This window comes from Eurosta solidaginis, chromosome 4, assembly GCF_040869045.1.
Source record: "Eurosta solidaginis isolate ZX-2024a chromosome 4, ASM4086904v1, whole genome shotgun sequence".
In the NCBI taxonomy this organism is placed as follows: Eukaryota; Metazoa; Arthropoda; class Insecta; order Diptera; family Tephritidae; genus Eurosta; species Eurosta solidaginis.
The window spans coordinates 276,910,920-276,983,008 of record NC_090322.1 but is presented as its reverse complement, the minus strand read 5'-3'; the positions used below and the strand labels follow the sequence as shown (position 1 = coordinate 276,983,008).

Below are 72,089 nucleotides of genomic sequence, written 5' to 3'. Positions count from 1 at the left end.
AATTATGTACTTCTAAATTAATTGTTGACTTATTTTAATGCCTTCAAGTACATTTTGCGGCCGCCGTGGTGGGATGGTAGCGTGCTCCAACTACCACGCCGAAGATCCTTGCAGAAAACAAGTTTTTTCAATTAGGAGAACATTTTTCTAAGCAGGGTCGCCCCTAGGCAGTGTTTGTCAAGCACTTCAATTATATTTCTGCCATGAAAAGCTCCTCAGTGATAACTCATCTGCTTTGCAGAAGCCGTTCGGAGTCACCATAAAGCAAATAGTTCCCGTACCGACAATTTGTAGGAAAAATTAAAAGGAGCACGACGCAAATTGGAAGAGAAGCTGGGCCTAAATTCTCTTCGGGGCTTCAACGCCTTACATATATAAATGTAAGTATGAAATAAAATTGTTATTTATAAGCACATTTTCTCTCCAATTCATCTTAGGCAATATATATGTACATACTAGCCGAACCCGTGCGCATCTTACACAACAAAATACAAAAGTCGCATATCAAATATCAACAGAAATCAGCCATTCTATCAATCAATCATCTATCAATAAAAACTTACATGCGCTTGCGCTGCCATCTAGCGAAGATTATCAACTGCCGGTAATGATGTGTTAGTTCTAATCAGATATTCACAATAGTGCCATAGTACAAATATATTTCTTTGTGTGCTCACAATCGTTTATTTTTAACAAATTATTTTAATAAAATATAGCTAAACAAAAGCACTACGACTAATAATGACCAAAGCTTGCTAATAGCACGAATCCGTATCTTTACAACCAAAACTTTATTTATAGATTTGGATTCCAAGAGCGAAAAAGGGATCTGTACATAAAAATAGCAATTAGAAAGAATATATAAGATTACTGTTTAAGATCATATATTCACATAAGTTGGATAGCTGGATATCGAATATCCTCATGTTGTTGTTGTTGTAGCAGTGCTTCGCCCCACCTAACAGCTGCGACTGATCACAAATTGTTATCGATATCCTTTAACGGGAGTCCAAGGAAACTTGCTGTTTCAAAAGGGGTGGACCATAATGAAAGGGGTGTTAGAGGCGTTGGTTCCACCTTACAATTAAAGAGATGGATGGTGTCATGTGGGGACATATTGCAAGCGGGGCATACATTATGCATGTCTGGGTTGATTCAGGATAGGTAAGAGTTTAACCTGTTAAAGTGTCCAGAACGAAGTTGAGCAAGAGTGGCACGCATTTCCCTGGGGAGTATGCAAGTTTTGGGTACTTTTCTTTGAGTACTGGATTCAACGGGCAATTCGCGGCATAAAGGTCCGACGCTTGTTTGTGGAGTTCACGAAGGACCTGCTTCTGTTTTTTTGCTTCATACGGCTCGGTTCTCACGTGCCGTATTTCTTCAAAATGCTTACGGAAATGATTCCTTAAGCCACTAGGCGGTGTTGGCTCATCAATCAGATGTCTGTTGGGATGCCCAGGTTTCTGGGTATTCAACAGAAACTGTTTGGTTAGCATCTCATTTCTCTCCCTGATGGGGATTATTCTCGCCTCATTATGTAGATGGTGTTCTGGAGACATAAGAAGACAGCCCGTAGCGATTCTGGGAGCAGTATTTTGGCAGGCCTGTAGCTTCATCCAGTGGTAGTGCTTAGGCTTGGCGACCATATGTGTGACCCGTAGCACGTAATCGGCTGGCCAATTGCTTTGTATGTATTAATGAGCGTTTCTTTATCTTTTCCCCAAGTACTGCCAGCAAGGGATTTGAGGATTTTATTACGGCTCTGGATTTTCGGAACAATTGCGGCTGCGTGCTCACCAAAATGTAGACCCTGATCAAACGTCACACCCAAGATTTTGGGGTGTAGGACAGTCGGTAGCGTAGTGCCATCGACGTGGATGTTCAAAATGTTCGACAATTGGGACATCCATGTTATAAATAAGGTCGCGGAAGATTTAGTCATTGATAATGCCAGGTTTCGATATGCGAAAAAAATGGAGAAATCAGGGAGGTAGCCATTTATTCTATTGCAGAGCTCATCGATCTGTGGGCCTCGGCCTGTGGCCATTATTGTGCAGTCATCGGCGTAGGAAACGATAGTGACTCCTTCTGGTGGTGAAGGTAGCTTAGATATGTAGAAATTAAACAAAAGTGGGGATAGGACACCACCCTGTGGCACCACTTGTTTAATTCTTCTTGGTTTTGATGTTTCATTTCTAAATTGCACCGATGCCTGCCGACCACCCAGATAATTTGCGGTCCACCTTCTAAGACATGGGGGAAGGGTAGACCCTTCCAGGTCTTGCAGTAACGAGCCAATCGTTGACCGTATCAAAAGCTTTTGATAGGTCTAGCGCTACAACTACTGTTCTATGGTGGGGTTTTTGATTTAAACCGCAATTTATCTGGGTGCTGAAGGCATTTAGCACGGTGGTGGTGGAAGTGGGGAGCAAAATGGCTTCAAGCGTCTTTGCTACTGGCGATAGGAGAGATATCGGACGATACGACTCTCCTACGTTAGCTGGTTTCCCAGGCTTTAGTAGCGGGACCACCTTGGCCATTTTCCATTTCTCGGGTATGGCAAAGGTGGAGATAGACAGGTTGAAGACATGCGCTAAATATTTGAAACCCTCTTTCCCTAGGTTTTTAAGCATCGGCAGGGCTATGCCGTCTGGGCCCACTACTTTGAATGGGTTAGCGTGACCAATGGCATCCTCAACCTCTTTGGCGGTGATAGTAATAGGTGACGCGCTGAATTTATGTTTATGTGCGTGTCTGTTGGCCCTCCGTCTATCTTTGTCGACCGTAGAATGCATTATATATTGTCAGCAGAAAAAGCTCGCGCATTTTTTCGCATCTGACAGCACTTTATCGCCAAAGGCGATGGAAACTTTGTCATTGTGCCTTGACGGATTCGAAAGGGTCTTTACGGTGGACCAAATTTTACCCACATCGGCAGAGAGGTTACAACCGCTTAGTTGCTCCTCCCATTTCGCCCGCTTGTGTTCATCCACAAGCAATCTGATGCGTTGGTTTATATCCCTTATTTGGGGGTCGCCTGGATCGAGCTGTGTTATAAGGTCACGTTCTCTCACTAAATATGCGGCCTCCGCCGGGAAATGGGGCCTAATTTCGGGAATTCTCCCGGCGGGAATGAAACCTGCCGAGGCGGATTCAATGACGTTGCGGAAGGCACACTCCCCTTGGCGGGCATCAGTCGGGATAGGGAGGGCAGCAAAGAGGTTATCTGTAAAGGATTTGTATTCGTCCCACTTTCCTTTTTTAAAGTTTATGAAAGTGCGTTTTTCTGTGACGATGAAGTTGGCGGTACGCTCGAGCGAAATAAGTATATGCAGGTGGTCGGATGCGAACGTTACCATCGGCCGCCAGTTGACGCAGTTTACGAGTCCTGCGCTCACGATTGAGATATCCGACGAACTGTTACAGCTTCCTACCATACGTGTGGGGCGTCTCCGTTTATAATTCAGAACGTCGTTTCTTCCATTTGATCCGCCAAGATCCCAGCCCTACTGTCCGCCCGCAAGTTTGAATGCTATAGATCGTGATGGGCATTGAAATCGCCTAAGATAATGCGATTGTTGCCAGTGAGTAAGGCTCTGATATTAGGGCGATATCCACTGGGGCAACAGGTGGCAGGAGGGATGTAGATGTTGATGATTTCTAGGTTTGCATCGCCTGACCGGATAGATAGGCCTTGATGTTCTAAGACATTGACCCTGCGGTCGATGCCAGGATCAAATATATAAAATTGCACAGAGTGGTGTATGATAAACGCGAGGCCGCATCCATTTCCGTTCTCGCGATCTTTTCTGTGGACATTATACCCAGAACAGTTTTTCAGTGCAGGTCAGGCTGTGAGTTTAGTCTCTTGAATCGCAGCAATGCGGATGTTGCGCCGCTTCATGAAATCGACTATCTCGTGATCTTCCTAGTTAGTCCATTACAGTTTAACTGCAGAAGTCTGAAGTGCATAGGGAGAGACGTCTCCACTCTGGGAGTAAGTGATGGGTGATTACGCCTGGGTTGAGGAACGCTAGAACGCAACTGCTGTTGTGGCCCTGGGACTGGACGCCCTTGGGCAAGCATTGGGGTACCCGGTTGATTTGGGTTGGCGACCTGGCAACATGGCGCAATGAAACCCGTCGGGGGGTTGGCGTCGCGGAAACCAGAACATCTAGGAAAGTGGCACTGCCCAAGGCAGGAGCTGCATTGGGCGGATGTCGCAAACATATATATTTTGTGCCGGCAAACGGTGCAAACGGAGGTAGGGACTAAGAGTATGTTTCCATGACTTACACGATTGCTACCGGAAAAGAGGGGGGGGGGGGGAGAAGACGGGGGCAGGGGCTGATGCTCAGCATTGCTACCGACTCTACTACGGAGATCGTAGTTATGAGTGGTAGCAGCCGTTTGAGTTGTTGGCGCCGTGGAGCGCGAGCAGCAGCGGGTACTTGTTGTGGCTTGATGAGCAGCGGGGCTGCTGGAAGGTAGGAGTGGGGGGGGGGGGGGGGTGGTGCGCTAAGGCGTAAACTACGGGACGCCCTTGGGCGTGAACAGCAAGGAGCAACAAAATATTTAAAAAAGTTACGTAGACGCCGGGTTTTGGGATCAAGCCCAGAACAACCGGTCCGATGCAACCATCCCTTACACGAGACACACTGAACAGAGTATGACCATCCTAAAAATATTCTTTTCCGGCAGATGCAGCAAAACCATTTCTCAGGGCCGGGGTCAGGAGACGGACCCTGATTGGATTCGATACCTTGCCGGAGCAAGAGAATATGGAGCAGTCCCGCTGCTAGGAGCTGCTGGGAGGATGACAATTTGTTTGAGGGATGCAACAAATTAAATGGGGTTACACTGAAATGACAGTCCTTGGTCGGGAAAAAACCGACTGCCTTGGGAAGCGCGAATATCTTCATCATCCACATTTTTATATTTAGTAGTAAATATTTATTTAGCCCACTTATTTCATACCATTATTGGTTCTTCATTGCATTGTTGTTGCATATAACGCTAAAGTATGTGATGCGGATTTGTAATAACGTCACTTTCAATATCTCTCGTGCAGACGAATGCTCATGTAGGTGCAAAGGTGTATTAATCGAAAGGGATGAGGGCATTCCATAGCATTTATCATAAAAACTAGAAACATGTTACATAGTCTATTAAGCCCTGTCTTTAGACCCGCCGGAAGCGATTCCTTGTTGGGCAGGATTGCTTTGCTTTTGCAATTAAAAAATAATAATTGACTGTTAATATTTTCTTTTGCTTGTGTAGACGTACTAAGCTTCTGGCCACAAACCTACTCACAAAATAAGTAATTTATCACATTTAATTAATATTTTAGTACGGGGTCGCCGGGGATTTATCGGCATACGACTTTGCCGACACTTTATGGATGTGGCTCGTGTAACACGATCGCGGACTGAAAGAAACATTTTCATTCAGTAGTGTAGTCCCATTTAACGAAAACGGGTCTCGTCCTTGATCGTATATGAATCAATGAAAAGCAATTCGCACAAGGCCTAAAGTTACCGTTTTCCATGAAATGCTCGATATTGGCAGGAGAACATTGTTAAGGCTCTTTTATCGATGCTCTAATGCGCTCCTTTGAGTGGATTGTTAGAGCTCATGGCTGGCACTTACCCTCGCCCTTCTCATCTTTCTCCCGCTAACTAATACATACAAACGAATGTACATAAGATTATAAATATTTTGGAAAAATAGCTATTCAATGTGGTGCATTTATTTATGTAAGCCGCCTTCCCACTTTATTGCCCACAACCATCGAAATTCCGACGGCTGGTATCAATGCGCCAGGAAATAACAACAATTGTAGCTCATCGCTTCAGACACCTATAACAATAGTGTGCTGTGAGCTTTTCTACAACAATGTACATTATAACAACAATAATAAGGTAGCAACTAGATAATGATGTCACATAATATTTTCCATCACCTTGTGTCATAAATCTTTCATTGATGACATTAATGGCGGCATTCCAAAGCGGCAGCGGGGTGTTATTCCATCACACATACATGCAGACATAAATATTTACTCAAGTTCATTCCTTAGTTACATATTTGCGTATCGAAAGCTTTTGTTGTTCTTATTTGTTAGTCCTGTCATATCCATTGTTTATCCTAGTTGCTATTTTCGCTTTTGTCGGCGTTGCTGTTTTGTTAAATTTTGTTGTTCGTTGTTATATTTATTGCCTTAAATGTCTTATATGTCATAAGGAAGTGCGTAATAGGATAGATATGATAGGGGGACTCACTAAACCTTATAAATGCCTCATAAAGTACGTAAACGTATAAATTTATCTAGTGCGTAAACGATCTGTCAAATTTTGTATGAAAAATCTTTTACACAATTTGTATAAATTTGCGCTCATATTTCATGGTGTAAATGTGGTAAACTAAAAGGAATGCAACCTTGCAAAAAACATAAAAGCCGTAATTTTCATCAGAAATCTCCAACATCAGCAAATCATTTACAAAATTATCTTATCAAGACGTTTTAGTTTTGATTTTTCAGTTAATCTTGGAATTTTTAAATTTGTATTATAACTCTTGCCTATTCACATACAAAATTTCGCGACGCATTGTTATAAACATTCTCACTATGCAAGAAATATACTCGCTAACATATTTTGTGTCCTATTCATTTGATTGCGTTGAACGCATCTACATATATGAAAACGTTCATTGTGGCTCGGCTATGAGTTTCCACGCACATGCAAAAACAATTGCATCTAAAGTAAAGAGACGCAACAAAAGAAGCGTTGCAAATAAATCACAAAGCAAGCTATACTAAGTGGCCTGTCATAACACCACGTTCAGAACTGCCGCGGAGTCCATGCTTATGTCATCTGAGAAATTATGCGCAGTGTATTTATAAAGCTCAACATAGAGAGCGTGTTAAAAACTATTCAATAGTCTGTTTATGCCCAACTGTCACTAAACTGGACATTTCTGCAGATAATTGCGTAATGCAGCCCCAACTCGTATCAAAAAAGGTGGACTCTGTGAGCAGTATGATGAAATTTGGCATCTTAAAACTTATATGTTTAATGGTAAGAAGCATGAGGAGCCCCTCAGCCTTACCCAGACTCCTTTGTCTTATTTTACCTAGTGAATAGGTTAATTAAACAATTTTCCTAAGCGGAGTCGCCCCTCGGAAGTGTTTGGCAAGCACTCCGAGTGTATTTATGCCATGAAAAGCTCTCAGTGAAAACTCATCTGCCTCGCAGATGCTGTTCGGCAAAGATGACTTGATACGAAACTCTCTCATTTTTTGCGCTCTCACGAGGGATTTATCTCAAATTTGTGCTGGCAACAATCACAGATAAATCCCTCGCGGCAGCTGAAGCGGGTTCCAGAAGAAAAAATGTGCCAGCTAAAACGAAAAACGGGCCAAAATTTCGGTAACTTTAGTTTGACCTACAACTGTAGAATATAGTTCAAAAATTATTGTAAAAAGGCTAAAAATACTTGTTTTAGTGTAAATATTATTAGTTCGAAGGCGAAGGGTAAATATTATTTCCCATTCAAAAGTTATCACTAAAAACAGGTTTTGTAAATATGAAGTCCCTATGCAACCAGTCCATTTTGATCACAGAACCGGGAACGTCAGACATGTAGGATAAGCCCTATCCATTAAATGATGTTAACTATTATATCATAGGTCCGATTTACTGATATTTCAAAAGAATATATGGTTCTCAGTGTGACTTAAATGCGTTACAATATTTGACTAATTAGTTTAATCAAAATGTAAATTTTACTTAGATTTGTTTATATTTAACTCTATTATATCTAACTATAATCGCCGAAATGTATGTCAAAAATCCCCTATTGAGATCTATTAATTTTTGTTTGGAGTGGCATCATTGACAAATGTTATAAAAAATGTGCATTTTGACAGCGCTCTCTCGAAACAAAGAGTTGCAAATCCATTCATCTGTGCTGTTCGGAGTCGGCATAAAAAAAGTAGGTCCCGTCCCGCCAATTTGTAGGAAAAATTAAAATGGAGCACGACGCAAATTGGAAGAGAAGCTCGGCCTAAAATCTCTTCGGAGGTTATCGCGCCTTGCATTTATTTTATTTTTAATAGGTTAATAAAGTCTCAATTAAAGAACTCTTGCATATCCACAATTACTCCTGATATTTGCTTGTACGTGCTCGAAAACTTGGACATCTAAAAACGAAAACACTGAACGGTATAACAATAAACAAAAAAGGCATTCCTGACGAAATATTTGAACCTTTAAATCTGGTATATAAATAAACAAGGCAATATAAAAACAAGGACGCGGTTATTAAAACAAACTAGCAAAGCCAAAAAACATGAAAAACAGATCAGACGACTAAAATTACGGAATTCTACCTGCCTCAACTAAAAGCAAACGCTACGGATCGCTAGTATTCAGACATCATTCCAACGCTGGCGTGAGTACTGGGGGGGGGGAATAATTTTTGGAATGTTGGGGGCTTAGTGTGGGTAAATTTCCGAACTGACTTTGAAGCCTTTGATTCAATCTCTTCTAAAAAAACACATTCATACTAAATTTGGACAAACCCTGATCATAAATCTACAAAATGTAAATAAAAGACAAATAACAAAAAAGATCAAAACCAAAAGTTGCACTGATGGTGACACGACGCCTAAGCTGGTTTCCATCTTGCCAGTAACTCGGTTTTTGAAAAACTTTCAGTCTCTCTTAGGATTGTTCTTAATACCTGCACAAAAGGGCCTCTCTTATTTGCTATAAATTGCCGAAAAAAGGTATTAAACTTAACTTTTACTTTTAATTACATTTTTTCCACATAAACTTCAAATTAAGAGGCGAATTTTTGTACAGAATAGTGTATATGTATGTATGTACGTATGTATGTATGTGTATGTATACATAAACAGACCCAGCACAACCTGGGAAAAGCAGTTGTAAGCCATAAAGAATGCTGTTCACTCCTGACAGATAAACTTAAAAATAAGGTAAATAAAGTACATTATAGTCCTTATACTAACGTCATATTTTAGGCTTATTTACGCTACGAATAAGCTTTATTCCTATGATAAATATAAATAAAAAAACGTTGCCTAAACATAAGCGGAACTGTTGTCGAGGAATTTTCGGAATATTTTTAAGGAAGCTGGAACTGGAGTGATTCTACCTCTTATCGTTTCAAAAATCATTTAAAGACGTTAATAATGAGGTGAAGGGATACGCCATACAATTTATATTCCTTATGGAACTAATACCTGATACCCTAAGACTTTTGGCCATATTGAATAAGCCTTATATAAGGTTCAACTTTTTTGCTGAGGATGGCGAACGTAAAGTGTTTCTTTTTATTGGGTCCCAAAAAAAGAAGAGGTCATATTGTTTGTTGTATGTTTGCTTAGAATACAGCTTTTATGCATTAGTTAAATATGTCATGTGTCACGACTGACAGATAGTTACTTAAGCGCTCTCCGCAACCGCACTCAACCAAACTCCCACACAAATATTTCGGTTATTGATCCGTTTCTATGTTTAAGGGGTTGTAAAACTGCTTCGCTACGCTTTCCCCAAAATGACTTGTTTCGTTGATTATAGCCGTGGAGGTTTTGCTCGTTGATACACTTTGGTATATTGAGCTGCTTTGCGGAATGACAAGTTGTCTCCCAAGATGCTATGCAAAATCTTGAAGATGAGGCGCTCAGTGTACTCTGTAAGCGACTCCTTAAAGGGCAAGGAGTGCTGCCGGGTAACCACATGTGTCTGAGTCAGATATGAACTGTTAAATGTATTTTGGTCCACACATGGACATACATATTTCCAGCATATTTATATTTAGTTGTGATTCAACGAGTTGCTGGCTGGCAAAGCGCACGTATTGCTTGGATTGGCTGTGTAAATTTGAAAAGTTTTATTGGTGAATAGCTGACACGACCGATGAATATTCATAAAGTGTGGGAAGTTATAAGAGTTTACCAATAAATAAGTTTCATATCTTCGCGAGCGACGTTTGTATGTGAAATCTTTTTGAATTGACCTTGTGTTAAAGAATTTATTTGGCATTGCGAGAGAAGAAATTGAAAGCATTTGTTGATTTTGATTTGACCGGGTAAACATTGAAGTTGGATATCAAATAGAAAGCTGGAGGATGACCGGGACCCACTGGAGAAACGTAGAGCTCCCAAATAAAATCGAGGAGGTTATGAATGCTTGTTTTTAATTTTTCTGCGGATTCCTGAACATTTTATGCCGACTCTGAACGCAGAAGAATTTTCGCTGAGATGCCTTTCATGGCAGACATGCACTCAGAGTGTCCCATCACTATCGAGGGGAGACACCGCTTAGAAAATTGTTTTCCAATAGAAGTGTTGCTTTTCCCGACTCTTGAACCCCGTGTGGTAGGCGAGTATCCTACCACCCTACGACGGCCGTTGTTAGAGCAGTTTTTGTTTTTTTTTTAACTTTTTTCGAATACGATAGATCTTGACCCTGGATAAAAATTTCAGACAAACAAACACCGAAATACCCTCACCGTGTCCTGGCAATAGCTTGACAGTTAAGTTTGAAGAATCTCGATGATTCAATCTCATCATCTTCCATGCAGTTGCAGCAGAAGAAGGGTTTACAGGATATTAAAACGTTCAGAAGGATTTCTCTACCAGGTAATATCTAGAGTCTGCCCAGCGTTTCACTTCAGGCCCATCTGTAAAGGAGTAGAACATAGGTGGCCAGCGGAACTCGATATTCCTTACAGCCTTATACCACTGTTCACTTATATCACCGATGGCTAAGAAATCCGCGTACATTTGAGATTATGTTAATCTCAAAATAGCTCGATGCAATTGAATGCTTCAATTCTCGATCGTACAACTGATGTTAAATTCTGTAACCATAGTGGTACTGCATCCGATTGGAAGACGCTGCAGCTTGGAAAACGCTGCTTACATTGAGATTTTGACAGAATATCTCCCAAAAGAAGGGATTCTTACTCCTATCCGTGAATTAGTTAACTAATCCTTATCCTCCCCAGGTCTCACTCAAGGGAGGTGGCTGCACAAACTATTGTCTCTTGCGTGGAGTTCCCGAATCCAGAAAGCCCACAGACCATAACACGAAGCCGGATCAACGACCGGGGTAGCAGAAGCTATTGCCATACTACGGCTTAATATATGTATATTCAGTATGACATTCAAAGCCGGGGAAGGTTATGTCCTAAAACCTCCGCTGGCGGTGTGCTGGCACTAGAGTTTTGGAAAGGCTGGCCGTGTGCAAAAGCTTTCTTCAGCTAGTAGCCTCAGAGCAGAAGAGGATTCACATAAAGTCAGATTTCATGCTCTGGAGAAATTTCCCAGCTTATACCGATGACCCTGCAGCAGTATGAAGCAACAGAGGCCTTTCTAGCCCAATCCCGCACATTGGCTCTCCAGGATAGTTTCATGTTTAAATTAAGACCTAGGCTCTGTGTTTTGGCTTCTCAAAAAACCACATACCCGAGTAAGGAAGATAGAACACCCCGTAGCGTGCCTCTGCTCACATTTTCTTTATTGCGGCCCCTACAAACTCTTCTGAGACACTACCGTTACCCACAAGTTGTTTAATGAATTCAACCACAGCCAATCGACTTCTACCTCAACCGCAAACATGCCCCATATTGAGGTACCTTCCCCGGTCCTCTAAATCTTCACTTGTGAGTGATGAGTGTTACATAAGCCTGCCTGCACAGTTACACACCCAAATATACTAACATTCAAACCAATGTTTCCGGGAGTGCATTGTTTGCCTATTTGTCATTCGACCTCGAGTTGCTTTTGAGTTATTGCTCTTCCAATTGCTTCCCCACCAAAAGTGCGAAATAATTAAGTATCAGAGCGGTTTGGTGTTCTTTGCTGAAATTCCTTGTAGGCAATCAATCGTGAAATTCGCCGCTGTCGACAGCCCAAGGGGTTTTATGAAATTTCCGCTAAATGCCAGCTTTTGACTTTGAAACTCAAAAACCCTCTTCGAATTCTTCATCGAAAATATGAACTTGTGCTTGTGTGTGTATGTAGTTGTGACAATTAATCTGCTGCAAAGGGATTCGAATGTGCCTACAAAAGTTGCTTAAGCTGCGGCCGCATATGACAGCTGAGAAATAGGTTTGGCACAACTACATGTAAACAAATAAGAAAACACTTCTCAGACAGATGCAGCTTTGATCGAGAATATGTGGCAACTAATTGACTCAGGCGGAGCTGCGACCGCCATGTAAGCGATAAATAACGGTCATTAAAAATATGCGTAAAGTGCCTTCATGAAATGATTAAATTTTCGAATAAAAACTTTGAAACTTCATATAAAGCAAAAACGTGGATATGATTTCAACTACAAAAACAACAAAAGTTAAAGAGTTCAATTGACACATCACGTTTAGCGGCTTAAAGCTTTTGGGGATTATTACGGAACGTTGTAGGCCAATCGTTTTTTTGAAATGCCAAAAGCAGCAAAGCAACATGAAATGCCAACAAATACACATAAAATAAAAAATAGAAATAAATAAAATGAAAGCAAAGTAAAATTGGTGACAAAATTCAATTCTCTATAAAACAGCAAAACTTTTAACTTGATTTTCGCATATTGACTGCGCTAAAAGCATTTCTTTGTTGGGCTCCAAAACATGCTGATTCTGTCCGTATATGCTCATGTGTATTTGTGTGCATGTGATTGCATATGCACGTATGTGTGTGTGCTTGTTTCGTCCAATTTTGGTCCAGTTGTGACAGTTTTTTGTTATGAAAATTGTTGACAAATTTTCAATTTTGCCTCTGAATCTTTTGCAACACCAACAACTACGCAAAGCCTGCTATACCCGCAGCACAACGTGTTCAAAACTGTTCCCATGGCCATCGCTCATATCCCAAGCAGCAGAGCTTCAACATTTGACGGCTACCGGGCGACGCACTTTGAATTCAGAATTTGTGGATTTTCACGCGTTCAAGCGCGATCACTTAAGCTCGACACATTCGCAACCCTCGCAAAAGTGATTTTTTTCTTATTAAGTATTTATTTTGCTTTAGGCCCATTCCACGATAATCGACACCTCACAGAAAATTTGTTTGTCTTATATTAAGTAAATACAACCAAGGTTGGTGCCCGTTCCTTCTCACTATCTCTCTTTTATCTCTTTTCCTAAGAAAAGACTGAAGAAATGGGGATCTTCCTCAGAGATATATGAGTTTTCACGGCTGGAGCCAAAATGACTTGTGGAGTGGGACCGAAAGTATTTGAAACATTACCGGCCACGTTTTCACTATCAGCCCTGAATTCCGCTATCCAGGAGTGATTAAAGCATTGCTGAATACAAAATCCACCGGTAATAAGATAGCCATATTCTGCGACAGCCAAGCAACTCTTCGATCTCTAACCAATGGATATGTAAAGTTTAAAGTAACGTAATCTGTCCGCATACAACGAAAAACGATCTAAACCTGATTGGAAGTGAAATATTCAAATTAGCGGTGCGTGCAGCATGGAAGGGACTGTAATCCAAATACCTTCTGTCGCATATGCAAAATTCTAGGGGCGGAGCGACTGTCCAGGCATTGTCGAAGGAGAATGAAGTTTCTTGGAAAATAATTTTTTGAAAACGTCTCAGATCTCAACGGCATGAATATAGTTGGGCGTAGTTTCACCCGGTATATTTGAGCATTTGGCAGTTTTCTTATAATATTTCTTATTGAATTATTGGAGTCAAAGGGAAAACACAGACGAAGCAAATCCTTTTGTTTTGTTGTTGTTTTAACGATAAAGACACTCCCCGAAGCTTTTGAGAAGTGTTATCGATGTTGATGGTCTTTGCTGGCTGTAGATCCGGTATGATCCGGTATGTTCCGATAAAAAAGTACCATTAAGATACTAGACCGATCATCTCGAGAACGATTAACATGACCACATTAAATCTTCTAGGCCATACCGTCCCCCAACCCCCTACTTCCTTAAGGAACCTGAGGTTGCCAAAGCCTCGCCGTCTAAATATGTGTAAGATACATTCATATTTTTAACAAGATGCCTCTCGCGTAGATGCGGTTTACAGTTGGGTTGCGGAAGTTCTGAAGCAATAAAGACAGTCCCTTTTCTCTTCGTGTCCTTCTACATAGCCCTATCGGTATCCCAATACCTTTTCTTATCCCTCCTACTTTACCCCCCTCTCCATCTTCCTGGCATTGACCCGTAAGACAGTGAAAGCAGAACGGATGACTCGGAAGAAACTTTGCAGCATATTCGCGGAAAGGGAGGCCGCAGATGCCGAAGGAAAATGTGGGAAGGACCCACAGTCCAGTACCGCAGAACCATAATCACAATATGATAGAAACAAGGGAAAGATGATTCGAAAACCTGAGGTTAGTTTTATTAGGCGAGGATGTAGAGATGAGAATTGCGGAGGTGCTCAAGGGGGACGAACAGCGCTATGAAGCCAAAGAAACCTCCTAACTGTAAGGCAGACTCCTTGAAAGAGGGTTGGTGCGATTTGTGTTTCACGGGCCATGCCTAAGTGCTTCTGGAGTGAAGGCGCGAAAATTTATAATTTTTAACGCAAAATCTGAAAGCATTGTAAAACCCGCAGTTATGGTTTGAAAGCACCTTAAGTCATTGATCTTGCCTTAGTACTTTGCAGTACTGAGGTCCCCGCTATAGAAAAGGGGGAAAACCAGGTCGTATCTATGCATCCTCCTACATGGCTCCGAATGTGCAACCCCTCCAGAGGAGTTCGAGTAATTTATGTGTAAATTAATATTGCAGCGCGATATACCTCCAACGAGATTTAGGCCGAGCTTCTTTCCAATTTTCAGTGTACTACTTTTTAGTTTTCCAGCACACTATGTCTTTGCCACGACAGACGACTAGTCGATCATTGCCGAGAATGTCACTGTGGAAAGCGCCATTATTCTAAATGTTGTTGCTTTTCTGTTTTGCAGAAGACACATTTTCGTTTTTTATGTCAGCCTGAATGTTGAGCAAACATTTTTTTTATAAAATGAAAATTGAGTTTTCCTACATTTTGTTTGTATGTATTTATGTATGTAAGTATTAAATATAATGTCCAGCACTTCTGGCGTTGTTTTTATTGTTGCTGTTACGCGAGTACTTTAAGCGAATGGCACTTGTAGTAGTTGCAACAATAACAATATCTACGTATAAAAATGAAAAAGTGAAATACTTTTACATAATTGTTGAGCCAAACTAAAAAAAACCTGAAAAGCGTTCAAAGTTGCTATCAAAATTTGTGTGGCATAATCCAATTTGCAGCAAGCGTTTATGGGCGGGGCAAAAGGCGCAGTCCTCATATGAATAACTGAACGTAACGGCAGATGGCTATTGCTCTCCGAAACTGTGTGTATGTATTTGCGCGTGTGTAAGTGAACTCTTGATTTTGAGTCATATTTTGCGTTCTTTCATTTCGCGTGAAAAAATTGTTTTTTCGATTTATTAAAAATGCAAAAATAATTAAATTTCATAAAGATTTCGAGAGTACTTCCGAAGTCGCATGAATCCACGGCGCACACTATAATCCGGAAGTGTAATTGTAAACAAATGAAAAAAAACCGTTAGTTTTATATACAAATCGTGATGCTCTTGGATTCGCTTTTGAGTTACTGAGCGAACTTCACATCCGATTTATTTTAATCTGGCCTCTTTTTATATGAACGTTGTGTGCGTGTCTTATGTATGTAAGTTGCCTTTTTCAAGATCGAACGGGAACAGCATGAGTTTAGTTAGCTGGAGCGAATCAACCGTTGTTTTTAGCAGGGAGCCATTAAATTAAGTGCAAGCTTATTTCTTCCTGAAGGGATGGTGGTAAGTATACCAGGAATTGGTTGGTAAGCTAAAGAGGGTTTACAAACAGGCTCCGTCTTAGTCGGAAGTTTTAAAAGAAGGGGGAGAAGTAGTAAATCTTGGGTGGATGTCTGCCGAAAGAATGAGGTCTGTAAAAGCGGAACTGATAGTCAACACAAGAAAGTACTCATAAGCACGCTAGCTATGAGGACCTCGCATTGTTACCCATACACAGCGGAAAAGAAGTAGGCCCGCATCCTGATATTCTGCTGTACAACACGAAACCCACTCAAGAATAGTTCAAGGAACGACTGGATCAAAAAAAATTCAAAAGACGGTTCATTATTGCCCCAGAGGTGAGTGTGCACCAATATGTATGGGGAAGGAGCGATGTCAAAGGCATAGGTGAGTCCCTTTTTTGTTATATCTCCAGAGAAGCCTTCAACTGGCTAATAGTAATTGTGCTAACACCATGTAATGTGCTTCACATCACATTGAGTTCTGAGCAGGATATACATATAAAGGTATTGCTAGAGATTTCTTGAAATCCCATCTATCTTAAACCATACATATATCACATCCAATGTTCCACTTAAGTGGGCTGAGAAGGGAAGAACCTTAAGGGATCCTAGAGCAACGAACTGGACGGAATTTCTAAAATATGCTGAACTAAAACTTGCGAGTATAGAGGAACTAGTGAAATCCAACCTGCGGAAAGCAAGGAGTGTTGGGACTGTATGGGGTTCTCATGAGGATCTAAAAATGTAAAATTAATCCGTGGAAGGGAGTTTCATGGAAAACGTATATGCGCGCTTCGCATGCTCCACCGGAATAGCGAGGAATTCCCTATCTTGAGCCATATAGTTCATGGACTGATAAAGAACGAGAAATGATAACGTATGTAGTAGTAGATAGTCCTTAGAATTGCTTTTCGTCACACAATTCCTAACATTATCATCATTCCAAATACAGAGCAAAGAGTATTTGGGTTGATCTAAAACTCTCTCTCTTGGACAACGGCTCGAGTCGTCTTTATACGAAAGGCAAGAAAATCAGGCTTTTGCAACTGAAGACTAGAGGCCCATTAGTTAAAGATATTTCCCTCTGAAACCCCTAGAATGGCTCTACACAAATGTTTCGAAATAAGAGCATGGGGTAAGTCAATCTGAACACGGTTTATAGGTATTTGATAACGCTTATACTCGTAATAGCATTCAGGCTGTGTAGCACTTCGCGGCATTGTGCGTTGATACGGAGGGTGGTGCAAATGAGACGAAACAATTTCGCAGTACCGCAACAACGAAAAACACATTCGGTTCGTTGTGCGCATCCGTATTATTTACGTGGAGGAATATTACTTGTAATACCCGTTAGTTTTAGATCTACAAAGACGTTTAAACTCGATACAATGAATGCGGTATAATAATATTCCCACTCGGTGTCTATTAAATGTTCGGTACTAATGTAACGGTATTCTTCATATACTAAGAGCTTTAAGTAGATAGGTCTTATGATGCGCTTAATCATGCCTGCCTCTATAGTCCGCGGTTAATTAAATCTCATTACACAAATAATTCATGCACATTAAAAACTCATTTTGTCTGTTTTGTTGCTGATCGAGCTCTTCCTTGTGCTCCACGCTAAACCCGCAACTAAACATTAACACATTTTGCACATCTGAACTCCAGAGATTATCATCAACATTTGACAGCTGAAAATACAAAAAAAAAAAAAATAAGCAATAACAACAACATCCCAACATAAGACTTACAACGGCATCTGCTACGAACGCCAACGCATTTCACGTCAGTTGCGGTTCGATATGCTAATTGAAAGAATACGTCAGTGTGGGCAGCATTGAAAGGACGGTTGGCAGGGCAATAAGCGGCGCATAAGATGAAGGAAAGGCATGAAGTGATGAGGAGCTTTGATGTAAACTGCAGTACGAAGATGGTTGCACAGCGATTGCCAAGAAATCACATGAATGGGTTTCATTATTTGGAGAAAATGCAGCGGACGCTTTCGTGGATGCAGCACACACGATTTCTGTCTTCAAGTTTTTAAGTTGCAAAATAAGTGATGCAAAAACAAAAAAAAAAAAAAAAAAAACAACAAATGAATACGAAGCAGAGCAGAAAATGTACCAAATTGAACGAGGAGAAAGATGCAATTAAATAACAACAAAAAAATGAGTGGCAGATCAGCGAAGAAAAAGTAAAAGTGTTTGCGAGCTGGTTGCTGTTGTCACTTCCCACACACTCTGGGAGGAGTGGCATCTTGTTTAAAAAGCAACAACTCATCATACCAAAACCATCGATGAAAGCTACAATAACAACATAAATGATAAAATAAACTTTATAGCGGTAATACACGCTGAATTTTTGATTACAAACACTGTGTCAGCTCAAATGCCCGCGACTCACTAAGTCCGGTTTTATATAGAACGGTTTACCCAGAGCTTATGCGACAGATGCGTATTTAAAGTTCAGTTTTACAACAAAAATTTTATAAAACTAAAGCACTGCAAAAAGTAATGATATTTTTAACATTTGGCGCGCTAAATTGTCAGCGTCAAAGCCCTTGGCAAGCCGTTCTACATAAGTAATCCAATGATCTAAAGGGACCGTGGCTCACAACTTACGCTCATTAATACATCACAAAGCTTTCGTGAAGTCTTATTATGTTGTTTCCCTTAGTACGTATAAATTCACTCCATTAATGCAGAAAAAAAATGGTTGCTACATAAAGTAACCAAATCGCTTGGCGTCACTTTGTATCGCCACAAAATCGTGCGATCCGATTTTCATGTTGATATTAAATTGCACCACACATTGTATTGATTCGCGGGATTACTGGTATCGATCTATAAATCACAGCACAAGATCAGAATCGCACTCGTGAGTTGTTTGCGCCGGCTACAATTGATTGTTGTGGTCCTGCCAAACCGGTTAATAATCAAGTGTCACGATCAGCAATCGACGTTCAACGTGTGCATCTTGCGATACAGCCCCACTTCATCTTTCCCTTAAATGCATTTATTTATTGAAGGTTAGCAACAATTTCGTTTTGTGTTTGCTTTAGGGATGTTACAAATGTGAGTTAACAAAATATTTGGGTCAATTGTGTTTTGTCCGCATTTATTGTTGATGGTATTTTGTGCTTTATAGGGACATTGTTTTGCATGGATATGGTGATGTAGGGATTTTGATATATCTTTATTATGACCAGTTTAGATTGTCGGTTGAATGTTTGTATGCTTTTCATACAAATCTTGCTATCGATTTATAAGTAATTTCTCATTGAGCTACAAACGTGAAACTTTACACATAGGTTTAGACACCGTGACAATGCAACAAAAGGAAAACAAAATCCGTTAGGTGGCGCACAGATCGAAATAATTAGATAAGAAATTGAAAATTTTCAAACCAGCTTTTAAGTAACTTCTCGATGAGCTAGAGACTTGAAATTTCAAACTTAATTCAGAGGTCGATGACGGCCGATTACACGACACAAAAAGATTCGCTAGAGGGCGCACGGGATGAGATATTTAGAAAAATCTTACGAAACGGAGGGAATTTTGGGATTGATTTTTATGTAAGTTCTCATTGAGCTACAAGCGTAAAACTTAACAGAGAGGTATAAACACCGCGAATATATAAGAAAAGGAGAAAATCCGTTAGATGGCGCACGGATCGAAATATTTAGATAAAAATTTGAAGTTTTGAGATCGATTTTTAAGTAACTTCTCATTGACCTACAAACATGAAACTTCACAGATAGGTTAAGACGCCGAGTAAATTTAAGAAAAGGGTTAAATAAGAAAAAATAAAAATTGTAAGCACTTCCTTTAAATAAATGGACAAAAATTAGCGAAAAATGTCAACTTTTATAAAGATATATTGATTGACTAGTTGACAAGTAATGTGCGCTCCACTTTTATATTTTTATTTTCCATAAATATATTTGCAATTTCCATATCAAAATTTAAAAATCAAAGTTTAGCACGAATGCGTCTTTATATAAAAAGAGCCATTTTTCGCTGATTTTTGTCCATTTATATAAAGGAAGTGCTTAAAATTTTTTTATTTTATTTTAATTTTAATTTTAATGGAATATTTTAAATTTCTTCTTGTGCAACCGAAATTTATTGCAAAGTTGATCAATTTCAACGTCTTGCTTTATACAAACTCAAATCCAAGCAATCGGTAGCAAAATCGAAATCAAAGGTAAACACATAGATACAGACCTTTTCACAATCGAAATCGAAGCATCGTAACATCCCTAATTCGCTTCGTGAGCGCTCCTTGTTTTTATACTCAGCTGAGCAGAGCTCACAGAGTATATTAATTTTGTTCGCATAACGGTAATCCGTAACGGCATAAACTAATAGATATAGATATAGATTTCTATATATCAAAATGATCTGGGTGAAAAAAGAAATTCATTTAGCCATGTCCGTCCGTCCGTCCGTCAGTAAACACGATAACTTGAGTAAATTTTGAGGTATCTTGATGAAATTTGGTATGTAGGATCGCTATTTAAAATGAACGAAATCGGACCATAACCACGCCCACTTTTTCGATATCGAAAATTTTGAAAATCGGAAAAAGTGCGATAATTCATTACCAAAGACGGCTACAGCGATACAACCTTGTAGATGGGTTGACCTTATGACGCAGAATAGAAAATTAGAAAAATTTTGGACACCGTGGCACCGCCCACTTTTAAAAGAAAGTAATTTCAAAGTTTTTCAAGCTGTAATTGTAACAAAAAATTGAATATCCTTACAGTATTAAATATACATCAGCTGCTCGAAATCACGTCCATTCCGACAGCACTGATAATCAATTCCGTTGCTCGGCATCACAGTCCATTCCGAAAACTGATTCAATAATATATGTATATACATATTTTATAATATAATTTTGCTCACTGTGTATGCTTGTTAATTTTACATTGTAATCAGTATTTATATTCATTCATTCATTCATATTTAGTCTTATTAATTGTAAAATTTGTAGACTAAAAAATAAATAAATAAATAAATAAATAAATATAAGTAAATTATGCCAACATTAAACTCCAGTAATGATGTGGTGCAACAAAATACAAAAATAAAAGAAAATTTCAAAATGGGCATGGCTCCGCCCTTTTTCATTTAATTTGTCTAGAATACTTTTAATGGCATAAGTCGAACAAAAATTTTCCAATCCTTGTGAAATTTGGTAGGGGCATAGATTCTATGGCGATAAATGTTTTATGTGAAAATGGGCGAAATCGGTTGAAGACCCGCCCAGTTTTTATACACAGTCGACCGTCTGTCCTTCCGCTAGGCCGTTAACACGATAACTTGAGCAAAAACCGATATATCTTTACTAAACTTAGTTCTCGTACAAATCTGAACTCACCTTATCTTAGTACAAAAATGGAAATCAGACTATGGCCACGCCCACTTTTTGATATCGAATAATACGAAAATTTATAAAAAATGCCATAATTCTATAACAAATATGAAAAAAGGGATGAAACATGGTAATTGGATTAGTTTGTTGACGCAAACCATTACTTTGGAAAAAACTTTGTAAAATGTTTGCAAAGTGTCACATCTACCAAATTAAGTAGAAGAAAATGAAAAAGTTCTGCAGGGCGGAAGCAAAAGCAGCGGTACCCGACAGATGATGTTCTGGGTCACCCTGGTCCACATTTTGATCGATATCCCGAAAACGTCTTCACATATACAACTTAGGGCCACTCCCTTTTAAAACCCTCATTAGTACCTTTAATTTGATACCCATATCGTACAAACACATGCAATAGCCACCCCTGGTCCACCTTAATGGCGACATCCCTAAATGGCGGATACCTATAGAACTATGGCCCACTGCCTTTTAAAATACTCTTTAATACCTTCCATTTGATACCCATGTCATACAAACACATTCCAGGCTTGCCTAGGTTCTTTTTCCTACATGGTGATTTTCCCTTATTTTGTCTCCAAAGCTCTCAGCTTAGTATGTAATGTTCGGTTACACCCGAACTTAGCCTTCCTTACTTGTTTTTTTCTATTTACTTAGTAATTGTAATTTAGATAAGTAATTGAAGGCAATTTAATTTTTGAGAATTTCTGCAACGAGCTCACATCAACTGGGAAACTGAAATTAAGTTCGAGCATATCATTGTGCCCGCAAGATGTGAATTCGACGACAAACAAACTCGAATAAGTGCACGGAATTTGGCTTGTCAAGAACCAAATAGGAGCAAATAAATGGGAAAAGTACGAAAATGCATAAAAGGTACAAGGTAGGCTGGGAAAGTAAGAAAGTCACACTCATAGGCGCTGTTGGTGAGCAATCTATTTTTGGTTTTTTTTTAAGAATTGTTTAAATTCACGGCTGGCTGATGATGCCGTTGAGGCAATGATGGAATTGCAATCGAAATTGCGCTAAATGCATTCAATTTTGTTCTTGCCGCGTCGCTGAAGACTGCCATTTGCAATCAAGTCTAGGCCTTCAATGTCAAAGCGCATCTCAACTGCGGTTGCCCCGTTGTTGGTGGATGGATTGAAATGACAAACAAAAAAATCGAATGAAAATGTAGAGGGAGCAGGGAACTTCGATAAATATTCAAACGAATTTTTGCATTGCACTGGTAAAGACCAGCTCTCGGTCTTGAATTTTTTTAAATAGGAATTATGGAAGTTAAAGATTTGCACCTTCTTGAAGTTGGAATAATTTTTCGTACTTCAGCAAATATCTAACTGTGATGGATAATTTACAGAATTGGGTGTGCCTGTTTGTGTTTTTTTTTTTTTTTAGATTAAAGCTGTTTACGCAACGGATCAGCTTTCATTGCTGTTATTATTAAATGGAAGGAACGAATAATAATTTGATAAAGATGGCAAAACATTTTGAATTTGGTTTCTTCAAATTTAAGCAACAAATTTAAAATCTTAAGAGATGCAGCAATTGCTTGCATTTCGTGAATAGTGCAATCCAAAAAAGGGAATAAAAAATAATAATAAAACTTAAAAAAAATTAGAAGAAAGAAAAATTTACAGTAGAACAAAAAAGGAAATGCAACGAAAAAACAAAGACGAACACCCCCAATGAGATTAGTAACTTGGCTAGGAAAACGTGATAAACGCCATTTTTCGCACAACCGAACTTCTTCAGATTACCATTATTTTACTTTCTTTCATTTTTGAACTATCAATTCTACCAATGCCATATATTTTATCTTAGATCAGAGTTTGTGGAAATACTGAAAAAATTCCAAGAAAGAACAGAGTGATACACCGAAACAAAGGTTCATATTCTACCATCCTGAAAAATTTGATTACACCGTTTTTCGCGTCAACCATTACATTTATGAAAACTTGCTACGGCACGTATCCGTTTGCTTTAAGCCAAATTAAAATTTTAGCCAGACTAAAAGTTCAATTCAACACAAAATCGATCTTCTTGCTTGTACTTACTTCAGACTGCAGTTACAACGTTCCGCATACATTTTGTTGTTTTATTATTATCGCCACACAACATACATACGTAGACACATATGCAACATACGATACACACAAATATAAGGAAGTGTGTATAACTTCCTTATATGGGATCAAATGCATTATGAGTGTGTGGGCAACTATGGCCAACCGCGATGCATCAATCATCGCTTATTCAAAATATCATCAATCACAACGCGAATACTTCCAAAAATATGCACACTTCCCTATCCCCGAATTGTGTTCATACTTGTTAGTGCAAACTTCAATATTTACATATACATACATACATACATATGTATGTCTTGCAGCACTATTGGTGGCGAATTCCTTACCGTCATCACCAGCATCGGCACATGTCACATGCAACCCCTGCTTGTTTGGGGTTCTTCGAAGTAAACAAAATCATTTCTAGATGGCGTAAAAATGGCGACACTTTGAACTCTGTAGAAAATGAGTTCGGGTGTGAAATGAAGATTTAATCACATTTATGTAATTCGTTCATTTCCCCGGAGTCGCTTTTGTGGTCAAATTCTTATTTTGCTTTTGCATTTACAGCAGATATCAACGACGATTGCAATAATTATTCGCGATTGGTGAAAGTAGCACAAGACATGGTGTTGATGCCTTGACTGACAGCGTGACGAACGGGCAAACGATTTATTGATGGATAAGGATAAGGCGCGAAGACTACAGGATGCGACTTTTATTTTAACTGTGCGTAAAGATATTCCAACGAGTGTGTTCTTTAATCGAGAAACATTCCATGGAAAATTGTGGTCTATATTTGAATTTAAATATATCCCACACAAGAAGGTAAATTCAATACGAAATAAAAAAAGTACGAAACAAAACACGGATGCAATATTACTTTACACCATGATTTTTTTCGAATAAAATTATATTAATTTTGGTTTTTTTTAACAAACCTTGCTACTACCATGGTTTTTTTTTCAGATACTATTAGTTTCACTGAAATTTCTTTATGTGAGGACGAAAACTGTAGAAATGCGTAAGATTTCTCCCATACCAACCGTGGAATGCTCTCAATAAATCTGAACATTTTTTTTACAGCCAAAAAAATATTTTACTTCCTTCCTACGCGATGCATACGTTTGAGATTAGATATGTCAAACGATATCGCTTGCACAGTACATCCAAATAACCTCAACCCTTTGGAGTTGATTAATATGCACCATTTTCTTATTTATATATACAAACACAAGTTTAGTTTTGTACTTATCTTTGGTGGATACTTATAAAACGGTTGCCGATCTCTGTACGTACGTATGCACACATGTGGTAGTACATTGTGTGATTGAATTATTTTTAAGAATGTATGCCAAGGTATTTGAAGTAAGCTTCAGTGAACAAATTAGTTAATTTTCAAAATAGGAATAGATGAAACATTTTCACTCCAGAACTTCCGCCTACAAATTCTCGCATTCCTGGCGAATACTCACTTAAAATACACAAAAAAAGAACAAATGGCGTTAACAACACACCACCGAGCAATTTTGCTTAATCACATAGTCCCTAAGATGGAAATGAGCGTCAGTGCTCGTGTACGGGTACGCGATATTTCTACTTTGCCCAACACTTTATTGGGATTGCTTACTGGATGTCAGTATAAAAGTTGACGCGGCTGCAGTTTCAGCTGTTTTCCTCTAGTAAGTATTTCTATTGCTTTGATAACGGCTACAACTTCTGCCTGAAAAACACTACAGTGATAGGGCAGCTTGTAGGATCTGTTTATATCCGTATCAGCACAGCATACTGCAGGCCGTACTATTTCTATTACTTTCGAACCATCGGTGTACACGTGTATCGCCTCGTAACGCCCTTTTGTTGCACTTTTGCGACTCAAAGATCCAGACACAAATTGTTTGGCCGTTGATATGACAACTACGCCGATCAAAATACATTTCGAAGCAGTTTGTATTCTGATTAGATAAATTGCCTAATCGCGGACTAGAGAAATTTTCATTTTCCAACACTATGAAAAATAGTAAATGTATAGTTCCTTCATTTTAGACTTTTCGTCATACTTACGAACATTTTCCTTAAATAAACTGCAGCAGTGCAAAAAATGTTAATGACTAGAAAAATGTAAGCCTTCATGTCCAAGGACTTTTCATTGTGGTAAAACTCGCGGTAGTTAGGGCTGCCCACGACAATGAGATGAAAAAGTCTAAACCTCAACTGAAGGGTAATTGGCAATTGACGTGAGCGCAGGTGTTAGATTGATTCTGTTTTCTCACGGGCATTTAATCCGCTCGATGGCTTTGTGCACTACAACGAATAACTCGCATGAATGCAGACAATGAAGTTTGGGGTGGAGTTTCGGCCTTTTGTGATACTGAATGCTGTGATATATCACTGACTGATTAAGAAATTGTCATGGTCACTATTTGTATTTGTAATAAAAGCTCGTTGTACGGACTTGGGTGATAGATAGAAACATATCATTCGCATTCCCCCCTGACAACCTCCTTTGGTTACACAAGTAATAAACCGAATCACTTATTTTTCTTTTGCAGGGAGGAATATATATAGCCATACATACATTCAAAGCCGTTAAAAATATTTTCCTTAGGTGTTACATTACTTCTTAAGTAAGGGCGCCTTACAATTCCTAATTAGATGTTCTAAGCATGTACATACGGTTACAGGTTACAACGATAACGAATTAGCCCTTACCCTCAGAATATCACGGAATTGAGCTGGATAGAACTATTCGGAAAACAGAGAATCCTTATACAAACCACGACTTAGAGGTCTGGTTCACGGATGGATCAAATTTGATGACGGAAAATCAGGCGCTGGCATCAATGGTAAAAACTTCGAGAAATCGATATCAATGAAATTGTACCTGATTATTTTTAGGCAGAAATTTATGCAATAGAAATTTGAGTTAGGGAATATCTACGAAGATGCTTATCCTCGAGGAATATCCCCATTATGTCAGACCAGACAGAGTTACATGCCTTGCAGTTTTACGAAATTACTTCTTAGCTACTGGATGAATTCATGGGAGTCCTAAATGATCTGGGAGCCAAAAACCAGGTTTTATTAGGATGGGTTCCCGGGAATCAGGGACATGAAGCAGACTACCTAGCGAAGCAGGCCCAGAGCTCTTATATGGACTAAAAAAGCGCAAATTAGGGAAATCATAAGTAACTGAGGAAACAACGCAGTTCAATCAATTGGTTATACTCTCTGCAACGAGAATATCAGCCAAACTCACTTATCCAAGCAGAGGGGACCTATGAACTCTGACTGGGTACTATACGGGACAATTTATTCCAAGATATCAAAAAACCTGAAGAGGTACGTAAAAAATAATAAATACAAGTTACCTCAGATTTGCTTAGAATTTAGCGAGCCGGTTTGTTCTTCACTAAAATTTTTTATTATCATCTTTATTTTCGATGTAAAGGCAGTTGGGGGTTTTGTTCTTTACCTTTCTGTGGAGTCACTTATGCCAGTCGCAATGTCCGGTTAAAAATTATGTCAAGCAGGAGTAGACATGGTCGCTTTATTATGGTCCCGTTCGGAAATAAATGTCCTCGTTCCCATAGTACTGCTCTTCTCCTGTTGTTGCGAGTATCATATCAATTCTTCTTCTTTAGCAACAACATCTCTGCTCTCTTCTGCGCCGGTAGCGTATATTTTTTTCTTTCTTCTGTATGGGTACCACTACTACAGTGAAGCTTCGGTGGAAACCGTAGGGTAAGCTGAAGCAATTCGAAGAGATTCCCTGTGGTGGCAGGTGAGATAACTTTACAGACATATTCCCACACATTCCGTTGCGCTGCGGGTTTTTTGGTCCCCTGTCGTTATACAATTGGTAGTCGAAATCCTCCTCTTCTTGAGGCTGTGACAGCAGATAATTTCAATTTCAAACAAAATTGTTATGAAGGTGTTCACAGTGATGGCAGATGTAGCAAAAGCGGATTGGAGGAGGAAACGATAAAGTACATTGTGTGCTCCTGCCCTGTGCTCATGAGGCTGAGAATCCAGCTATAAGAAGTGGAACAGCTATAAGATCTAGAAGCAGCAAAGCGTATGTCCTAGAAAGCTTTTAATATGCGCCAAGAGTACGAAAGGCTTCTTTTTCGATAGGGGTTTTTAGTATGGTCGTTGAACAAACATCTGGTAACATTATGGACTCATTCAGTGTATGTGAGGTTATCACGGACCGGACTGTTCATCTTACCTAACCTTTTACAGTAGCTAAATCGCCTTCAAAGCTGTCCTGTAGGGTGCTTTCTGGCATGTCCACTCGAGGCAAATTATCGTAAGTTACTTTGCAGAGATGAAGGCATATTATATTATTATATATTAATATATATCTAGTACACATTGCGCTACCTTGACCGGCGTTCAAGTGCCTCAGGTGTCTTAGTTAAAGCTTTAATTTACTTTACGAAGTTCAGCATTACCAACAAGACTTTGGGTCTTGCTTGTTGGCACGCTATTTCTTTTTTCTTACACGCTATCTTAACTGCATATCACCCATTTCGATTCCCTTCATTATGTATCTTGGGTCTATACTTGCTTTCCATCCACCTCGCTCTCCTTTCAACATTCCCATTATCCATTTCAGGGTCTACCTTTCTCCCCGCTCGTGGTATTTTTTTCCTCTCTTTCCTCTAGCTTATCTTTAAGATATTTAGGATGGCCATCTTCAAAGATATAACGAACTTGAAGTATCTCTACAAGACTCATGTGCCCCTTTACCTTTTCCTCCCCTTCTTCACTTAGATCACACACATACATATACACATATACATTTGAACTTATGTATAAATAAAAAAAGCTTCTGTTAATTTCCTTTTAGTGCACACACATCCTTTGCTTTAAAAGCTTTTTTATGTACATAAGTAATCCAAACGCTTTTACGAAGTATACTAAAGCTTAAGTAGTACTTGTCCGGGATACATTTTATGCTTTCGTAACCACCATAGAAATGTTCAAGCTTTTCGTGTAAAGCTTATTTGAATAATTCTTGAAGTCCTTTTACTATTTTTAAATGCTGTTAGATGGCGTTGCTGTAAAAGTTTCCAATAAAGGAAATTGGAAAATTTTGTGAAATAGGGGTGATTTATATATTTACATTGGCATTACCGTTTTACATATAACTGTAACTATGTAAAAATCTTTCAAGCTTCAGGCATGGTAGATTGGCACAATTTATTTGAAGGGCGTTTTACATAATTTTGAAAACCAGTTATAATGAATGAAATTCCGTTATGACTGTGCTAGAATCATTTTGACGTTTATTATGCACGTTCATTGTGTTAATATTCTTATCTTGTCATCTTGTTTTATTTTATGTTAACATAGAGTTTCTATTTACTCACGTAACTTCAAAATCAAACATGCTGTGATTGTAATGATTAATTAAATATTACACCAATACTCAAATAATTACAATTTAAATAACATCACAACTACATATGTACATATATTTAGTTTCGTAAAATCCTATAAAAAGCCTGATCGCTCATTTGAAAGTCTTCAGTTTCATAAAAAAAATGTCGCAAAAATTATTTAAACTCGTTTTGAACTTCATAGCATTTTATTTGTTTCTAGCTACTGTTGAGGTGTTTACATCCTAAACTTAATCCGAACAAAAAAAGTAACTAATAACTTAAAAATTCCACTTTTCAGGCCATCCAATATGACTTTGTTGTAGAAAACGAGGAAGTATTCACGCCCTGCGATGATTTTCCCGACAACTACATTGACAAATACTTTGATATTTCGGATTTATCGTTTGTGCGTGAAGATGATCGCGTGAAAGTAACCGGAGATATGAAGTTGACGCATGAATTTCAAAGCGACGTCCCAATTCAGGTAATTTTTCGAATCATTCGCAGTCAAATTAGTTAACTTCATCCTCCTTCTCGGATAGCTCGATGCTCAAGTCTACAAGCGTTCACGAGGCGAATGGGTCGATACGATCTATAATATAAGAAGAAATAATTTCTGTCCACAATTGTATAATGAAAATGAGCTTTGGTATGCAATCACCAGAGTTGTACCAAATGAGGATCGCAAATGTCCACCGCCACCGGGTGTAAGTTTGCTGGAAATACTAGTAAAGGGTTAATTCAAAATAATTTGTATTATCTTCTTTAGTTTACTCTTAAGTTTGATTCGGTATTTGGTTTATCATACGACTTGCAGGATCGCAGCGCTGATGGCGATTATAAATTGACAGTGAAGATGGGTCAAGGAACAGATATAATGTGTTTCGAAATAGAAGCGAGTGTATACAAAAGTGAATAAATTTACATACAAAATTTGCAATTTATTTAACTGTAAAATTTCATTTTATTTAATTTTACTGCATAAAAATTCTGCATATTTGATGTTTACAGAGTGATGTTTAATTACGGTGACATTGTTTTCGGCATTAATACTACGGTTGAAGTGATCTGCTGGTGATTCTTAGTAAAACCAGGTCTTCAAAACTAAAAGCTCTTCAAAAAGTTCGAAACTTCTCCATTTCTATTTTAACTTAGAGATGGCCCTGGAGTACCAAGACTTACAAGACCACTTCGCAACGTACAAAGGAACAACCAAAAAAAGTTTTCATATTCGCCAAAGGGGTTTTAAATTTTAGGATTTTGTTCAACCTTCGGGCATAAGTAATTTGAAGAATAATTATTCGAAGTTAAAGAAACTTAGCTTAATATAAACTTTTGACATATGCCGAATTAAGCAATCACCAAGTTACTTGAAATGACCTTGAAAATGAAAACAAATTAATATATGTAAATGAAAACCTTAGACAAGTAAAGTTCGCGAATATCTGGTTGTATAATACATATTTTATGCATACCAATCTCGAAAATGTATTCGAAAATTTGATGAAATCTAACCAAAATTTCGAACTTCTTATTTGGACCTCTCCGAAATTTTTTGAGTATCCAGTTTTATAAAATAAAAATAAATGTAAGTCGCGATAACCTCCGAAGAGATTTTAGGCCGAGCTTTTCTACCAAATTTCGTCGTGCTCCTTTTAATTTCTCCTTCAAATTGGCGGGAAAGGACCTACTTGTTTTATGCTGACTCCAAACGGCATCTGCAAAGTAGACGAGTTTTCACTGAGAACTTTTCATGGCGGAAATTCACTTGGAGTGCTTGCCAAACACTACCGAGCGGCGACCCCGCTTAGAAAATTTGCCTTCTAATTGAAAAAATGGTTTTCTAAAATTTTTATGTTGATTTTCCCAGGGCGTGAACCCAGGAACTTCGGTGTGGATAGCGGGGTACGCTAGCATCATACCATGGCGGCCGCCTATGTAGTTTTATAGCCCAAAAAATTTTAGTCTAACACAAGTTAAAGGTCTATCAAAATTCCCATTGATGGGTGTTTTAGATTTTTCTCCACGCAAAGTGTAAACAATTTTTTTTATATGGAAGAAAATTGGAAACACATTTCAGAAAAAAAATGCCAAAAATCAATTCGAATTTTGCAAGACCAAAAAATTGTACATTGTTAAACTTAAAGAGGTTGGGCTTTAAAATTGCATACTCAAAAAATTCAGAAAACTCGAAATAAATAGTTTAAAATTTTCGTAAAATTTTCTAGAATTTCGAACTTTTTTGTAAACGTTTTTGAGATTGGTTTACATAGAAAGTTAAAAAAGAAAAGTATAATTAATAATGCTGCTGCTTTTTTTCTATTCGCTGCTGTATATACGACCAGTCAGACAGCTTTGAATGGAATATAGATAAGCACATCCCATGATAATTAAAGTTTTAAACTTTCTGAATTAGGGAGAAATAACAAAAAACTTCTTATCTGATCAATTGGTTGAGCTGGGTGTATTCATATGTATGCAAGAGCGGTCCGCTCCCATGGAATCCGACAAATTTTTTCAAGACATTTCAGACAGACGGACATGGCTGGAACAACTCAGTAAGTGATCCCGATCACTTCTTATGCTCATTGGTTGGTCTACCTCTTAAGGCCCCATTACTGATACTTAGCATAGACTTGACTTGGCTTGAGAACTGTCACTTACAGTTTTGTTAAAAGAACATTGTATGTTACTGCCCTGCAAAAATTGTTGGATTACGTGTTCCATTTTCTTCATGTTGGAGTACTCTAACAATACTCCTTTGCAATGCGTTTGCGGACCACCATCAGCCGATCATTGCTCGTTTTTTAACGACAGTGATCACGACACGATGACGATCGAACAGAGTTGCCAAAAGTAAAATATTGCATGCAAATAACTAATAATAAAATTTTACTTTGGCAACTCTGATAAAATGCAACAGCGCACTGGTTTTATGTATACATATTATATTAGATTCTTTATTCACGCAAATGCTAAATATAAAAGTTGTATTGCCCCTCTTCATTTAATTTTATTTTAAATTAAATTCACTTCGATAATTCTTTCCGACACAATTCCTCTTTAGTACTTTGGCATATGATACTCTGTCGGTGCTCCATGGAGTACTACAGTGAAAGTACTTTGGAAAGTACTCTAACGTATGTACTCTATGGATTACTCACAAACAAAGCGAGAGTGGGATCACCTACTCCTCTCCTAGGACATCGCAATGTTAATTGGAGCACATTTTTTGTATGAATACAGATTAGATTTGGAGCAGTCCTATACTCCCAAAGTAGTATTCCTTACATTATTTATAGAGTACTCGCGTTTTTTGAAGGGTGATTACTCAAAACTTAGCACACTTAATTTGACTTAGAATTCTGTTGAATTTTGATTTTCTATGTAAGTTCTAAGTGGCGTTTACACTTTGAGATGCCATTTGTTTGTTTCCATTTCATTTTGACATTTTGTCATACAAATTGATTTTTATTGATCATGATGCCAGATTGTATGCGCTAAGTGGAGTATAATGAAGGCTACGTTGCCAAGTTTACGACAAGTCAAGTCAAGTCTATGCTAAGTATCAGTAATGGGGCCTTTATCCTTTTAGTACTTATAAGGGGAGGCATACAGATTTCGTGAATTATATAACGTTCCATTTAAAAAGACAGAGTGAGGTTAGAAATGGGATAGCTCAATAACTAGCATCGAATAAGAAAAATTATCGAAAGCCATGGATAAGTCGCAGTATATGACCAAATCCACCAATTCTATGACTTTTCTGAACACAATTTGTTTCCAGATGTCCTGGGAGACAATCTGGAGCAAATATATATAGCCGTAACTCGTTTTCGTATGGGCTCGATTTCGAATTGAAAATCATCCGGTGAACAATTTTAACTAAAATACCCTGTAAACAAATTTGCAACATCAGCGTAGTTGCTCAGCCTTCGAAAATGTTGTAGACGGAAAGATTTACTGGAATTCTTTGATTTAGTGAAGTCCCTTATCCCTTAAGAGTTTAGGACCGGTTTTAACCTAACCCAATGTAAGTATGGCAAATTTATCTAAAGAGTTATACCCTTTTCAGAATTTTTTGTATAGAGGAAAAATTATCTACCTCTCAAAAGCCTTTAAAAAACCTATTTGGCTAACAATCTTTTAAAAATATAGAAATTTAATTGCTAGAATTTCCCCAAATAATCAAGCTCCATTCACACTTCAGTTACAGTTTCGCCACCTTCTACTGCTTTTGTTTCTAGATTTGGCACTTGGCTGAACTCTTCTTCCCTCTGCTTCTCATTTGTAGGGTCATCTGCTATTGATAGCTCTCGAAAGGCGGAAGTGTTTATTGTGGCTGGGGCTGTGTGAGGCCTGACACGTTTGGCTCGAAAATGGCCGAAAGAGCGGTACCATAGCTGAAAATAAAAGGATTTGAGTAATTAACCTGGCAGATGCTAAACTTAAAAGTCTTTTAGAGAAATGATCGGAATTAATTTCTAAAGTAAATGGTACCTTTCTACGTGCCGTATTTCTGAAATTATATTGAAGCTGCCGGTATCGACTTTGCTTAATTCGTCCCTCGGATACTAGTTTGTTCATATGATCTTGCCAAGCCTGATACAAGTTTTATTTATACCATTAGAGATTCATAATGCGTTTCATATGGCAAATTTACCTTCATATTGGCATCATTTCTGAGTCGTTTTTCTATTAAGTCCGCTTCGTCTATGAGATACTTAATAAGCCATGCCATCCCATCCCACATATTTTCAATTTCAATGCCTTTACCGACATAGCACACATGCACACTGCTATGATAATATTTCGAGAGTTCCTCGAGCTGGAACGTATTCTCAATATCATACAATTGTACGCCTTCGTCGGCCAGATCGGCTTTGGTGGCTACCAATAACGCAGGCTTGCCGCGCATATACGGATGCATTAGTGTGCGTTGAAAAGTATCGAACGATTTTTTTAGCTCCTCATAAGAGGATGACATATCGAAACAATAAATTAAACCCATTGTTGCCAAAAAGTAATGATGCCATATTTTTTGCATTTCCGAATTACCGCCAACTTCAGTAATGGCCAAATATTGATTAGGGAGTTGCATGCGAAAGTATTGAGTACCGTTAGTGGGCTCGTAATCGCGGCGCTGCTGCTGGCTCAATAAATGCCCCAATTCAGTTTTGCCGCTTGACGCCAGACCCAACATTAACACTTTCAGATTCTTTTCGGGGAGCGCGCCAACTGTATTTCTAACAAACAGAAGTTTAGTTAATATTAATTAAAGAAGTGCATTGCAATATACAAACACAAACATATATGTACAAACCTCTTTCTGTGGCAACAACAGCAAAACCTGCAAACCCCTGCGCCCATAAATTTTCTAAACCAAATACTGAGGTTCAAGTGTTTGAAACCATTTTAATTATTTTGATAATATTTCAATTGGTTTTAAATTGTGAAAACTTGAAGAAATATTTTACTAACTTATTTCTTGCCTTGAATGTTGTTTATGTTTATGTGACGCAAGTCTACCTGTTTATTGGCCAAGTTGCTATGCAACGGTCACCTGTGCCCTTAACAAGCAGCGTTGCATGGAAAGTTTGGGGGTTGCTTGCAAACGCTCACCTGACAGTCACTGACCACTTGTGTCAACACTTTTAAGTGTCATATTTATTTCTGTGAAAAACATTTACATTGCTCATCAAATTTGACTTTTCAGCTGCATATGAAGTCATTCGGTTTCTGATTTAACTCAACCAAACGTCTTTAATTTGTAACAGACTTTCATGAATATTTCCTTACAACAAGAAACAACGCAGTTGACACCTTCAATGTTTACTTTGTTGTTTGTTCTAGCTGTCATGTTGTTTGTGTTCGGTAAAATAATTTTTGTTGTTTTCCATACGTAAGTAAATCTGCTTCTCAATCGGACCGTCTAAATGCAACTTTAATGTCTTGTTTATTGCTGTGCAACAATCTGATTTCGGTAAAATTTGTTAAGTAAAGTGTAAATGCTTGTTACGTTCACGCAAAACTACTTGGTTGACCACAGACCAATGAAATGAAAGTACCGTTACAGTTTCGACTGTCCGAGTTTGCATAAGTACATTGCTATCTATTTTATTTGCATACAACTACTTGCATATTTGCACATAAAGATAAAGACGTCCAGCAGCAAAAGATATTCCTACAGTCAGCCACAACAGTATGAATACAGTTCGGTAGAGCTGAAATTTTCAGGCTTTTTCCTGAAAAAATAATTCAGAGTCTGTTTATTTATGAAAAAAGACGCCAGTCTTTAAAATTGACACTTAAATATTCCAAAATAAAACTGACTTTGAAATAAAAATTATTTGATCTCGGACCGTTTCGGGTTATACGATCACTTATCGAAAATCACTTCTACTCCTACGATAAATATGAAACTGTCAGAAACTAATTTGTACGCATTGTTCATAGCTTAAATACGTAACTAATGCGACTCACCATTTTGTAGGTGTAAGAATTTGAAAAATAGATTCCGATAACGATTATCTGAACTATTTCTCACATTTCTTCGCAAGCCTTTATTTTAAGTATTTAACTTGGATTCCCAGATTTTCATAGCAAATATTTAAGCTATTTTTCAATGAGCTTGAAACGATTCGGTGATAATGCAAAATAAAATAACAGAATTCCGTTTTCAGGTGCATGTTTCGAATTGGGAAAACTCGTATGTACAGATCAATTTGATTAACACTCTAGACACGTTCTGGGAATACTCGCTAAAAGGAGCGTACACATCTGTTGTCTACATATGTACACTAAAAACAATTTTGTATGGAACTTATAAAAAACGTTTTATGTTTTGTATAACTCTTACCATTACTGTGAGCAAATATTCTCAATTTTGTGTCGCCGTAGTAGTCTAAGAGTACCTTCCGAGCAAGCGATTATTTTGTTAACTTAGCAAGAACAAAGTTTAGTTAGTTACTAATTTTGTATTCTCCAAAGGATCAATAAGGTCGTTGTGAAGAAAGGAAAACCTTTCAAAAAAGAAATCCGTGCCAACCCATCAAAGTTGGGGGTAGTGCATTAAGGCACTAGCCTTCACTCACACTTGAGTGTAATCCAAATTTTTCTTCACTAATTTGAGTGGAGGAACAGAAAACTTCCAATAATAAAATTTTTTTTCACTCAGCTCTGGTACTGAAAAAATAAAATGACTGCCATGAATTTTTTTAGTCGTAGTGGCAACACTATCACTAAGCTGAAAAAATAAACAGTGTGCACCAAGATTTTTTCGATATAGTGTAATGCCAATGAAAGTGTAATGCAATCAAAATTTAGTGCACTACCAACAATGCATTTTTATTATTTTTTTTACTTCCTGTATATTTGTTTCGGAAGAATCGTGAAAATCAAAAAATCGTCCAAAATTGGTTTTTACGTGACTTTCCGTTAACCAGGGAGCCTAAACTTTGAGCATAGCTTAGAGCAATATTTTGTTATAATATTTAGGATAAGAAATTCTTCTGAATGAGATAGAGTTGGAGATATTTGAAATATATGGAATCTAGCGATCGCATTTTAAGTATTTCCCATTGAGCTAGAAACATGAAACCAGCGAAAGGACAACAAATTCCCACTAGGTGACGCATGGGTCGAGATAACTGAAAAATTCATATGAGATTTGGAATCTTGATATCCAGTTTAAGGTTACTTTCCCATATCCTAGAAACCTAATATTTGAACATAGCTTAGGATAAAAATTTCTCTAGATAGGGCAATTATCGAGATTTAAAGAGATTTACAAAAACTCCATTTAAAGCATAGGGATTCTTGCGATCGATTATTAAGTAGCTTGAAAGCTTACGCATATTTCATAGGCACAATTCTGCAAATAAAGGAAGAAAAATCGATAGGAGGCGCACGGGTTGAAATAAAAAGAACTTTTATATGAGATTTGAAATAGATATGTTTTTAAACAGTTTCCCGACGATCTAAATACCTGATTTTATAACGTGGTTCAGAGCTCAATATGTGTGAGAAAAATTTTAAGCACGCGTCTTAGCATTTCCTTAAAATCGTACTGATCGAAAGGACACATTTTTAAGTGACTTTCCACTGAGCTACAAATTTAATACCTGATACGTAGTTGAGAACCAGTTGATAATGTATTATGTAAGAGGAGAAATTGCGAGAGCAAAAAAATGAAACAAACAACGAACTATGTTTTAAATTTAAACAAATCGGTGTATATTATTATTTGTTATCAACTGTATGTTTTGATTTTGTAGAACACAATCGTTTCTATTCTTGTTAAGCATCTGTTTTAACAATATGAGAATACCTTTGTTGTTATGTAGTACATAAGTTTGTTAAAGTGCTTATACAGCTAGAACATGAATTGCATACAACTACAAATTTATGTTTTTGATTAAACGAAGGTGCCTGTTGAGACGTTGTTGAATTCAAATTAAGTCTTTTGAAAAGAATGCACCAATTTTAATTTTATTAAATTCAATAAGGTCCATTTACAGATCGGCAAGTTAGAGTTTCTTATGGGGTTGAACTCATGCAATTTTGGAAAATTTTAAAGATAATTTTAAGTTAAAAAGTTCTGCAACTAGCCTAAGCTTTCTTCGGTTGAACTGGCCTCTCCATGAGGACCTCACGTAGACTGAATGAGTCCGTAGTGTTACCAGAAGTTTATTTAACGAATTTGGAAAACTCGAACTCATCTTGGGAATCTTCGCCACAGATTTCTCCTTTTAACAAGTTTTTATTTTCGACAATTTTAGCCTACAGGAGATAGAAACCGTTAGATCAGTCGCATAATCAAGTACTATTACCGTTAACATTAAAAATACTGAGTAATTGGCAACATCAATTACGAAGTATAATAATATATTTTATTGGTACTCGATACTCAATACTCGCATTCTCAATTCCTTTTCAAATGCTTTCAATTATTTATTTGTGCAAGAAAAAATATGATAATCCTTAAATAGCAAGAACAATACACCATATTATAATCTTAAATAGCTCTTAGTTTTTTTACATAGCGGCCACGTTATTTTTCAGAATAAATAAATACTTGGTGCGATGTACCTCTCCCAATTGAGCGCGATATTTTTTAATTTTTCAGTAACGTGAGCATTGACTTTTGGTGTGCGTGCAAAATGAGAAGAAAAGCGAAGACTGCGTAAATATAATAGAAGAACTGCATGGTTGGAACGCTGAGAAGCGGGTTATTCGCACCTCTTTATATATTACTAGCAGACTCGGCAGACGTTGTTCTGCCCTAAATTTGGTCTATCTGCATACATTTTAATAAACTTTTTCCGTCTAACTCTGCCCTCTCCCCTCTACACTTTTTCCTAATCTTTGTATTCACTCCTCCCTCCGTATTTTTCGCTTCATCTATCTCCATTTTCGTCTCATTCTATCTCTTTCTCAGTATCCTTCTCCTTCTCTCTATTCCCTTCTCTCAAGTTTTTCTCATTCTTCTTCATATCTTATTGCCAGTCCCAAAGAGTGGTACGTATTTTGTTCCAGTCCTATTCCGAGTCTCAGTCCCAGTCCCACTCCGGATCTCAGTCTCAGTCGCAGTCCCAGTCCTAGTCCAAATCACAGTCCCAGTTCGTCACTGGTCTACTTCCCAGAAAAAAGCATCGTAAATACTAATATAGGCAAATTTATATACCAAATTTCGAATAGGACGTATGTAAATAGGTATGTGGGTATTATTAAATCATGTCTTTATTTCGGCTTCGTATGCATATTTATCAGTTTTGCTAGGTTGATGAACACAATGAAAATTACATTAAAGCTCTCAGCAACAGCTTTCATTTAATATCCATAATACACACATTCTAGGGGTATCCGTGTCTACGTTTTGGCCTATATCTCGAGACTCTAGTCACCCAGCGGCATGAAACTTACTCTGTACTAAAGCATACATCAACAGCTTCAATCTGATATCCATAATTTAAAAACACATCCTAGTGTTACCCTAATCCACCTTTTGGCCTATATATCGAGACCCTAGTCACCAATAGGTATGAAAACTACCCTGTACTAAAGCACTCATCAACAGCTTCAATTTGGTACCCATAATGTAAAAACACTATCTAAGCGGTCAGGGGCCCACGTTTTGGCATATATCTCGAGACCCTAATCACCCAGAGTTATCTCTCCTAAGGTACTCGTCAACAGCTTTCATTTGTTATCCATATTCTATAAATATATTCTATGGGTACCCGGGGCCACGTTTTGGCCTATATCGCGATACCCTAGCCACCCAGAGATATCACTCACTCAGGGATAGCACTCATCAACAGCTTTCATTTGATATCAACATTGTATAAACACATTTTAGGGGTGCCCGGGTCCACGTTTTGGCCTATATATCGAGACCCTAGTGACCCAGGGGTACGAAAAATACCCAGTATCAAAGTACTCATAAACAGCTTCCATTTGATACCCATATTGTACAAACACATCCCAGGATTACCCAGGTCCACGTTTTGATCTCAAGACCCTAGCCGGAACGGGATAAAAATTATCCTATGTCCGTTTCCTGGTTCTAAGCTACCTCTCCACCAATTTTCAGCCATTCTTGAGTTATGCGTAGTGTAACTAACACCACTTTCTTGTATATATATAGATATCAAGAGGCCCTATAAAATATGTGAAAAAGTCTGTCCAAAAGATCTTTATTCCACATTAGGTTGCATTTCTGCAATAGAAAGTTTATTCAGAGACTCTCGCTACCAAAATAGGTCGCGTTCGGATGATCGCGAGGTTACATAGTTTTGCGGTTTCGTTAAATTTCTTTTGTTTAAGCTAAGAATTTGAACCATCATAGGAAATATAAAATTAATAGAGAATTCGATGATCACTGTAAAAAAGCGTGAAAGTCGGGGTCATCACCTCTCAATAGTCCGTGAGTCGCACAAACGTTGCGGAAGACATTTTTTAAGTATTTCACATCCAAGTAAAGTTGCCTTTTTGGTAGTGGACGATTTTTCGTCCTTCTGTTCTGCACCTTTTGGATTATAAAGAACATTATTATTACAACAACAAAAACAACAACAACCACATAAAGTGTTTTAAGTGTTGTGAGGAAAAAACTGCACAATAGACCCAAGGTCAACCTACAATCGCTAAACCCATTTCTGTTCTAGGGGCGGGAATGTTAGCAGATTTTTATTCCCCCAGATACCAGTAAATTTCTTTTTTTTTTAACAAAGTGCAACATGCACACCAGCTAATACAGTTATAGCCATTTGTCTACTAAATCTTTCTTTTTATCATGAAATGTGAGTTGGTGTAAGCAGCAGCACAAACTCGTTGAAATTCGATTAATATGAATCAGCGTGATAAGCTGCATGTGTTCGTTAGTTAATCATACTCAGAAGCATTGGTGAATCGGAAATTCGCAAACTTGATTTGGCCTCACGTGCTGGTGCAAGTTATTGTAATACATTTTACGCGTCGCCTGCAGTTTTGGCTTTTTCTAGTTAGCTCTTATGACTTGCATCAAAATATCTGCTTAAACACAAAAACTGGTTGCAACGCCCTCAGGCATATCTACAAAATTGCGCGTTTTCCTTGTCGCAATAGCAGCACCCCACATGAAGTGCGATTACTAACGCGACATGCCGATAGGCTGAGCTATTACATAAATCAATAACGAAAAGATAGCCGAGCGTTTAACAAGACACGCCAAGTTATAGCACTCCAAAGGCAGATGAATACAAAAACTGGTTTCTCAAAGGCTCGCTACAAAAGTTTCCTGCTAACACTTTGTATTTGCACAGAAACTTATTTTTTATTTTGCCAATCGATACAAGATTTTAACCTCTAAGCTAATGCCATTAATTACTGCATGCGACCGATTTTCAGATGCCTCTTTCTGCTGCCACGAAATATGCGCAGCAGGACGATGTACTCAGATGAAGTTTAATAATTTTATTTATTTCGCAATTTTGATTTGATGCATGCAACACAAAGGTGCGTATTTGCTTAGCTATTTATTGTGTGTAGATATGTGTGCGAAATGAGTGTTTGTTGTGGCATGTCGCAAAAAGCTTAATTGCCTTATGAATTTCTTGCCGCACACTCTTATGATATGTCAGATATTTTTGCAAATGATTTTTCTTTGATCCCTCATCACAGCGGCGTAATTCAAATATTTACTTTGACAAGTTGTTGTTGTAGCGCATTTCTACCCCTTCTGCTCTCATTGCTACTACCACCCGTCTATTTTTGTCATCCACGACGTCAACTCGCCGGAAAATCCTGTCAATTGAGTGCATCTGTAATTTAGTGATGTAGGTACTGGCGCTGCCACTGCCACTTGCACTCGTACATACAACATGCCACAGGCCACATGGGATCAAGTATGCAGTTTTGGCCATTTTCCAGTTTTGTGTTCCATTTAGATGAAATAGATTGGATAGCAAGAGTTTACAAATGTTCACCCCGCTCCTGCATATGTCCACAACTCTGCGAACTTTTTCTAAATATTATTCAATTTAAAAAGTACAGTAGTGGATTTTCTGCGTGAAGATGCGACTTTTTTAAATTCGCATTGAAATGCATAAAATTTCATGAGAAATAAATAAAAACAGAAAAAAGAAGCTTAACATATGAATTCAAATTGCCAATGCGAGCGATGTACGAGATAAATCCGATTTGTTTTTATTGTAGATATAATAGCATTACACTTAATTCATTCATCGAGTGATCGCGCACCAAAAATAAAATGCTTGACAGCGAACGGTTGATGTGCGCACGCGATGCATGCCACACTTGCAACACTCATGACAAGTGCTTTGCAACGCAAATATAACTGCGAGTTCATTCATTCATTGAAACGAGATGCAGGTAGCGGGAGCGAGGTGGCATGCACTCAATTTCTAAATTTACATTGAACATAGTGTTGCGTATTTTATGTTGTTGTTGGTTTAAACGAACGGTGCGCGCCTAATACTTTGGGTGAAGCACAAGTTCCAAACATTAACCTCGCATGGTCTGTTGTGTTGATTGTGTGGCATGTGGCATGTGGCAGCTGCAGGCGTATTCCTATGGTGGCAAATATTCATATGTGTGTATGCGTTCTTTTTGTTTGATTATTTGTCGACAATACACTTGGCAATTAACGCAATGTGCCGAGCGCTGCAGGAGTGAAAGTGGTTGGCAATGCTGGCAGCACCGGAAGACCGCAAATTCCATGGCAGCTCAACTTAATGAGTATCCACAGTGGCAGCTGTCAGTGCGGGGTCGCGCAATAGCAAATAGAGCAAACCATGCTGTCACAACAACATTAAAAATAAAAAAATCAAGCAAGAATAATATTAATATTGCACTTTGCGTGTGCGATTATTTCAATTCGATCCACTACGCGGACATAGCGATGTCTCTTGCACTTACACACATACATGTTTATGCATGTGTTTCTATATGAATATGGCATGCTTATAATACAAGTGTAGCACAAGTGCATATAAATACCGTAGATGGGCACTTTGCACAAAAATTACAAAGTGCACTAAATTATTTTATTCGCATGACGACTCCTGCAATGACTAAATATAGAGAGCGCATAGCCAGGTTGATTTTTTACTTGGCACTATGGCTGCTGCGAGTCTCGGACAAGATTTCGTGGTTGACTAAGAAGAAATCGATTCTCATTTACACATTGTTTTTGGTTAATCGGTTCCGGTCCAGGTTTTGATTTTGGTGCCATATGTAGTATCAGTGACGGTTTGATCTTCGGATCCGGTTTAATTCAAGTTATTTTGTTTCCGCTTTTATTACCTCCACAATTCCGGTCCGGTTACGGTTCTGAGCCAACCCAAAGTTGGATTTTCCGTTTCATTCGGATTCGATTTCCATTTGGTTTTCACTGCGGTTTTATGCAAATTTCCGGTCTCGTTTCCCGTTTTGACTCCAGTTTCGCTTTTAGTTGTGGTTCCATTTCGGTTGTGCACTCCAAAAAAAAAAAAAAAAATTCTGAAAAATAAGAAAAAAATTGCTATTAAGATGCAACGAAAAAAAGTTAATTCTGCGCATTAGAAAGTATTCCCAAAATTAAGACAAGTAAATTTCCCAGAGCTACTAAACTTTTTTCTGGATATAGGAAAAACTTTTTTAACAGTGGAGAAAATTGTTTTAAAAAAATGAGGAAAATTAAATTATATATGTACTTATGGCTCTCCCCAATGCGCATATGCAATTTTTACTTTTTACGAAGCCCTTTCTCGCTGATTAGCGGAAGTGTTAATAAATCTAGTAAAGAGTTCGGTTAATATTGAATTGGGACGTTCTGAGGTATGCACAAGTTCGAAATTTCGGATTTTTTAGTTGGATCCCTTTTGATCTAGGTTTGCGTGTCTATGTTTGAATATTACATCACAGGGAAAACCGTTCAGTGCAATTCGTAAAGAAGTGCAAGTTGCCCATCTATGAAGTATGCATACGTCCGTAAATATATTTAGGAATTTGAGAAGTTGTTGCATCATTAATCTTGTCGCATGTTTATTCGCTAAGCCATCTAGTATATGCGGTAAAGACTATCTTCTATGGATACAAATTGCTTTAGAATACTTTCTTGTTTGTTTGTCCGAGATCTCATGAATTTGTTTTTGTTGTGAATAAATTGCGGATTGCTGAAGTTTGCTACTTGTAATACTTTGTTAAAACTCTTTCTTTTGAATTAAAAAGTTTCTTCTGCTACCGTTTTCTTAGGACATAGAATGTGAATGTTTTACTTGTCAAATCGATTAATTCCATTTTTGGAATATTATTAAATTTTGAGTGGACCATCGACACTTTTAACGTTGATGCCCTACGAAGTGGCACTTGCACCCCCTTTGCAGAGCTTTTGAACGGATTGTTAAATGGTTTAGCAGTAATTGATTAACTTAAATATATATTGCTCAGACTTCAGCGCTGTTGGGACAAGTGAGGCTACCAAATGTCCCGATCTCCATCCGATTAGCACCAGTCCAGAAGAAGGCATTAAGATTGTAGTGCGAAACTGTTGCTTTGCGTGACTCTCCCCCATTTTTTTCACAGAAAGGAGAGAAATAGGAAGAGGGAGATGGAGGGAGAAACTGCTCTTCATTCACTATCTCCAATTGCAATTTAATATCAAAAACGTAATTCTCCACATAAGAAATAAATAAATTATTGGTATTTCGTGCGAATGTTATAGCTAAATATTTTGCTCTCCTAAACTGTAAACACATACGTTCATATATCACTTTTCAACTATGTACATATGTATGTATTTGTGAGTGAAAAAACTGGGCAACGTGCGAATTTGCAAATTTCTTGCCATTTAAATGCAAATACCAGTTGGATAAGAAGACGTGCGAGCATTTTGTTGGACTTGTAGAGCTTTTAAGGTCTGTGATGATCTTTTATGTTATCTGCTATTATTTGAAATACAGACTAAACTATTGTTGGTACTAAAAAACAGCTGACAGCTGTATCACTCCTAATAGCTGGAGTCTTAGCCTGGCAATTACTTTAGTCGGAAATTTCCTAAATGGCCATGAAGTCAAATTTTAAAAGGTCATGCAGTTTATTCACCTCATGTCACCCGACCATCGAAAACAGAGTGAAAAAAGCTCCGTATGACGGATTGTATATTTTCTTCTTTTTAATATGGATATTGATCCAGTATGTTGCGGAAAATTGCATGATTAAGGTAATAGGCCGACCATCTCCCCCATCTCTCTCGTTATTATCCAGAACAATAATTGGGTAATTTATAAGGTCTTTTATTGTCCCATAGAGTACATTTTTAAATCCTACCTTTGTGAGCACAAATCCGTAAGATCCATTAGCAAAAAGCATTAAAAATTTAAATTTATGCAACTTTTGCATTTTGTTACAAAAATTCTTTTAGGAATATCAGTACAAAATTTTTTAAATTTACTCATGTTAGGTACTTAAAAAAATTAAAGTGTATTTGTATTTCCTTATATAACCAAGCTTTAAGCATATCAGAATCTTGTATGCAAGTGTGTAAGTGCTAATACATATGTGTATTTCTTTGTTAGTCAATAAATGTTCTGGGAAATGTAATTCAACACGTCCATTGTTTATTTTAGTTGGAAGTGCATGTGTTTGTGTACTTAAGTGCAGAGCAAGTGTGTACGTATAACTGTTAATAACTGGAAATAAACTCAATACACTTGCTTAATTATTTCTTTCTGTGGTCTCCTACAAGTCAATTCAATCAATGATCTTTATTTATTAAATTCTTCACAGATAATTGCAACATATTCCGTAATCCTTTATATATGAGTGGCAAATTGAACCATGTAAGTGACATACAATTTCTCTACTCCATATTATTTACCACCAAAGCATAAAAGAGAAATACCTTAACACAAAAGCCCATTGTTTATGTGGTTCGCGTTCATAAAACTTAGGGGGCGTTCAGCATCACCTATTTAACCAAGCATGTCCTTAGTACTACTATACTCTAAGTTTATTATTGAGTTAATTCCACCTGCATCGACAACACACAGAAAATAAAACATAAAACTTCATTAAATTTAAACACTAGAATGGTAATTTTAACAGCGCAAAGATTATTAGATATTTTATAAAAAAATAAAAAGATGATAAAAAAATTTTAAGGACTACCTTTATATAATTGAACCAAAAAATAGAAGACAACTTTTCCTTTAATACAGACATAGTCTTGTTGAAATTTGACATAAAACTTTAACAATAGCTCTTGTAAAAGAATCTTGGGATTTAAAATTATAAAGGTGGAGCACAATCTTTCAATTTAAGGCAAGCCATGTACTTGGGATTAACTAATTGATTATTTAAAATTTAAACACGCACTCTACCTTTATAATTTTAAATCCAAAATTCTTTCACAAGAGCTATTTTTAAAGTTTTTTAGTCAAAATTCAACAAGACTATGTCTGTATTAAAGGAAAAATTGTCTTCTATTTTTTGGTCCATTTATATAAAGATAGTCCTTAAAATTTTTGTATCATCCTTTATATTAAATTTTTTAGTACTGCCTACAAAAAGGCAATTGCAACTTTGATTAGTAATTTAAGTAATTCCTAAGTGAAAATTCTAACCTCTATTTATTTGTTCAAAATAGCAAGATTTAATAGAATTTGTGGAATTTTTGCTGACAACGCTGGCGAAAACAACAGAATTCACCCTCGCGTCATAACAAGAGAATTCCACCTCGTTTGTCAGCTACATAATTTGCACAGCTGAAAATTGTGGTGAAATTCGCACACGCCTGAAAGTCTAAAAGAATAGTGGTGAAAGTAGCGTAAGCTTAAAGTATGCAAGGACGTGCAGTGAGTTGGGCCTTCAACGAGGTGGACTTCTACAACGCCTGCAACAATCAGGAGGCTAGCCATGAAGGTATGGCTTAATCTTCTAAATAGTTCGACTTGTGCCTTACGTAGCTGAAATTTTTTGATCAAACATTGCACTGTCATCGAGTTTTAAACTATATTTCAGGTTTCAAGTCTCTAGATATCCCGGAAGTTAGTTAAAAATCGATTGCAAGATTCCCAATTTTAAACTAGTTTTCTCAATATCTCGATCCATGCGCCACCTAGCGGAATTTTTTTGATAAAATATTGCATTGTCACCGGGTTCAGACGTACGGCCAAATTTTCAAGTCTCTAGCTCATCGGGAAGTTATTCGAAAATCGATCACAAAATTCCCCACATTTTTAAAGGATTTGCAGTTATATTGACTAGCGCGCCACCTAGCGGAACTTTGTTTTTTATACGTTGTGTCGTCACTAGGCCTTTAACTAAGTGCCAAGTTTCAAGCCTCTAGGTAACCGGGAAGTTAGTTAAAAATGGGTTGAAAAATTCCCAAATTAAAATTTGTTTTCTTACTATCTCGATCCACCTGCCACCTAGCGAATTTTTTTTGATCAAATGTTGCATTGTCACCGGGTTCTGACCCACGGCCCAAGTTTCAAGTCTCTAGCTCACCGGCAAATTACACAAAAATCGATTGCAAGATTCCCCTCGTTTTTCAGGAATTTGTAGTTATCTCAATTAGCATGCCACCTAGCGGAACTTTGTTTTCTATAAATTATACTGACACCGGGTCTCGAACTATGCGCTAATTTACAAGTCTCTAGGTAACCGGGAAGTTAGTTAAAAATGGATTGAAACATTCCCAAATTAAAACTAATTTTCCTTATATCTCGATCCATGCGCCACCTAGCGGAATTTTTTTTTGATAAAATATTGCATTGCCAGGGGCTTCTGACTTACGGCTCAAGTTTCATATCTCCAGCTCACCGGGAAGTTACTCAAAAATCGATTGCATGATTCACCCAATTTTTCAAGGATTTGTAGTTATCTCTCTTAGCGCGCCATCTAGCGGAATTTTGTTTTCTGTAAATTGTATTGTCACCGGATTTCGGACTATGTGCTACGTTACAAGTCTCTAGGTAACCGGGAAGTTAGTTAAAAATGGATTGAAACATTCCGCAATTAAAGTAAATTTTTCTAATATCTCGGTCCATGCGCCACCTAGCGCCATTTTTTGATCAAATGTTGCATTGTCACCGGTTTCTAACACACGGCCTAAGTTTCAAGTATCTAGCTCCCCGGCAAGGTACTCAAAAGTCGATCGCAAGATTCACCTCGTTTTTCAGGGATTTGTAGTTATCTCAATTAGCATGCCACCTAGCGGAACTTTGTTTTCTATAAGTTATATTGTCACCGGGTCTCGAACTATGTGCTAAGATACAAGTCTCTAGATAATCGGGAAGTTAGTTAAAAATGTATTGAAAGATTCCCAAATTAAAATTAATTTTCCTAATATCTCGATCCATGCGCCACCTAGCGGAATTTTTTTGATAAAATATTGCATTGTCACAGATTTCTGATTTACGGTTCAAGTTTCCTATCTCCAGCTCACCGGAAAGTTACTCAAAAATCGATTGCAAGATTCCCTGCGTTTTTTTCAGGGATTTTCAGAGATTTTCGTTTATCTCGATTCGTCTGCCACCTGGCGGTTTTCCACGAATTGTAGTGCCATCGAATATGTGCTAAGTTTCAAGTCTCTGGATCGCCGAGAAGTTAGTTAAAAGTCGATCGCAAAATTTCCATTTTAAAATTTATTTTATGTATATCTCGATCCGTGCGCCACCTAGCGGATTTTTTCACTTGCATTGTAATATCTCTCAGATCTAAACTATGTTCTAAGTATCAAGTGTCTAGCTCAACGGGAAGTTACCGAAAAAGACTTTTCCGAGGGTTAAAAATTCGTATGGAAATGAGGGGACAAACATGAAAGCGACTTAATATAAAGGTAAAAAACAAGTAAGAACGGGACTGTCTTCGGCTGTGTCGAAGACTTCATACCTTTCATGAATGGGGCTGAACAATAATCTTATCCCGTTCGTAATCTCCAAATAATCGGATGTATAAGATAAGAAATATATAGTGAACAGATCTACATACCTAAACGATTTTTAAGATAAATATAAAATAAAAAAGTAAGGAAGTCTAAGTTCGGGTGTAACCGAACATTACATACTCAGTTGAGAGCTATGGTGACAACATAAGGGAAAATAACCATGTTGGAAAACGAACCGAGGGTAACCTGGAATGTGTTTGTATGACATGTGTATCAAATGAAAGGTGTTAATGAGTATTTTAAAAGGGCGTGATCCTTAGCTCAATAGGTGGACGCCTTTTCGAGATATCGCCATAAAGATTTACCAGGGGTGACTCTAGAATGCGTTTGTACAATATGGGTATCAAACGAAAGGTGTTAATGAGTATTTTAAAAGGGCGTGGGCTTTAGTTCTATGGGTGGACGCCTTTTCGAGATATCACCATAAAGGTGGACCAGGGGTGACTCTAGAATATGTTTGTACGATATGGGTATCAAATGAAAGGTGTTAATGAGTATTTTAAAAGGGTGTGATCCTTAGTTCCATAGGTGAACGCCTTTTCGAGATATCGCCATAAAGGTGGACCAGGGGTGACTCTAGAATGTGTTTGTGCGATATGGGTATCAAATTAAGGGTATTAATGAGGGTTTTAAAAGCGAGTGGTGGTAGTTGTATATGTGAAGGCGATTTCCAAATATCGACCAAAATGTGGGTCAGGGTGACCCAAAACATCATCTGTCGGATACCGCTAATTTATTTATTAAATACCACGAACAGTATACCTGCCAAGCTTTCAATGGTTTTTTATTTCGCCTGCAGAACTTTTTCATTTTCTTCTACTTAATATGGTAGGTGCCGCACCCATTTTACAAAGTTTTTTTCTAAATTTATATTTTACGTCAATAAACCAATCCAATTACCATGTTTCATCCCTTTTTTCGTATTTGGTATAGAACTATGGCATTTTTTTAATTTTTCGTAATTTTCGATATCGAAAAAGTGGGCGTGGTCATAGTCGGATTTCGGCCATTTTTTATACCAATACAAAGTGAGTTCAGATAAGTACGTGAACTGAGTTTAGTAAAGATACATCGATTTTTGATCAAGTTATCGTGTTAATGGCCGAGCGGAAGGACAGACGGACGACTGTGTATAAAAACTGGGCGTGGCTTCAACCGATTTTCACAGAAATAAGTTATCGTCCTAAAATCTAAGCCCTTACCAAATTTCACAAGGATTGGTAAATTTTTGTTCGACTTATGGCATTAAAATTATCCTAGACAAATTAAATGAAAAAGGGCGGAGCCACGCCCATTTTGAAAATTTCTTTTAGTTTTGTATTTTGTTGCACCACATCACTACTGGAGTTGAATGTTGACATAATTTACTTATATACTGTAAAGATTTTAAATTTTTTGTTAAAATTTGACTTTATAATATTTTTTTTTTAAAGTGGGCGTGTTCGTCATCCGATTTTGTAATTTTCATTTAGCGCACATATAGTAATAGGAGTAACGCTCCTGCCAAATTTCATCATGATATCTCCAACGACTGCGAAATTACAGCTTGCAAAACTTTTAAATTACGTTCTTTTAAAAGTGGGCGGTGCCACGCCCATTGTCCAAAATTTTACTAATTTTCTATTCTGCGTCATAAGTTCAACTCACCAAGTTTCATCGCTTTATCCGTCTTTGGTAATGAATTATCGCACTTTTCGGTTTTTCGAAATTTTCGATATCGAAAAAGTGGGCGTGGTTATAGTCCGATATCGTTCGTTTTAAATAGCGATCTGAGATGAGTACACGGGAACTTGCATACCAAATTTCATCAAGATACCTTAAAATTTACTCAAGTTATCGTTTTAACGGACAGACGGACGGACATGGCTCAATCAAATTTTTTTTCCATCCTGATGATTTTGATATATAGAAGTCTATATCTATCTCGATTCCTTTATACCTGTACAACCAACCGTTATCCAATCAAAGTTAATATACTCTGTGAGCTCTGCTCAACTGAGTATAAAAACAGGTAGGTACTTTGCGTGTGGATGCAAAGTTTCAGGTTTTTTGTGGTCTGCGTGTAAAAACTATGACTACGAATCACGTATTTCAACAATATATGACGTAAACGTAACTATTTGATGAAATTTGATGAATTTTGAAGCTTCTAGCCGTAAAAAAGGGGCAAAAACTACAGTTTATATGGGGTATATAATATATATACCACCGATCTCTATGATTTTTTCAGACAACAATATATGCTATACACGGAAGCATTTGGTGAAATTTGAAGCTTCTAGCTGTTAAAATGGGACCGAGATCGCAAAAAGATATAAATATATTCTATATATAATTAAGCAGATCCTACAGGCTGCCGGATTACTGTAGCGTTTTCCAAGCGGAAATATTAGCCGTAACCAAAGCAGTAGAAACCCTGGAAGAGAATAACTTAAGCTACAACCGTGTTAACTTTTATATTGACAGTCAAGCAGCAATTAAGGCAATAATCTCGCATAGCACAGCATCTAAATGCGTGTTAGAGTGTAAGCAGTCTCTGGAGAGAATCGGGACAGGGAGAAGCATACATCTATATTGGGTCCCAGGGCATATGGGAATAGATGGGAATGAAAAAGCGGACGAATTAGCTAAAAAGGGCGCATCCCTTGAAGCTTGCTCCGTAGACGTCCCAATTAGATTGGGCGAGATTAAGCGAAGGCGAGAGGTGCACATGATCGACCAAGCAGAAAAGGCGTGGGTTCAAGCGCGGGGCTGTAAAGTGTCGAAGATTATATGTAGGTCTTACAACCTTAGACTAACACAGTTGCTTCTATCATTAAAAAGAGAGGACTGTAGACTCATGACGGGTATTCTGACTGGACACTGCCTTCTGGCGTCACATGCCTTTAAATTAGGCTTGGTCAGTGATAGCAGGTGTAGGAAGTGCGGGTTGGAGGAGGAAACGATCGAGCACGTTCTGTGCTCGTGCCCTGCACTTGCCAGGCTAAGACTCCAGCTATTAGGAGTGATACAGCTGTCAGATCTAGAAGCAGCAAGTGGCTTAAGTCCTAGGAAGCTTCTAGTATTTGCCAAGAGGACGGAGTTATTTTATAACATAGGTCCTGGTTTTTGATAGGGTTTTTCAGTTTGGTCGTTAAAACAAACTCCTGGTAACACTACGGACTCAATCAGTCTATGTGAGGTCCTCATGGACCGGCCAGTTCAACCTACCTACTATATATACCATCATATATCTATATATATAAAAAGAAGTGTACATTTTGATTGTCACTCCATTACTCGAGAACGGCTCGACAGATTGTCATGAAATTTTTAGGAAAGATACAGGAAGGAGAGATGATGGTTAGTTGATTTTGAAATCCCAAAACGGGTTAGCCAATTCGTATATAAATTTGCCAATATTAGTATTTACGATGCTTTTTTCCGGGAAGTATACCAGAGACGCCGGCGGCCACCGTGGTGTGATGGTAGTGTGCTCCGCTTACCACACCGTATGCCCTGGGTTCACACCCCGGGCAAAGCAACATCAAAATTTTAGAAATAAGGTTTTTCAATTAGAAGAAAATATTTCTAAGCGGGGTCGCCCCTCGGCCGTGTTTGGCAAGCGCTCCGGGTGTATTTCTGCCATGAAAAGCTCTCAGTGAAAATCTCATCTGCCTTGCAGATGCCGTTCGGAGTCGGCATAAAACACGTAGGTCCCGTCCGGCCAATTTGTAGGGAAAATCAAGAGGAGCACGACGCAAATTGGAAGGGAAGCTCGGCCTTAGATCTCTTCGGAGGTTATCGCGCCTTACATGTATTTTTTTTTTTTTTATACCAGAGACGGACTGTGACTGGGATTAGGACTAGGACTGGGACTGAGACTGAGACTCGGAGTGGGACTGGAACAAAATACATACCTCTGTGACTGGCAATAAGAGATGAAGAAGAAGGAGAAAAACTTGAGAGAAGAGAAAAGAGAGAAGGAGACTGAGAAAGAGATAGAATGAGACGAAGATGGAGATGAAGCGAAAAAGACGGAGAGAGGAGTGAATAAAAATATTAGGAAAAAGTGTAGAGGGGTAGGGCAGAGTTAGACGGAAAAAGCTTATTAAAATGTATGCAGATAGACCAAATTTTGGGCAGAACAATGTCGGCCTGGTCTGCTGGTATATTATATATATCACCGATCTCTATGATTTTTTGACACAACAATATATACTATATACGTAAGCAATCGGTGATATTTGAAGGGCAGTAATTACGAAAAGTTTCTTATCTGAACAATCGGTTGTGGGGGATATATACTATATATACGACCGATCTCATAAATTTTTTCAGGCAACAATATGTGCAATATAAGAAATTATATGGTGAAGTTTGAAGCTTCAATCTGTTAAATTGAGTAAGATATGACAAAAATCCTCTTTTTCTGAAAAATCGGTTGTATGGAGGATATATGCTATAGTGGTCGGATCCGGCCGGTTCCGACAATGTCTAATCGGACACCCAAATACACCCGCTCACCAAATTTTATCAAGATATCTCAAAAATTGAGGGACTAGTTTGCATACAAACAGACAGACGGACAGACGGACATGGCTAAATCAACTCAGCTCTTCATCCTGATTATTTCGGTATATTTAATGGTGGGTCTATCTGCTTTCCTTTAAGGACTTACAATTTTGGGTTTCGTGACGAAATTAATATACCATTTCATTTTCATGAAAGGTATAAAAATAATATATAAATAAATTTAAGGGGGATAACCTCCGAAGAGATTTTAGGCCGAGCCACTCTTCCAATTTGCGTCATGCTCCTTTTAGTTTTTCCTACAAATTGGCGGGACCCTACGTGTTTAATACCGACTCCGAATGTCATTCCATGGCAAACGAGTTGTCACTGAAAAGCTTTTCATGACAGAAATATCCTCGGAGTGCTTGCCAAACGCTGCAGAGGGCGACCCCGCTTAGAAAACATCTCTTCTAATTGAAAAAACGTGTTTCTAAAATTTTGATTTTGCTCGGGACGTGAACCCAGGATCTTCTTTATAGAAAGAGCCCCGAAATAAACTAAAAATTATTTCTAAAACAGTGCCGAATCTAAAAATTGCTGAAATGGACCCGAAGCTATCCCAACAATTTTCTCGAAGTTTGCTTCAAATGAGACTGTAGTAGTCCGGAGAAAAAACCTGGAAACGATACCACAATTTTGCACAAATTGTTTCGAATTTATCTGAAATTCAATTTCAGTATCGACCATTCTGAAAACAATCTCGAGAAGATTTGGAGATAATACCGAAATATGAGATGGTCCTTTTAAAAAAATATAGTCATTAATTTCTAGGACACTATTTAGTGTCATAAACATTTCGGCCAAACCATTAGGACCTCTCAGAGCTAAATTTCATTCAAATTCGCACAAAAACTTATAAAAAATAGTTAAAAAGGCGCATTGCTGTCAAACATAGTCTTACTATTCTGGGATTGTATTGTTAAATATTCTGTGAGTGTTTTTGCAACCAATGTCAAGTTGACTTTCTGCTACACACATTTTATGCTTGCAAAAGAGTTTAAATTTTCCTTAATAAATATTTATAGACTTTTTATTTAAAAAATTTCTTTATTATTGTGGTAAAATTTTCATCATTTAAATGACCCACAATCTTGAGTTAAATTTGTTGTTTTTATTAATTTCTCTTTATATTAAGTTTTTCCGAGAACTTTGTTTTGTAATAATTATACTCAGTTGAGCAGAGCTCACAGAGTATATTAACTTTGATTGGATAACGGTTGGTTGTACAGGTATAAAGGAATCGAGATAGATATAGACTTCCATATATCAAGATCATCAGTATCGAAAAAATATTAGATTTAGCCATATCCGTCCGTCCGTCGTCCGTTAACACGATAACTTGAGTAAATTTTGAGGTATCTTGATGAAATTTGGTACATAGCTTCCTGGGCACTCATCTCAGATCTCTATTTAAAATGAACGCTATCGCACTATAACCACGCCCACTTTTTCGATATCGAAAATTTCGAAAAACAGAAAAAGTGGGATAGTTCATTACCAAAGACGGATAAAGCCCTGACTTTGGTAGGTGAGTGTAACTTATGACGCAGAATAGAAAATTAGTAAAATTTTGGACAATGGGCGTGGCACCGCCCACTTTTAAAAGAAGGTAATTTCAAAGTTTTGCAAGCTGTAATTTGGCAGTTGTTGAAGATATGATGACGAAATTTGGCAGGAACGTTACTCCTATTACTATATGTATGCTTAATAAAAATTAGCAAAATCGGAGAACGACCACGCCGACTTTTAAAAAAAATATTTTTTTTAACTAAAATTTTAACAAAAAATTTAATATCTTTACAGTATATAAGTAAATTATGTCAACATGCAACTCCAGCAATGATATGGTGCAACAAAATACAAAAATAAAAGAAAATTTCAAAATGGGCGTGGCTCCGCCCTTTTTCATTTAATTTGTCTAAGATACTTTTAATGCCATAAGTCGAACAAAAATTTACCAATCCTTTTGAAATTTGGTTGGGGCTTAGATTCTAGGACGTTAACAGTTTTCTGTGAAAAATGGTGAAAACGGTTGGAGCCACACCCAATTTTTATACACAGTCGACAGTTTGTCCTTAGGCTCGGCCGTTAACACAATAACTTGAGCAAAAATCGATATATCTTTACTAAACTTAGTTCACGTACTTATCTGAACTTACTTTATATTGGTATAAAAAATGACCGAAATCCGACTTGACCACGCCCACTTTTTCGATATCGAAAATTACGAAGAATGAAAAAAATGCCATAATTATATACCAAATACGAAAAAGGGATGAAACATGGTAATAGGATTGGTTTATTGACGTAAAATATAACTTTAGAAGAAAACTTTGTAAAATGGGTGTAACACCTACCATATTAAGTAGAAGAAAATGAAAAAGTTCTGCAGGGAGAAATCACGAGCCCTTGGAATCTTGGCAGGAATACTGTTCGAGGTATTACATATATAAATAAATTAGCGGTACCCGACTGATGATGTTCTGGGTCACCCTGGTCCACATTTTGTTCGATATCTCGAAAATGCCTTCAAATATATAACTACCATCACTCCCTTTTAAAACCCTCATTAATACCTTTAATTTGATACCCATATCGTGCAAACAAATTCTAGAGTTAACCCTCGTCCATCTTTATGACGATATCTCGAAAAGGCGTCCACCTATAGAACTAAGGCCCACTCCCTTTTAAAATACTCATTAACACCTTTCTTTTGATACCCATATCGTACAAAAAAATTCTAGAGTTACCGCTGGTCCACCTTTATGGCGATATCTCGAAAAGGTGTCCACCTATAGATCTAAGGCCCACTCCCTTTTAAAATACTGATAAACACCTTTCATTTGATACCCATATCGTACAAACACATTATAGAGTCACCCCTGGTCCACCTTTATGGCGAGATCTCGAAAAAGCGTCCACCTATAGAACTAAGGCCCACACCCTTTTAAAATACTAATTAACACCTTTGATTTGATATTCATATCGTACAAACGCATTCTAGAGTCAGTCCTGGTCCACATTTATGGCGATATCTCGAAAAGGCGTCCATCCATAGAACTAAGACCCACTCCCTTTTAAAATACTCATTAACACCTTTCAGTTGATACTCATATCGTACCAACAAATTCTAGAGTCAGCCCTTGTCCACCTTTAAGGCGATATCCCTAAATGGCGTCCACCTATAGAACTGTGGCCCACTCCCTCTTAAAATACTCTTTAACACCTTCCATTTGATACACGTGTCATACAAACACATTCCAGGGTTACCCTAGGTTCATTTTCCCAATGGTGATTTTCCCTTATTTGGTCTCCATAGCTCTCAGCTGAGTATGTAATGTTCGGTTACACTCGAACTTAGCCTTCCTTACTTTTGTTTGTCTTTCCATTTGTAATTTAATCTCTGTTCATTTTCCTATTGTTTTCTGTCATTCTTAACTTTTGTGGTCTCTAGTTTTTGCATTTGCTTTCGTTACTTAATGGGCAAAATAATCGGATGCCGTCAGTTTGAAGCAGAAAATGTTAAGCTCAAATCAGTGGTCAAGTGGAAGAGCAAATTAAAAAGGAATTAGATGAAGCGAGTATTTGTGTAAAAAACATTTCCTAAAAAAGTTTTCTTTAGATTTAGGAAAATTTCAATGAAATGAGTAAGAATTTCTTTCGTATACAACTTTTCATATACTTTCTCACAATACATATTTACATATACGAATTCAAATAAAAAAAAAGCATGGTGCGACAACATCCGAAGAGATTGAAGGTGCATAAGAATACTTGACTGTAAAATTGCGGACCTCGATTAGAAACACGGCCGAATTAAAAATTTTTTTATACAATTTTCTCCATTTTTAAGAAAGTTGTTCCTATAACCAAGGAAAAAAAATACATCTCAGTTTTTGAGATAAGTACTTGTCTAGATTAAGGAAAGCGCTTTTATTGCGCAAAACCAATCCCCTTTTTTCAGTTTTCAGGAATTTTTAGTACTTTTTTTGAGTGTAGCTTGATCGTATGTAAAATTTTTTTTTTTTTTTGGTTTCGGCTTGCAAATTGGATAAACGACGAGAAATGAACAGAATGTGAGATTTCTTCAATTGCAATCGTCCGACTCTTCAAATATCCATCAACTTTGGCTTTCTACCTTTCTTGTTGCTTGGTTTCGGTCAGGTTGGGCATATTTGGCATATATGCTGCCCTTCATAGAAATTTTTATGCAATAGAAACTTGCACAAAGAGCCAATTTGAAAGATATAAATTAGGAACTATTTTGGAACGCTGCGAAACATAAATGCTTTTTTATTTAATAATTTGGGAAATTTTTAAACAACGTGACATCAGGACGGACAAGGTGGCAACTGTCAAGCCCACAGTCCTGCGATAATGAAGTGTTACAAACACATTCAGCCACGTCATACATGCCTTAGTAGCTCCAAACTCATCCCAATTGTCCGCTTTGCATAGTTTATTCTACAAAGTACATAATTTGTATGTTACCAAGTGTCGAAGCTGTGCTTCTTGTTTTAATTTTGTCTAAAATATATTTTTTGCTTACAAGCAATGATATGCCTCTTATTTCGTAAGAGAGTTGGGACACTGAATTTTTAATATCTCTGGCAATTTGAAAAAAACAACCTAATTCGTGTTAGGATAAAAGGGATATTCTGGCTTCATAACAGGAATCCGTTACAGATCTCCCTGTTTTACTTACTCATAGCCCTAGCGCCAAATGGCTGCTACAAAATATAGGAAGTTACAATGGTGAATTGTGGCTAGCTTTTCAGATAAAGGTCTAATATCGCCATTATGCTAACTCGGATTAGGTTGTGTTTTCAAAGTGACACAGATATGTCGGATTGGGTGTAACATCTCGTGCCCAAGCAACGTTCTTGTTATATTGTCTCATGATCTGCGGCCACATTACCCCAATTATTATTAATTTTTCACGTGACGCCACGTAATCAGTCAACAAGAGCATCCCACAAGGCTACAACAACACTTTGACAAAACGATATTTTTCCGATAAGAAACCGATAAAAAATCTTTACCTTATCAATAGCAAACCGATTATTTTCTATAACAAATCGATAGCTAGAAGTAACAAAACAATATGTTTTTGATAAAAAAACGATAACTTCTCAAAGGCAAATCGATAAATGTTCAATAAAAAATCGATATTTTTTTGAAAACAAATCGATAGTTTTCGATAACGAATTTAAAAATTTTTATAACAAGCCGATAACACGTCGACAATTCGATAACCCTTCGATAACAATTCGAAAATTTTCGAATTCGAATTGCTAACTTCAAAAATGATCATGTGTATCTCACTGATAAGGCCCTTTTTGTATTTGGAAATCGGTGTTATAAGTGTTAAACCGAATTCCTTTTTTGGTCTCCCGTTAAATAAAATACTGACCTTAAAGCAGTAGTGACCTGAAATAAAAAAAAAAAATTTAATTAAATATACATATGTAAAGGTACGTTCACACCGGTAATGAAATAGCAAAGTTGTATAACAATTGTGGTAAAACAACTTGCAACTTGTTATACAACCAAGTTATCTAATTCCTTTGATCTTTACCGACAAACCCTGGGTAACATGTAACCTGCTATAAAAACAGAAAATAAATAATAGTCTAAGAAAACTAAAAAAAACACGCTTTTGTAGCTAACCGAACTAAAAAATAGAAAATAATTTTCAATTAAAAAGAGTTTATATAACAGTAGTAGAAGGTCAAACAATCATTTATAGTTAATCACCTCAAAATAAAATTATAATAAAATTTAAGTTATTAACAGAATAATTTAATTCAGATTAAAAAGCGTGGGGTGCATTTGACTACATTTCATAACTTTCCTCTCAGATAGTTGCCAATAGAATGAATGTAACATTCAATATCAAGCACACCACACTTTTTACTGTGAATTAAATTATTCTTTTAATAACTTAAATTTTATTATAATTTTATTTTGAGGTGATTAACTATAAATGATTGTTTGACCTTCTACTACTGTTATATAAACTCTTTTTAATTGAAAATTATTTTCTATTTTTTAGTTCGGTTAGCTATAAAAGCGTATTTTTTAGTTTTTTTAAACTATTATTTATTTTTAATTTTTTTAGTTCAAGTAATTTTAAAAGTTTTAATCGAGAGTGATGAAACCTCGAAACGCCAGCGGTCCATGGATGAATCCAACCCCACGGTACCGAAAAGGGCCAAGACGCAGGGAGGCTGGACGCGGTCTTTCGCCGAAATTGCCAAGGGTCGGTAGATCATTGGCATTATAGACGAGAGCAGCGAAGGCGACAGGATCCCGAAACAATAGTGGAAGTGGATCGAGGCCACGCTCGCTACGGTGGCCGTTAAAGTTAAGAAAGACAACCCTTACACCGATGCAGGGTGGTTCCAGGGGAATGTCAAGCTAATTGCCTGTGTCGACGCCAGGTCGGTAAACCTCTATAGGGCCGCCGTCACGCTGATAGGGGTGGTATATCCGAGCGTGCGCCTCAAGGTAGAGGAGGCGCCTGATATCCCCTCACGACCAAGGGCTAGAGCCTGGGTTCCAGTGACACCAACGGACCCAGCTGACATCCTGGAGCTGCTCCAGGAGTACAACCCGCCACAAGTTTGGAAGTCAACCCGAATAAAACCGAGCTTGTCCTCTTCACGAGGAGATACAAAGTACCAAATCTTACACCGCCAAGAACTGGGGGTGCGTTCTTAGCGTTTAGCGATCAAGTCAAGTATTTGGGAGTCATTCTGGATGGGAAGCTATTATGGAGTGACCATATTGTGGAGCGATCCAAGAAGGCAGCAGCAGAGCTGTTCACCTACAAGAGGGTAACTGGCACCTCCTGAGGATTTTTCCCTAAGGTGGCCTACTGGATTTACACAGCCATTGTGCGCCCAATTCTTCTTTACGGTGCCTTGATCTGCTGGCCTGCACTAGCTAAAAGTACCTATCTTAAAATGCTTCAAAAGGTGCAACGGAGTTTGGAGCTCTGCATTACCGGGGCTCTTGTCTCCACTCCAGATTTTGTTACATACATACATGGATACATAGATACATAGATAGATACAGGCCAAGCTAATAAAAGCGTGTTAAAAAAGTTACACAACATCGGGTTATACAACATTTTTCAGTTGAATTTATAACAAGTTACATAACATTGGTTATATAACTGTTTGCAACACATTTTGTTACTGGTGTGGACGCACCTTAAGTCGATATATATAAGGTCATAGGCAGTTTTTATGTATATTAAGGTGGTTTCAAAAATTTTTTTTTTCCGAAATTTTACAGGTGCTCAGTTCTTAAAATGTCCTGTTTAGTTCAAAATGATTTCTCGTGCCTAAAGACCCCTGACGTTGGCCAAGTCACAATTTTTCGCGAAAGATCATTTTTTTTTTTATTTGCAATATATTATACATGTTGAAATAAATTTATTGTCCAATGAAAGGAAATTTAATGGACTTTAAAGTATATAAGAGACATTTTCCTTTAGAAATGGGTGGTTTGATAGATATATAATATTTAATGAATCAAGTTCGTGTGAAGTGACCTGGTATGGTATTGCGCTGTTCCCTACAATTTTGACCAAGTGAAGTTCGAGTTTATTGATGTTCTATAAAACTTTTTAATTTTTATTTATTTATTTATTTATTATTTAAAGTCGACGACAAAGTATGGTCGACTGCATATATAAAAGATATATAAATATACAACTCAAAAGTTAAAAATTTAAGATATATAGAGATTTCAACAATGTTATATTACAAACAATGATATATTATTGAACATTACACTTTAATTTCAGAATATAATAATAATAAGAAATATGAGCAGAAATAAGATCTAATACCGAGATCTTATACTAGCGGAATGCATAAGATTCCGCTCAGCATGATTTCGGAATGCAGTGGATTCCAATCTTGCTGTTGGAATGCTACAAGATTCCAATCAGCATGCCATGGGAATCCGGCAGTGCTAAGAGTAGTGTAATGAGGATACGCCATCAGAAGGCACAAAAAAGTAATATGACCTGTGTTGTTGGAATGCACGGGATTCCAATCAGCTCGATGCCTGACCCATAAGATTATACTGCCGGAATGTATACGATTCCGGTCAGTGACTCATGAAAAAGCATGTTTTTAACGTTGTTGGAATACACCAGATTCCAATCAACACAGTACTGTCTTGTTCCTTCTTAATGATATATGTTGATAAATGTCCCTCCATCCTTAAACGAGATAGTGCCTGTTTTTTGAGGAAGAAATAAATGCCGGAAAATTAAAGTAAATTAGCTTATATCTTTTAAATTAGATAGGCAAGTATTGCTTTACGTGTAGTAGCAAGAGTACATTCAAGACTGATCCAGCTATACAAGTCATTGTAGTGCGCGCCCCAGATAAGAAGAGGATTATTTTTAGCAAAGTTTCGTCAACAAAGTGGTAAATAAAAAGGAACGTAGTATCTGGATACTCTAGGGGGAACCGAAAAAAAAAGCGGATGACAAGGTCCGCAGAATCAATTTCTCCAATAATGAGCTTATGGATGAACAAAACCCCCAGTAATATTCTCCGATTTCCCAGAGTGGTCAGAGAAGAAGTCTACTTCTGTATGGAGGAAGGTGGAGACTTGAGTCACAATTAAGGCCGCGCAATGCGAATATCAAAAATTGCTTTTGAACTGACTCAAGATGCTTTATATGCTTTTGAGAAACAGGGGATCAAACGCATGAGCAATACTCGAGTAATGGACGAACCAGCGATGTGTAAAGAAATTTAGTAGGTACGGATCATCGAACTCTTTAGCCCATCTTTTAAAAAATCCAAGTAAACCCAACGCTTTGTTGGCAATAGATGAAATATGCATGTTAAAATTCAATTTCGGATCAAAAAGGACACCTAGATCATTTGCAATAGACATATGCAATATTTTTAGCACCGTATACGTTCAGACCATATTCATCATATCATATTGAGCCAAAAGGTTTGTTTATTGAGCTGCTCTAGCTTACGCCAAGTTGAATTATTTCACAAAATTGTGTTTCAGGAACACTTTTCTTGCTCTAGGTTGCTCTATCTTTTGCTTCATGCGTATGCTCAAAACAAAACTAGAGTAATCCAGATCACAAATTTCTGCTCCAGCTTTTTTTGTGGAGTAAGCTAGAGCAGAGAAGTAATTGTCAGTCAAGAAAAAACAAATTTTTGAAAATTCCCAAAAAAAAACTAGCTTGCAAGAAAAACCACGCTCTAGCATACGTGCATTTTCATTAATTGGGAAGAATTAAAAAAAAAAAAAACAAAACAAATAAATGGAAACTATCATTTCTGCTCTAAGTTGCTCTATTTCTATTTTGTCAGCTGCCCTACTCTGCTCTGCTCTAACCTGAGACCTATAAACTCGAGTTTTTTGACAAAAACAATACAAAATAAAGTGAAAAACGTCCCATAAACAATAGTTTATGACTCAACTTGAATATAGTCTAATAGTTTTAAAATTCAGTTATGCGAATATTGATACTTGAAACTTCTGGCATATTTTGCATTGCCCAACTTTGCAGTCCTGTTGATTTTTAAAATTGCCTAGTGTAAGCGGGTCGTACAAAAGCAAGAATACCTTGCCAGATGATGAAAAATGCTGTTCGCAAAGTTGAAAAATTATATAACGAATGGAGATCACTTCAAAGGAATTCAGCACTGAAGACAAAATGCCAGGAAGGAAAGAATCTTGCATTCAAATCCAAGCTGCCCGACCTTTTTGAATAAAAAAGATGTTCGATTTTTGGAAAGTCAGAGAATGGAAGATCGCAAAGGTCACATGGAAGGTGTCGATAGGAATACTGCTCGAGCTGATCAAAGAAGAGTGGAAAGATAGAAAAGAAGAGAAGAAATAGAATGTAAGGAAGAACAGCGCAGACTACAAACTTCACTATCAGATGCTGGTGAGTTTATATTATATTTTTGCAATTTAAGCCAAAACCTACATTCTTAGAAGTTATAGCTATTATTTTTATCAAATTCAACAGTAGATTCCTCCTAACACCTTTAAGCTTTATCTTCTTTTATCACTGCAGCGGAAAAAGTGCAAAATAATTCAAAGTCTTTTGAATCCGAAGCGGGAGAAATGAGTTCTTGTGAAGAACTTACTGACGATAAGAAAATCCACAAAGCAAATGCAGCGAAAAAGAAGAAAACAGTACATAGTCGTGGGCAGAAGGAAGTAATGACGAATAATTTTCGCAACAGCTGAAAGCCTGGGCGAACTAGCACTGAGTAGAAGTACGATAAGAAAACGTAGAATATCATTTCGAGAGCAAAGGGCACAGAATATCAAGGCGAAATTTGGAAATTCAGACTTGAAGGGTTGTGTTGTTCATTGGCATGAAAAACTTTTGCCAAAACTTCTTCAGAAGGATTGTACTGAAAGGTTTGCAATCTCAGTAAGGAAAGGAGATGAGGAACAACTATTGGATTAGAGAATAGCACAGGTTTCTGTCACGCAGAAGCTGTTAGCGGTTGCCTAGAAGAATGGGATGTTCGAGATAAAATTGTTGGTATGTTGTTTGATACGACAGCTTCCAATACCGTTGGAATGAGTACAAAATGGGATCAACAGCTGCTCCCCAATCCGATATTTTTAGAAAATTTCAAATTCGTTGGCATCACATAGATCAGTCTAAGTACTTGGAAGGGGTAAAAGGTGATTCGGTAAAGAGATCAATGAAAGAATTCGAAAAAGACGTTTCGGAATTTCTTCGCCTTCAGTTAACTGAAAAACTGCCGAGAGATGATTACCTAGAATTATCAAGTTATGTTTGATATTTCTAGGAAAACTCCCTTCTCGTGATGTTTCATTTCGCTCTCCTGGTGCTTATCATCACGCCCGTTGGATGGCTAAAGCTATTTACTCTTTAAAAATTTTTATTTTTAGGGAGCAATTTCCTATGTCCAAAGAAGAGTTCAGTTCAATAAAAGTTATTTGTTTATTTATTGTCAATCTACATGTTAAAATGTGGTGTCAAGCTTCAAACGCTGTTATGGTGCCCAATAATGATTTAATGTTTATTCAGAGCGTCATTAGGTACAAACGTTTTGATCGAGGTATATCAGAAAAGGTATTGGAAAAATATTTGCATCATTTGTGGTATCTGATTTGCTTCAGTCTGTTCGATAAAAATGTTCCAAATGAACTTAAGGGAAAAATTGCACAAACGATTTTATCATACAAGGATTTAACAGAAGATGAAAGATTCCCAAGGATAGTGAGAGTACAAGTTTCTGAGAATGAAGCTGTGAAGTTTTTTAAAAATATTTCCTTTGATGAATATTTTCTCTGACCAATCTCTTGTATTTTTCGAGTATTTCAACGTCGGAACGGAATTTTGGCAGAGGTCCCAATGAGCTGGTTTGATAATAAAGACTCTTTGAAACTTAAAAGTTTTGATAGAAGCATAAAAGTAGTAAACGACGCGGCAGAGAGGGGAGTTAAGTTAATTCAAGATTTTAAAAACACTCTTACAAAAGACGAGGAGCAGACCCAATTCTTGCTTCAGGTGGTGGCGGATTGCCGGCATCTTTACCCTGAGTGTACCCTTTCTCAACCCGTATCCGATGACTGAAATTGAAAATCAACATTTTTTTAATTTTTTAATCCTTTTAACTTTTATTTTTTATATGAATTCTTTCTTCGAATATGGACTCTATAATGGCTACCATCATCTCACCATTTTTTTAAACTTTATATTCATTAATTAAAGACTGAAAATACATAACTACAACAATTTCTGAACTTCTAGTTTTATCCATTATAATAAATAAAGATACTTAAGTGCATCCGTTGATTACGGATAAGGTAAGACATCAGTAAACGTAAAATTGTTTTCGAAATTGTGAGGAACAGCGAAATACCATACCAGGTAGCAATATATATATAACATTTTGGAAAACACAAAAAACCTGATCATTTAGTAAATAAAACACCTAGAATGTTGAAATCTGGCGTGTGGACTGATATTGAGACTCTTGATAAAAATTAAAAAAAATTTTTTTTAAATTTGCGTGGTATCGCCCACCTGTGAGCAAAATCAATTTTACAAATATTATTTATTAATCATTATTATAACAATAAATAGGAAAAAATTTCAAATTAAAAAAAATGGGCGTGGCAAAGCCCCCTTTATGACTAAGTAATTTTCTATGTTTCGGGAGCCATAACTCGAAGAAAAATTAACAGATCATAATAAAATTGGGTATAAAAAATTTCCCTATAGCAGGAAATATTTCTAGAAAAAATGGACGAGATCGGTTAAAGACCACGGCAACTTAGATAAAAAACAAGTTTAAAAGGGTCGTAGACTAGAATAATAAGCTATAACTTAGCAAAAAATAGTTTTGAATCAATGATATTTCACTTATCAAGTTTTATTGTAAGAGGAAATGGGGAAAATTTTTTTTTTTAACCTGACGGTGCCATGTGTTATGTAGAAACGTAATTTATCTGAAATAAATGTACAATAGAAGCTCACGGTGAGTATATAATGTTCGGTTACACCCGAACTTAGACACCTTTACTTGTTATACCTTTCATGAAAATGAAATGGTATATTAACTTTGGCACGAATCTCAAAATTGTAAGTCTTTAAAGAAAATAGATAGTCCCTCAATTTTTGAGATATCTTGATAAAATTTGGTGAGCGAGTATATTTGGGCGTCCGATTAGACATTTGTCGAAACCGGCCGAATCGGACCACTATAGCATATATCCTCCATACAACTGATTTTTCAGAAAAAGAGGATTTTTGTCATATCTTCCTCAAATTATCAGATTGAAGCTTCAAACTTCACCATATACTTTCGTACATTGCACATATTTTTGTCTGAAAAATGGATTAGATCGGTCGTATATATAGTATATATACCCACAACCGATTTTTCAGATAAGAAATTTTTCGCAATTTCAGCCCCATTTAAACAGCTAGAAACTTAAAATTTCACCAAATGCTTACGTGTATAGCACATATTGGTGTCTGAAAAAATTTTAGAGATCGGTGGTATATATAGTATATATATAGTATATAAATCGCTCATTTGCTGCAACGTCGTTATAACTCAAAAAACATAATTTTCCAGGAGAGCCATTCAAAGATTTTTTACTGCCATATGTTGCGCATATAAAGGCACATTCTCATTTTTATAATACGTGCAAAAATTTTTAGCTGTTCACTAAGATTTTTTTATAAAACATAGATCATGATATTGGGTATGTTTATATGTTATTAACTAACTTTGTGCAAATCCTCTTATCTACAACCTTTTGCTAACGTTCGAATCACTAAACTCTTGAATAAATAACTCCACTATTCAATAATGCAAAATGGCCTTTATTAAAGTTCTTCACAATAACACTATAATTGCTCGTCAGATAGCGTCTTAAATCAAACTGATTGCCGTGCCTCTACTTTTGCCGCCTTTTATACTGTCTGGTTTCCTCGTTGCATAGTTCAAGGCTTTTCTATTCTAGAATCTACTAGTTAGTTATCTGATATAAAATAAGTACGTTTATAGGTTCTCATATGCCTGTATTTGTGAGTGATACTTGCACAAACCATTGCCTACTTTTGGGAGCATCTCAGATAAGGTAGAGGAATTAACTTTTAATACTGCCTGGATAAGTGTTTGTGCGTATTCTCTCCGCTGCTTGTATGGACATATGGGTAGACATAATGATTTACTTGTTGATGTGCATACAAGTCACTGCTTAGAATCGCTTAGAGATGACAGTACCCCTTAGTGTTGCTAATATTCGTAACAGTATATATCTCATACAACCGATTGCCCAGATAAGAAACTTGTCGCAATTTCTGCCACATTTTAACAGCTAGAAGCTTGAAATTTCACCAATTGCTTACGTGTATAGCATATATTGTTATGTGAAAAAATCATAGAGTTCGGTGGTATATATAGTATATATATAGTATATAAATCGCTCATTTGCTGCAACGTCGTCATAACTCAAAAAACACAATTTTCCAGGAGAGCCATTCAAAGATTTTTTACTGCCATATGTTGCGCATATAAAGGCACATTTTCATTTTTATAACACGTGCAAAAATTTTTAACTGATCACTAAGATTTTTTCATAAAACATAGATCATGATATTGGGTATGTTTATACGTTATTAACTCAAAAGTCATGTTTTTTGAGTTATGACGACGTTGCAGCAAATGAGCGATATATGTATTTTTTTTTGCAATTTACACCCCATTTCAACAGCTATAAGCTTCAAATTTCACCAAATGCTTACGTGTATAGCATATATTGTTGTCTGAAAAAATCATAGAGATCGATGGTATATATATTATATACCCCATATGGTGCAACATAATACAAAAATAACAAACAATTTCAAAATGGCCGTGGCTTTTTCGATATCGAAAATTACGAAAAATGAAAAAAAAAACATAATTCTATACCAAATATGAAAAAAGGGATGAAATATTGTAATTGGATTTTCGCAAAATATAACTTTAGACAAAACTTTGTAAAATGGGTGTGACACCTACCATATTAAGTAGAAGAAAATGGAAAAGTTCTGCAAGGCGAAATCAAAAGTCCTTGGAATCTTGGCAGGAATACTGTTCGTGGTATTACATATATAAATAAATTAGCGGTACCCGACAGATGATGTTCTGGGTTACCCTGATCCACATTTTGGTCGATATCTTGAAAACGCCTTTACATATACAACTAAGGGTATTTAAAACCCTCATTAATACCTTTAATTTGATACCCATATCGTAAAAACACATTCTAGAGTCACCCCTGGTCCACCTTTATGGCGATATCTTGAAAAGGAGTTGACCTATAGAACTAAGGCCCACTACCTTTTAAACTACTCATTAACACCTTTCATTTGATACCCATATCATAAAAACACATTCTAGAGCCGCCCCTGATCCACAGTCCCGTCCTTATTTCTTTTTTATTAATTTTCGTTCAATACAGCTTTGACCTCGCTTCTCTATTTTATTTGCATTTCTCCATGCATTTTATATGCGAATATTTCTAAGGCAATTTTACTTTTGCGTAGTTCTTTGTTTTGCTTTCTGATGTGCTTGATAAGGCACAATTAAAAGTGGCAACTGTGAACTTAGCTCGTAAAGTTTTTCCTGTTGCAATTTTTTCTAAACCATGTATCACTTTTTCGCTTGCCCTCTTGAATTCTTCACAAAAAGGGCTTTAATTCTGGAACAAAAAAGATCTGTGTGAAAAACTGATATCCAAACATGCAAAAGGATACATCAATCTCCATTGTGTAGTGAGCGTTGGTAGCTAACCACGCAACCATCACGTGTAAATGTGTGTGTTTATGAAAAAATTTACATTGGTGTGAATATGCAGCCACCAATGAAACATATTGAAGTAATAAAACAAAACAAAAAAACTGGAAGCAAAAAGTTCAGAAATTTTAACCGGAAAAATGTGGCAGTGGCTCATCGGAAAAAGTTGTCACCTTTATTGTTGCTGCGGCTTTGAGACCTGTGAAGTGTGCAAGCATAAAAAGGAACTCATGAAAATGAAGAGGAGTCTAATAAATTGAGTCACTATGTATAAATGAATAATGTTATTGATTGCCGCCTGAGAATGAAATGTTAAAAAATTCGTGTGCAGTACAAAATCAATTAAAAATAGAAATCAGTTTACTCTAATAACAAGGAAATTTACTTCAATTAGTGAATGTGATCCTTTGAAAAATCTTCTGGTCGTTGATGCCACCTCAAGCCGTGCAAGAAAATTGGATTTTTATTATTGCTTTGTATTTGTTTTATGAGGACCATGATGGTGATGGAAGTGGCGCTGTCGGACCTGATGTATTGGTGATGTGATGTTGATGTGATGTTTTTGCGTGTCAGATGCGGACGTGTCCTTGAAGTCGTCAGTAAATATTAGCGCATTGATACACAATACACACATACACACACATGTAGATGCAAACGGCTTCATTCGCGAGAGCACAACCTAGTGACTATTATCCATGGCCAGGGTAACTACTTAGTTACTTGAATCTAATTTACGATGATCATCTTTGGCAATGCAATTTATAGGCAAAGCGTGCGTTCTGATTGATTGCCATCAATATTTGGTAATGTGGTGATGAATGAATTTCGCCAAGTGCCAATATTGTAAGACGTGACAAAAGATTGCCAGAATATTGGTGGATGGTGGCAACGTGCCAAAAATAGTTCTAATGTTTGCATGAGCCTGCCAAAAGGACTCGTTCAACATTCGGATTATTACGCAAAAAATATATAAATTTTCTTTGGCTTTCGCTTATTTGAATTGTGGGTATGTGGGTGTAGGTGTGGGTGAACCAAAATGACATTTGCAAATTGCATAGATAATTCAAATTCGGTTCCCAGTGTTTGAAAAAATATTTGCTGTTTTATTGAAAAATATTGCAGATGAAGCACATTTAATTAAAATATATAATACAAATAATTTATAAACCTACAAAGACAAAAAGAGCATACAGACATTAACTTTGGATAATGCTGCCATTGCTAATGTTAACATTAGACCCAGCCCCAATAATGGTAATAAAATTAAATCGCGTTTGCTAACGCCACCTTTAGTTGTTGGGTCGGGCATTAATGGTGACTTAAGTGCGGTTTCTAAAAGGAAGTGGCTGCATATTTCGCCTTTCTCTGCCGCGGTCACATCCGATAAATTAAAATTTCATATTTCTCAACATACTGGCATTGATGTTAACTCCATTGCTTGTTTTCCGTTGGTGATCATTGGCGTGGATACCAATTCTCTGCGATATATAAATTTTAAATTGGGTGTTGAGGAAAGTGCACTACCTAAGATATTGGTGCCTGAGTTATGGCCTTCAAATATTGCTGTGCGTCCTTTTAATTTCCGTTCAAAAAACGACGAGATCCAACCGATGTCCAATGGCAATCAGTTGGGTCAGATGGTACAAGGAATCGTTTAAATATTTCTATGCAAACCTCGACACGGGATGTAGCTAATATTCATTCTTACAAGGATCTTAAATTTATTTTAAAAACGTTTCAGGCCGAAGAACCAAGTCTGACTCAATCTATACGGTGAGTTCAAGCTTGGATTATGACATCTTTGTTATTGCCGAGACTTGGCTAAATGACACTTTTATGGATGGTGAATTTTTTTATGAAAATTTATTCTGCGTTTTTCGTAAAGATCGCGATGCATTAAAAACTGGTCTGTCTAGAGGAGGAGGCGTTTTAATTGCGATTCGACGAAAATTTCGAGCGACTTTGATGCCATTGCCGAATGCTGATTCTCTTTTAGATATGCTTTGCGTTTCTGTTCATGGAGTTTCTAAACTTTTAATTTGTGCTTCTTATGTACCGCCTACTAGTAGCGATTTACTTTATAAAGAGCATGTTGATAATTTTTTAGCTTTAGCATCTAGTCATGAAAATGTTTGCGTTTTTGGCGACTTCAACCTCAGTAATCTAGAATGGTATACTTTTGATAATAGTCGGGGGCTTCTTCCTAAGTCTTCAAATGCGTTTGCTGAAACCTATTTGATTGACGGCTTCTCAAGATGTGACCTTAGTCAGATTAACAGCTTTAATATTGATTTTAATAATTTTTTAATATTTAATGATAATATTAGATCTCATATTTTTAAGTGATAATATGAATTTTTGCCTCCAGGAATGTCTAGACCTTTTGCCCACTCCTGGTCCCCGTCATGTACCGCTTGTTCTTCATTTGGAATTTTATGAGTTTAATACTTACGCAGAGGATTCACTTTCCAAGTTTTGTTTTAAAAATTACGATGTTGATGCTGTTAATGCGGCAATTGGGTCTATTGATTGGGATTCGCTATTTGCTGAGGTTGAAGCTACCGGTTGCTTTAATATTTTTAAGAATAATTTAAATTGCATTTGGTGTGAACATATTCCGAGTGTAAAAAAAGGTTTACAAAATTCCTTGGGTCACAAAAGAGTTGAAAAAACTGAAGAATTTGCAAAACAAGTTTTTCAAAAAATTTTAAAAATCTAGGTCTCCTACTTACAAAGATTTGTATTTAAAATACTTGAAAGACTTTAAGTCATTGAGCAAAGTTTTGAAGCGGAATTATATAGGTAAATTTGAAGACGATATTAAAGTGAATCCGAAGGGTTTTTGGCGTTATGTGAAGTCAAAGAGATCGTGTTCTAATATTTCCTCCGCTGTATTTTACAAAGATACACAAGCGGATTCGGCTTTAGATGCTGCAAATCTTTTTGCAGATTTTTTCAGCACGAATTTCGAGGCTGAACCTGACTTGAGTAGTGGTGGTTTTTTTCACTTTCTTTGGGGCTCTTGAACTCTCTTTACATGATATTGAACTTGGGATTCGTCAAATCAAAATGTCGTCACAGACTGATGTTGATGGATTGTCGTATCACCTTTTTAAAAGCTGCGCAGCTCTCGCCTACCCGATTTGGCTGCTTTCCAATAAATACCTTGAGCGCGGCGTCTTCATTGATGCATGGAAAATCTCCTTTATCACGTCAGTTTTTAAATCAGACAATAAAAATGATATTGCCAATTATCGCCCTATTTCTAAAATTTCTACTGTCTTAAGACTTTTTGAATGCATAGTAAAAAATAAAATTCTTTTCTCCATTCATCGTCTCATCTTTGTTGATCAGCATGGATTCATGGTGGGGAGATCATCCACTTCAAATTTAGCAGTTTTCTCTGAATACTGCATTGAAGCCTTTAGTAACAGCGCCCGAGTTGACACCGTGTATACTGATTTTTCGAAAGCGTTTGAAAAAGTGAATCATCGTATTTTGTTATCAAAGTTACAAAGTTTTGGCTTCCATTTAAATTTTTTAAATTGGATTAAATCGTATCTTTCTAATCGATCTTGTGAAGTTGTAGTTGATGGGGTGTCCTCGTATTCTTTCATTGCCTCCTCTGGGGCTCCTCAGGGGAGTATTTTGGGTCCGAATATTTTTGTGATGTTCATCAATGATATTACTACTTGTTTTAAATATTCTAAATTTCTGTTGCATGCTGATGACATGAAGATTTTTAGCAATTTAACGTGTTCCTCTGACTCGGCGAAACTTCAGAGTGATCATGACAATGTTGTAGCGTAGTGTCAGAAAAATATGTTCCCTTAAATATAAAAAAATGTTCCCATGTCTCCTATTCCAAGTCCCGTACTCTTATCCCTACTTCATATTTTAGTGGTAGCTCACCACTAGACATTGTTTCTAAAATCACTGATCTTGGGGTGGTCTTTGATTCCAAGTTTACTTTTCATAGCCATATTAACTATACCATAGCTAAATCGTACTCTACGCTGGCTTTTGTCAGACGTTTCAGTTCAAATTTTTCTGATCCGCATACTT

General features: G+C 37.2%; 2 protein-coding genes across 2 annotated transcripts; one reads left to right on the top strand and one right to left on the bottom strand.

Annotated features, from left to right (window-relative positions):
- Nucleotides 1-28,854: 28,854 nt before the first annotated feature.
- On the top strand, nt 28,855-29,696 carry LOC137249571 (uncharacterized). Its single transcript, XM_067781201.1, has 4 exons — nt 28,855-28,925; nt 28,993-29,178; nt 29,237-29,401; nt 29,464-29,696. Exons 1-4 carry the CDS (start codon nt 28,857-28,859, stop codon nt 29,611-29,613), a joined length of 570 nt encoding a protein of 189 aa, XP_067637302.1. The 5' UTR covers nt 28,855-28,856; the 3' UTR covers nt 29,614-29,696.
- Nucleotides 29,697-32,893: 3,197 nt separating this feature from the next.
- On the bottom strand, nt 32,894-34,064 carry LOC137248842 (ADP-ribosylation factor 5). Its single transcript, XM_067779735.1, has 4 exons — nt 34,018-34,064; nt 33,358-33,940; nt 33,195-33,296; nt 32,894-33,097 (listed from the first exon to the last, which is right to left on the bottom strand). The coding sequence occupies exons 1-4, from the start codon at nt 34,062-34,064 to the stop codon at nt 32,894-32,896; spliced, it is 936 nt and encodes a 311-aa protein (XP_067635836.1).
- Between the last annotated feature and the right edge of the window lie 38,025 nt (nt 34,065-72,089).

Bases quoted from the DNA above. Each gene is read 5' to 3' on its own strand.
- LOC137249571 (XM_067781201.1), top strand. From the start codon at position 28,857: ATGTCGCAAAAATTATTTAAACTCGTTTTGAACTTCATAGCATTTTAT. The intron at 28,926-28,992 runs GTGTTTACATCC...TCCACTTTTCAG, and splicing joins TGTTTCTAGCTACTGTTGAG to GCCATCCAATATGACTTTGT. The intron at 29,179-29,236 runs GTAATTTTTCGA...CTTCTCGGATAG, and splicing joins AAAGCGACGTCCCAATTCAG to CTCGATGCTCAAGTCTACAA.
- LOC137248842 (XM_067779735.1), bottom strand. From the start codon at position 34,064: ATGGGCGCAGGGGTTTGCAGGTTTTGCTGTTGTTGCCACAGAAAGAG. The intron at 33,297-33,357 runs GTAAATTTGCCA...AACTTGTATCAG, and splicing joins GAAATGATGCCAATATGAAG to GCTTGGCAAGATCATATGAA. The intron at 33,098-33,194 runs GTACCATTTACT...TTTTATTTTCAG, and splicing joins GAAATACGGCACGTAGAAAG to CTATGGTACCGCTCTTTCGG.